The sequence below is a fragment of the Aegilops tauschii genome, chromosome 1 (genome assembly GCF_002575655.3).
Source record: "Aegilops tauschii subsp. strangulata cultivar AL8/78 chromosome 1, Aet v6.0, whole genome shotgun sequence".
NCBI lineage: Eukaryota > Viridiplantae > Streptophyta > Magnoliopsida > Poales > Poaceae > Aegilops > Aegilops tauschii.
The window spans coordinates 302,403,347-302,475,435 of NC_053035.3; the positions used below are offsets into that span (position 1 = coordinate 302,403,347).

At 46.3% G+C, this 72,089-nt stretch overlaps 1 protein-coding gene and 2 pseudogenes across 1 annotated transcript; all 3 read left to right on the top strand.

Annotated features, from left to right (window-relative positions):
* The first annotated feature begins 22,686 nt into the window (after positions 1-22,686).
* Positions 22,687-27,185, top strand: LOC141029774 (uncharacterized; annotated as a pseudogene).
* A 23,011-nt stretch (positions 27,186-50,196) lies between these two features.
* LOC109745333 (F-box/FBD/LRR-repeat protein At1g16930-like) lies at positions 50,197-51,177 on the top strand. The gene is made up of 2 exons (XM_020304448.1): positions 50,197-50,763; positions 50,911-51,177. The coding sequence occupies exons 1-2, from the start codon at positions 50,197-50,199 to the stop codon at positions 51,175-51,177; spliced, it is 834 nt and encodes a 277-aa protein (XP_020160037.1).
* Positions 51,178-69,531: 18,354 nt separating this feature from the next.
* Positions 69,532-70,215, top strand: LOC141025938 (uncharacterized; annotated as a pseudogene).
* Positions 70,216-72,089: the final 1,874 nt, after the last annotated feature.

Here is a 72,089-nt window from a genome sequence, read left to right on the forward strand (position 1 = left end):
TGGGGGTAGTGGGCATCACGGACAGTGGTTTGTTGCTGGTACTGCTTGTGACTTTGGTTGTTCATCGCATATGGTGAGCGCTGGCTGTTGTTTGAAGCGCCGTTATTTTGAGCACCAGGATGTCGGTAGAAGTGGTTTTTGATACTAGGAGCTGGTTGGTTGTAGTGTTGGGACAAGGGAGTTGCTGGTAAACTTTGGGACAAGAAAGTTTGAGTTAAACCTGTAGAGTATGACGTATCAAAGGTCTGTGTGAGGTGGCTACCGCCTGACATTGATCCTAATCTTCTGGGTATAGGTGGCTCTGGATAGTTAGAAAGGGAAGATCTAGCTGACGAGCTTGAATTCTTGGCCAAGTGTGAGACAGTATCAGGTTGGCATTGTTGTGATGCTACTTGGTTATGAAAGGGTTGTTTCTTTTTTTTTCAATGACTCTGTCAAGTTGTTCATAGATAGATGGGTCAGACCATATTTGATCATCATCAATGAATCCACAATCAAGGAGGCCTCTGCGGTTGTCAGCATGTAGAGATTGGTTGTTTGCAGTTTCTGTTGAATTATGTGGAGGCGCTATACTCTTGTTACCTGGATCTTCTGACTGCTGTAAGGACCTCTTGTGAGCTGCCATTTCTTGTTCCGGTTCTGGCGGATGTGCACTTGTGGTAATAGGGACGCTGTCTGTGGGATCAATAGGTGGTTGCTTCGTACATTGTTCATGTTCTTCTGCAATGTTATTGTCTTCTGCATCGACAGATGTTGCAGCAACCAGTAGAGCATCACTAGTGGATGGAATTGCTTTTCCCGTGTCCAGTATTGAGCCAGAACCGCCGGCAGAATCACTGGGGACTTCTACTGTAGGAGCAAGGGAGGAAGTAGCTCTTGTGCGTTCTGTTTCAGCAATGTTCTTCTCGTCACTCAAAGTTGAAACAAGATGGACCTTATCTTCCGGCAGCGAAGAAGAACGTTGTCCAGTGACATTGTTTGATTTTTGTGCAGGTTGGGATACAGTGAGGCTCTTTGTGTTGGTTGAAGAGTTGTTGTGAGCGCAGTCAGAACCGCTGGACTATGCAGTAGTTGGTGACGTTTTCCCAATGTGATAAACAGGTGCTCCAAGTGTATCTGTTGAGATTGGATCAGTCAGTAATTGTTTGTCAACCGCAGAGTGCGAGGTTGATGTTTCTGTTGCAGTAGGTTTTGCTGTTTCCTCCAAGAGTTTTTCCAGTGGGCTTGTCAGAGAGTTGTGGTCTGCAGATCCTCCAGCAAAATTTTGGGTTTCAATCGGTACAGAACACTCAGACGAATTTTCACTTGTCATTATAATTGCCCCGCTCTCCAGCATCTCAGATGTTGACACGAAGGGCTCATGAACCGGCAAGCCATCAAGGCAGTTGTGCAGATGGTTATGCACTTTGTCCAGATGAATCTTGGCTTATTCATCAATGTCCTCTTTGTTGTGGTCGATCCTGTTCACCTCCAGTAGCAACTTAATCTGGGCTGATGATTTTAGGCGTGAAGATAGATGAATTTGGGACTGCTCTTTGTCGTACGGATTCTGGGATTCTGGGTCAGGGGTATCGCAGCAACCCTTTACATTTTCCAGGGAGTATGATGTGGCGTGAAGGACACTGGTCGAGCCACTGCTGGAAGAACTTTGACTGCTTGTCATGCTAGAACTTGGAAGCATAGAATATGTTGAAGGGATTGATGAAAAAGTTTCTTTTTCATTTGAGTTGTCCTGTTGCAAGTTACAATAAACGCCCCGGTCTCTGGTCTTGGTTTCTTTTGCACTAAGATCCCTACCAAGTGAAAGGAGCTTCTCCAATTTCTGCTCGAGACCTGGTTGAAACCGCAAGAAAAGTTCTGTGTACATTTCATTGTTAACTTTGGCAATTTTCACCTTGGCCTGGAATTGAAACAAAAACCATCAGAAATTATTAATACCGAGAATGAAAAGAAGTTATTAATACCGAAAATGAAAAATATCTTGTGAACTATAGGAAGGGCATGGAATAATGTGCGCAGAAGGACACATGATGTGCTGCGGGAAGCGCGGCTAACAAAGTCCATGAATCATGGTGAACACATTCCTTGAAAGAGCACACTCGACGTACCTTACGAAGCATGGTTGATCTACCGCCGCAGGGAAGCAGTGCTATATTGAACACAAAAGCACAGCTAACGTACTATAGGAAGCACTTCTATAGTTAACACAAAGTCACAGTTAACGTACTATAGGAAGCACTTGTAGTTTTAACACAAAAAACACAGATGACGTACTATAGGAAGCACTTCTATATTTAACACAAAGGCACAGTTAATGTATTATAGGAAGTACTTGTAGTTTTAACACAAAAGCACAGGTAACGTTCTATAGGGAGCACTTCTATATTTAACACAAAGGCACAGGTAACGTACTATAGGAAGCACTTGTAGTTTTAACAAAAAGGCACAGGTAACATATTATAGGAAGCACTGCTAGTTTTAACACAAAAGCACATCTAACGTACTATAGGGAGCACTTCTATATTTAACACAAAGGCACAGCTAACGTACTATAGGGAGCACTTCTATATTTATCACAAAGGCACAGCTAACGTACTATAGGAAGCACTGCTAGTTTTAACGCAAAGGCACAACTAACCTCCTATAGGAAGCACTTCTAGTTTTAACACAAAAGCACAGCTAACGTACTATAGGAGGCACTTGTATATTTAACACAAAGGCACAGTTAACGTACTATAGGAAGCACTTTTATATTTAACACAAAAGCACAACTAACGTACTATAGGAAGCACTTCTATGTTTAACACAAAAGCACAACTAACGTACTATTCGAAGCACTTCTATATTTAACACAAAGGCACAGCTAAGGTACTATAGGAAGCACTTTTATATTTAACACAAAAGCACAGCTAACGTACTATAGGAAGGACTTCTATATTTAACACAAAAGCACGGCTAACGTCCTGTAGGAAGCACTTCTGGTTTTAACACAAAGGCACAACTAACGTATTATAGGAAGCACTTCTAGTTTTAACACAAAAGCACATCTAACGTACTATAGGAAACTATCTGGATGACCACGAAAGGACAGCTAACGGCCTATATGAAGCACTGCTAGTTTTAACACAAAAGCACATCTAACGTACTATAGGGAGCACTTCTATATTTAACACAAAGGCACAGCTAACGTACTATAGGGAGCATTTCTATATTTATCACAAAGGCACAGCTAACGTACTATAGGAAGCACTGCTAGTTTTAACGCAAAGGCACAACTAACCTCCTATAGGAAGCACTTCTAGTTTTAACACAAAAGCACAGCTAACGTACTATAGGAGGCACTTGTATATTTAACACAAAGGCACAGTTAACGTACTATAGGAAGCACTTTTATATTTAACACAAAAGCACAACTAACGTACTATAGGAAGCACTTCTATGTTTAACACAAAAGCACAACTAACGTACTATTCGAAGCACTTCTATATTTAACACAAAGGCACAACTAAGGTACTATAGGAAGCACTTTTATATTTAACACAAAAGCACAACTAACGTACTATAGGAAGGACTTCTATATTTAACACAAAAGCACGGCTAACGTCCTGTAGGAAGCACTTCTGGTTTTAACACAAAGGCACAACTAACGTATTATAGGAAGCACTTCTAGTTTTAACACAAAAGCACATCTAACGTACTATAGGAAACTATCTGGATGACCACGAAAGGACAGCTAACGGCCTATATGAAGCACTTCTAGTTTTAACACAAAAGCACAACTAACGTACTATAGGAAACTGTCTGGATGAACACAATAAGACATGTATCTGTTTCGTAAAAACTTAGGGAACATCATTTCAAACATAAAATCAGGTGCAGAAGCTGGAAATCACTTACGGAACAAAGTTTTTCTTGAGGCACAAATTCTTCTATGTAGGCTTCTAGTCTGGGATTCATTTGAAAAAATGGCGCCTGAAAGCCAGGCGGTGGTTGGAAAGGCGTGCGCCTAATGTCTTTCAGCTGCCATGTGGAAGGAAACAATTACAGTCAAGTCAAATTAATACATGGCAGCTAAGTCATTATGTTGAGTCGAAAACTATGCCAAAGGAAAATGATGAAAAGTTGACTCACCATGTGTTTCCCAAAAATTCCGTCCTCTGTTGACAGGCTGTCTATGTTAGCATAATTCTTAATGGCCTCTGTGTCCCACATGACAAGTCTTGCAGGAGTGTCAGGTTCCAGGTCCATAATCTTCGTATCCAGGTACTCAAAATATGTTATCTGCAAGTGGGGAAGAGGTAAAAATTAATCATGTTCTTGTAGCTGCTTGTGGGTATAAAGAAATGTACAAGTTAGTGAACGAACCACTGGAATCAGGAGGCAGCCACACAGGGCGCCTGCGAATCCTTTGTCCTTGAAGGTCTGGAGTGATGCCACCAGTTTCTCTGTGACAACATTGGACCAATCATATGATGATATGTTACTTGCTGGTCCTTCTAGAGCAGCTAAGTAGTCGGGGCTAACGCAATCATATGTCGTTGGGCATAGAAATACCACTGTTGCAAACATCACGAAAACCCGTTGAAACACTTCTCCTGTCAGCTCTAGGGTTATGAGATCAGTTAACTCTCTGATGTTTGGAGCATGCCCAGCACACCGAGTTTCAGACTTAACCTGACATCTGAAAGCTTCTGAGCATTTTCTAGGGATAATCTGCCCGCCCAGTGGAATTCCTAAGATCCGGTGCATGGTGTACGAGTTGATAAGGAATCTGTATCCACTAGGCAGTATGAAATACCTTGAAGGGCAATCAAAATAGCGGACAAGCCAGCGAACGAAACACCTTCGAAGCTCGCGACAGCACAGATCTAGAAGGTATCCAAAACCAATATCTCTGACAAGCTGCTTTTGTGGTTCTGTTAGCTTTTCACAGACAGTAATGAATTTCTGGAAGCTAAGTTTTGTGCCGAACTCTTCTTCATATTCACCCATTGTAACAGCTCTGTGGACAAAGATAAGAAATGACCTTTAGCAAATGTATTGTTGAACCACATGTTTTTCTGGCAGAAGCTTACATATAAACGCCGAGTCGGCAAAACAGAGACAAATATTTAAGCCGTGATTAAAAATGCAGCTAGAATGAGAGGTATTGATTTCCGAAGAAATTTCAATGACACACGCGAGATGCATGATAAAAAACACCTACTTCGAGGCAGCAAGCTGCTTCTTTCTCCTGTACTCCTCAACAAGCTTTTTGTGTGCTGCACGTTTTAACTCGATCCTTAGTCTCTCTGCCTCTAGTTGGTCATGAACCATGAAATCTTGGGTGACAATCTCCGTGCCATCGATAGACTGAGACTGAGTCTCCGACAGCTGTGGGGTGGAGTCCATCTCATTGAACTCTACATAAGAGGTCATGAGACGTCATCGTTACCAGGTCAGCTATGTAAGACAGTTGTTAGCAGTCCATGTGAGACCATCATCAATAGGTTGGTTAGCTAAGACGGATTCTAACTCTGAGTTAGTATCTGCTTTGCAAAAACAGACGTAAGTCCTTTGGATCTCTGCTATAGATTGCGGATCTATACAATCATTTGACCTGTGTCCTCATGTTAGGGATCAGGATAGTGAATTTCGACTGCAGTTTCATTGAGCTCTGCAACTAATATAATCTGTGGTCACGGGAGTGTTTAAGTTTTGCATGGCTGGAGATATAACTCAACTTAGCAAAACCAGGGCGCAAGCATGCAGTTGGCATGATTAAAGTGAGGTCAGCTGAGTCCTAATTTGAAATCCATAACCCTTCTGCTGCTAAGACGACGCAACAGTTTGAGCACGGACCAGCTGAAGATAATTGGATCCGGAACCGATATTCAAATCGCGCCCCACGTGCTGGGTTGCGCACATGCGGTGTGTACGCAGCCTGCGGAATTGCTAGCACCGGTAATTTTTTTGTTCAAACGTTGAGTCGGCGGCATAATCATGGTGAGGATGCAATGGATTACCTGAACAGGAGATCCACGGCGAGTGAGATGAAGGAGACCGATAATTTTTTTGTGACGAGCGAACTCCGCGGAGGGATCAGGATTGGCCTTCCTTTGGAGAGCCAGAATATGCCTCGCCTGTCACCACCGATGCTAGATGGAGAGAGATCTGGAACTCATCTGCGGATGACCCCACAAGTTAGTCAAATACTTGGAGGAACTATTTGAGAGCCCACATATCAGTATGACTTTGAAGTCCACCTACCACATTTTCTCACCTCAGATGGAGGTACTCCTCGTAGGACTCATATAAGGCTGACCCCACAAGTTAGTGAGAGACTTAGAGGAATTAGTAACTGAGAGCCCACTTGTCAGTCTCGTCGACGGTCAAGTGAAGTCGACCTACCACATCTCGTCACGCCCAAGAAACATGCCCATCTCTCATGCGTCGCAAAACTCACGCCACCTATCAGGTTATTCTTCTCCTGCACGCAAAAAATCAAAGTAGCCTCTCTCTTTCTTTCTCTCTCTCTCTCTCTCCCTCTCTCTTTCTCTTATCTCTCTCTCCTAGATTCAAAATCATTGAAGGAGATCGCTGACAAACTGCAGGGAAGCAGATCCCCCACAATTTAGAAAGGTGTGAGTTCCGAACAATCAGCGCATAAGATTCGGCAATCAAAGGTTAGTAAATTTTTTATCAACGCACCTTTTGCGTGGCGATTCCTGATACACGAGATTCAATTCGTTGATGAATTTGTTGTGGCCGGGATTCATAGAATAAAACTGTTTAGTTTTACACTGTAGCTCTTATTTGAGTTTGTTTTTTGTTTTGTGTACTCTCGTCCTTGTAATACGAGCTTGTTACTTTTGTTAGGTTTCATGGTTATCTTTGTGTTAAGTGTTGCACAAGCAAATTAGCATCAGAGGATCTCACTTTGGTTGAGGTTGTAGTTTAATAAAAAATTAATTTATGTATATATTTATATATGTCAATTAAATAGAACTAAAAATATATCTCTGTTGCATTGTAAGTGTAAAAGTTTAGTAAGGAATATTGAGATCGACTTCGAAAAGTTTCAACACTGATACTGCAGGTTTATAACCTTTATATTTATTACGTCTGTTTTCTGGGCAGATGTTCAGGAGTGCGTCATCTGGTCAGGACAACAGGGACGGTCGGTCTTTGAATGACATCGACAAGGATTATGGAGGCAGGTAATAGTAAGGCAGTTGAACATTAGTGTTTGGTCTTTTATTTCTGGGACGTTTGCTGTCAAGGTGCCACCACTGAGAACACCAAATAGTAGATCATTAACAACAACAAAAATGATTCTATATATCCTGGATGAATGCTGTAATCTGTTTATCCTGTGCATCTACTCTACAGTTGAGTATCGAGAGGTGGAAGATTATTTTTACTACAAAACGAGAAGAAGATCAAGGATGCAGATGCTGTCAAACACGCACATGCCATGCAGGCTGGAATAATTGGAGTCAAGAGTGAGATACAAGTTCTTGGCAAACGTCCCAACCAGGAGCATGGTGTGCAACAGACACCTGCGAAGAGGGGCATTCTAAGCAGCAGAGACTCCACTAAGCAGATTGTGCAGGTAACAACGAAAACTTCAAACGCTGGTTTTGAACGTACGTGGAAGTTTTACTCGCACGTGCCTCTAATTATTTTTTGGTTTCAAGACACAGATGCCCACAAAGGCGCAGAGCGGGCGTTGTGATGGCCTAGCGTTTGTAGGCGGTCATAATGAAGAGGTACAGGGTAACAAAATTTCCTTTGATGCAAGCAGAAGGATCATTGGCAACAAAAGCATTGGTGTTCAAGGATTCGGTACGGTTTGCACAAGCAAGAAGAGCCCGACGACAAAATCAAACATAGGAGCAATAAACTCTACCATACAGCAGCACCAGAAATCAATACAGGTGACAGCAAATACGAACGGGCAACAACATTTAAAGCAAATGTATATTTTTTGTGAGCAATTTTTTCTTTGTTTTCGTCTTCTATATTTAAATTGTAGTATCTTCCACACGCAGGTGTACGAGCAAGGAAGCAAGTATCGCGTCAGTCCACGGATCGATGAAAACATAAGGCAAGGTCCTTTGAAAGGATCACCTGTGGCGTTCAACATGAGGGGTCCTTCCAAAGCACCACTGGAATCAGCTAATTTGCCATCTGCCAGCTCTTTGCCGTCTGCTAGCTGACGGCAAAGAAGCTCTTTGCCATCAGCTACCCAAAAGCAGACGACAAAGAAAAGGCTGACGGCAAAGAAGCTCTTTGCCATCTGCCAACTCTTTGCCGTCCGCCAGCAGACGGCAAAGAGTGTGGTGTCCCCCACCCCCCGCTCGTTTGAAAAAATCTTAACGGCCCACCTCTTTGCCGTTCGCTAGCAGACGGCAAAGAGGCAAAAAGGCAGACGGCAAAGGCTGGCGGATGGCAAAGAGGGCACTTGACTAACGGCAGGTACCCCCCGCCCGTTACTCACTTCCTCCTCGCCCTTCTCCTCCCACCCCGCCGCCGCCGCCGCCGCCCGCCGCCCCGGCTCCCCGCCGCCCCACCGCCCCGTCGCCCCCCCGCCCCGGCCCCCCGCCGCCCCGCGCCCCACCGCCGCCCCGGCCCCCCGCCGCCCCAGGCCGCCTCCTCCACCGCCCCGCCCCGGCCCCCCGCCGCCCGGGCCCCCGCCGCCCCGCCTCCTCCACCGCCCCGCCCCGGCCCCCCGCCGCCCCGGCCCCCCGCTGGCCGGGCCCCCGCCGCCCCGCCTCCTCCACCGCCCCGCCCCGGCCCCCCGTCGCCGGCCCCTCCCCGACCCGTCGCCGCCCCCCACAGTGAGCCCCTCCCATTTTTTTTCTTCTGTTTTTTGTTTTTCTTTTCTGTTTAGATAAGGTTTTTTAGTTTAAGTTTTTTCAGTTTAGAATTAATTAGTTTAGGTTATTTAGTTTAATTAGTTTAGGTTTAATTAGTTTAAATAGTTTAGTTTTAATTAGTTTAGGTTTTTAGTTTAGATTTAGGTTAAGTAGAAGGGGGAAGAAGAAGAAGAAGAAGAGGAGGAGGAGGAGGAGGAGGAGGAGGAGAAAGAAGAAGAAGAAGAAGAAGAAGAAGAAGAGGAGGAGGAGGAGGAGGAGAAAGAAGAAGAAGAAGACGGGGGATGAGAAGAAGTAGAAGAATGAGAAGAAGTAGAAGTAGTAGAAGAATGAGAAGACCCCCTGACCCCCCAACCCCGACACCACACCCCGACACCCGACCCCGACTCCACCCCGACACCCGACCCCCTAACCCCCTGACCTCGACACGACACCCCGACCCCCCGACCCCGAAACAGCACCCCGACCCCGACACGGCACCCCGACACCGACACGACACCCCGACCCCTGACACGACACCCCCGACACCCCGACACCCCGACCCCGAGACCCCGACCCCGACCCCGACCCCGACCCCGACCCCGACACCCCGACCCCGAGCCTGTCCCGACACCCCGACCCCGACACCGACACGGCACCCCGACCCCAACCCGGCACCCCGACCTGACACCCCGACCCCGAGACCCCGACCCCGACACGGCACCCCGAGACCGACACGACACCCCGACCCCCGACACCTCCCGAAAAGGTGTTCTTTGGCCTTCCAGAAGCCGATGGGGTCATATATTTGTGAATTATTAGTTAGGTCATATATCTTTCGATTTTGTTATGAAAAACATCATATATAATTGTGTTGATCGGGTAGTTTTAAATGTGCAGTTGTTTCATCGCTGCGAGGTTTGGTGTTCGACGACCTCGCCGTGCGTTTGACGAGCTCTGCCCCTTCGTTCGTGGGTGAGCACAAATGACATGTCCTCCTCCCCCATTAATTATTTGATCTATTCCGATGAAACTTGATAGCTAGATATATATGTGTCTTGAATCATCAGTATGCGTAACCAATATGTGTCTCCCGTTCGAAAGCGTCATAGTTATAAATATGCATGCATTTGCATATTTATAACCTTGATTCTTTCGAATTGTCCAACGCTATCCATGGACAGCCCGAGTATGTTTAGATTGGGTTCGTTTTCCCATATGCTTTGCTCCGGATCCGACGCATAAATTTCGTCAGTGCCTCCCCTGTTGTTCTCCGGGTACACATCCTCTCTGTTTATTGCAGAGACGTGTATCAGGAGAATAGCGGGGAGGTGCTGCCGAAATTTTGCGTAGGATCCGGGGCATAGCATGGGAAAATAAACCCAATCTAAACATACTCGGGTGGGATTAGGACCTATCATTACCTATTAGAGTGTAGGTTGCATGGACGTAATAAAATTGACAAAGTAGATCAACTGATGAATACATACATGGTGAATTATATATATATATATTTGTTGTGTGTCTAGTAGCTCTGAAAGTCAAGATGAGTGATCGTGCGTGGATGTACACCGGTCACACTGGTCAGAACAAATGGAGCACTGAATGGTTCACAAAAACCAAGGGGTTTGTGCGAGCCGCATTTGCAAATGGCCAGAGGAAAACCTGGTGCCCCTGTTTACGGTGCGGCAATTGGGAAAAGAGGACAGAGGCTGAAATGGGCAAACACCTGCAGAAGAGTGGTTTTACGCCCGATTATACGGTGTGGACATTTCATGGTGAGTCTGCCCAACGTGACCGAGCTGAGGTGGATCGTCGTCGCACCGACGAGCATGGTACCGGGATGGAAAACATGGTGCAAGACTTTGATGATGCTCGGGATTCGGACGAGGAGATGGAGGAATCTGCAAAGGCCTTCAATGAAATGTTGGAGTCTTCAAAACGTCCGCTCCATGAGCACACTGAGCTTTGTCAGTTGGATGCATCTCACAAGTAATGGCTCTGAAGGCTCAGTTCAACTTGGGCAGAGAATGCTACGATGCAATGATGACAGTATTTGGACGCTTTCTACCCAAAGGCCATGTAATGCCTGCAAACCTGTACCAGTCGGACAAAATCCTCCGTGCACTGAAGTTGCCCTATGATAAGATACATGCCTGTGAGAAAGGATGTGTCTTGTTTAGGCTTGACTATGCGGACTTGAACTATTGTCCCATTTGCAAGTCTTCCAGGTATGTTGTGGTAGACAACGGTATGGGTGAGAAGACACAGACCAAAATCCCCGTTAGTGTTCTTCGGTATATGCCAATCGTACCAAGACTTCAACGTCTTTTCATGGTCGAAGAGACGGCCAGATAGATGACATGGCACAAAACGGGCAAAAGAACTGAACTAGATGCAGATGGGAATCTGATGATTGTACACACATCGGATGGTGTTGCGTGGAAAAAGTTTGATGAATTACATGGTGACAAAGCGGCAGATCCGAGGCATCCTCGAGTCGGCATCAGCACGGATGGGTTCAGTGTGTTTGGTATGACGGCAGCACAATACAGTTGTTGGCCCGTATTTGTCTTTCCACTCAATCTCCCCCCCGGACAGATTATGCAAAGAAAGAACATTTTCCTGACGTTGATAATTCCAGGGCCCAACTATCCGGGGAAAAATATGAATATGTACATGCAACCGCTTAAGGACGAATTGCAAGAAGCCTGGGATAATGGGTTCAAGACATACGATGCCTATAGCAAACGGAACTTCATAATGCGTGTCTGGTACATGTACTCGACGCGTGACTTGCCGGCGTATGCGCTATTCGTTGGCTGGTGTGTGCATGGAAGGTTCCCGTGCCCCACATGCAAGGGAGCTCTTGAGTTTCGTTGGCTTCAGGCCGGTCGCAAGTTTTCTTGCTTCGACATGCATAAACAGTTCCTGAATCCTCGCCATAAGTTCAGGAAAGACAAGAAGAACTTCATCAGAGGTAGAGTTGTCAAAAACTCTGCACCACATGCATTGACAGGCCAACAGACCCTGGATCAGTTAAACGCTCTCGAGCCAGATCCAGAGTGTCCAGGGTACTTCAAGGGGTATAATTCTAAGCACGCCTGGACTCACAAAACATGCTTATGGGATCTGCCTTACTTCAAAGACCTCCTTTGCCCACACAACATCGACGTGATGCACACTGAGAAGAATATCGCCGAGGCACTTTTTGGTACATTGTTCGGCATAGATGGGAAGTCAAAGGATAATACTAAGGCTAGAGTCGATCTGGAGGCGCTATGTGATAGGCCGTTACAAAACATGAAAGGACCGAAAGGAAAGCAGAACTGGACGAAGCCAAAGGCATGGTTCAATCTTGGAAGGCCAGCTATGAGGGAAATTATCTTGTGGGTGAAAATGCAGTTGATGTTCCCCGATGGGTATGCAGCGAATCTACAGAGGGGAGCCAGTCTTGATAAATTGAAGATATTTGGTCTCAAGAGTCATGATTGGCACATATGGATTGAGCGGGTAATGCCGGTGATGTTGCGTGGCTTCATCCCTGAGGATGAATGGCTAGTACTGGCAGAACTCAGCTATTTCTTCCGTGTTCTTTGTGCGAAAGAACTATCGCCTGGCGTGCTAGAAGAAATGGAAGAGTTGGCGCCGGAGTTGATCTGCAAGTTAGAGAAGATCTTTCCACCGGGCTTCTTTAATCCAATGCAACATTTGATTTTGCATCTCCCGACCGAGGCAAGATTGGGGGGGCCCGTGCAAAATCGTTGGTGCTACCCAACTGAGAGGATGCAGAAGACGCTTCGACAAAAATGTAAAAATAAACGTAGAATTGAAGCATCGATGGCTGAGGCATTCATCACTGAGGAGGCGGCAAACTTCGTGACAGCACGCTACGAAGCCAAAAATCGTCATTTGCATAATCCGAAGCCTCGGTACAATGCTGACGACCCTAAAAAGGGTGGATCCAACCTCAGCCTATTCAAAGGGAATCTCGCACCAGCCAGTGTTTCAAATCCAGTATCTTTGGATAACGAACAATGGCGGACCATTTCGTTGTATATCTTCAACAACCTGATAGAAGTGCGGCCGTACATCGAGTAAGTTCTCGGTACATAGTTTTGCAACTTCTATTTCCTTTGAACTGCTCTTATTCCTGGATATTTCATACAGTCGATACGTCGCCTTATTCTCGTATGGAGCGGTGATCCAAAAGGATTCTGTCGAAGAGTATGAGCTTCTCGCAAAGCAAGGAGGCGGCTATCCCGGTTTCATCTCTTGATTCAAACAAACGGTAATTTCTATTAGACTTGTAGGCTAATTTGTAGGCGGCTATCCCGGTTTCATTCGCTAATTTGTGCGTAATGCAACAATCCTTTCATATTAAACTTGTAGGCTAATTCAGAGTCTATGGACGCCGAATTGAGACAAGTCGCTAATGGTTTTGACTATAAGGTCCGTTCATTTGACAAATATGACATCAACGGGTATCGCTTTCATACCTATGGCAAAGAGCTATCTATGGCCGACCGAAAGTCTACAAATTGTTGTGTATCTGCTATCGGCGAAGGAGGTACCGAGTATTATGGGAGAGTTGAAGCAATTTATGAACTTCTATTCTATGGTGAAAACCCACCGAATGTCGTAGTCTTCAAATGTTATTGGTTTCAGCCGAAGGAGACTAGAAGGACTCATGAACATATAGGGCTAGTTGAAATCAACCAAAGCACCCATTTAGATGTTCCTGATGTCTATATTATGGCTCAACAGGCGACCCAAGTATTCTATCTACCGTGGGCCTGCCAAACTAATCCAAATCTGAAAGGTTGGGATGTCGTTTATGAAGTGTCGCCACGTGCTAGACTATCTCCCCCAAAGGAAGAGGATTATGAACCTCACATTAACCCAGACACATATGAAGGAGAATTCTTCCAAGAGACACGTCTTTCCAAAAAGCGTTTCAAGAACCTCTATACTTCACCCCAAAACATTGAAGTAGACAGCGACAGTGAATCCGACATCACCCCAGAGGAGGAACAAGAAGAGCCGGAACAAGAAGAGGTTACTGCTGCGGATGACCTGTCATTGCTTGACCGATTACGCCAAGGTGGCCTTGCACATGTTGATGCCACTGAACCCTATGAGCCCGTCATTGATTATAGTGATGATGATGATTATGCATTTATTGATGATACTGATCGAGATTATTAGTAGTGTCAGGTATTAAATTTTTTAATGTTGTACTTGATGATGATACACTTAAGTGATACACATATTATTATTCATGTCGGTCTTTTTTTATGTTGTACTAATTTCGTTTACTGTTTGTCATGGCAGGTGTTGAAAGATGGTGGGCGCTGGTCGGGAGCGCGCCAAGGCCCCTTCTTCGTCGGCGCGTGGTCTGAGGTCTTCGATTCCAGACGTACCTCTCCGCCGAGCGTTGCTGGACAGTATGTCCACACCGCCGGGCCCTTCTTCGTCGACCGCGGTGCCCAGCAGGGGACGAGGTAGGAAGAGAGGAGGTGGGGCACGTGGTCGCGGGAGAGGAGGTAGGGTGACTGCTACGGCGCCTTCCTCGCCGCCACCCCCAGCTGTTTCACCCGAGCACGTGACTGCTAGGGTGGACTCGTCCGAGGAGGAGGCTACACGGACTCCGGTCCACGAGCCTCCGGTCCACGGGTCTTGGGCCCACGAGCCTTGGGTCGACTGGCCTTCGGCCCACGAGAGTTCGGCCCACGAGACCCCGGAGGAGCACACGTTCGGATGGGGTACCTGGCCGGATCAGCCCGAGGAGCCGAGTGGCCATGCTGATGATGGCGGGGAGCCAACTGATCTTGAGGAGGAGGGTGGCACCGTCTACCAGCGTGGTGCTACACGGCTCCCGTCCGTGCCGGCGACCCGCGAGCAGAGGTGGTTGATCTTCCCTGATGGGGAGAGGTACGTAAGTGCATTTAATATTTTTGTACCTTCTGCATTCACGTTTCTTCAAATAACTAATGCGTTGGCCTTGTCATGCTGCAGGGGTTGGGACCACCATCATAGTGTCCGCCGGCCCAACTCCGTCCTTGGAGTTCTTTGCCGGCAAAACTTCCCGGGGTTTGTCACGTTGCCTGGTGAGGGTCGGCTTCCAGAGCTTGGGTTGAGCTGGGAGCACTACGTGGCTGCCCCGGCCCCGCCGGATGTCATTATCGATGGTGTCGTGTGCGACACGAGGGCAGACATGGTGATCAGGACGTTCTGGGTAATTTCTCCTTTACACATTTCAAAATCTTCAACTAGCTAGTTATTAATTGTACTAATCAATATTGTCTCATTTGATTGCAGACATTCTACAGGTGTGAGGAGGGATACGAGGAGGACATCGCAAATGTTATCCAGAACGTCTGCAAGCGCCTACTCCAGAACTTACGGCACGAGGCTCGGGTGCAGGCTGTTCGAGACTACTACGCCTTGCGTGGTATCAAGAAGACCAAGCCGGCGTGCCGCGATAAGTTCCTGAGTAAGGAGCAGTACATGAAGGTAATTCTTAAGGCCTTCTACTTAAGTTCCTTCATTTAGTAATTCTTAGCCGTAGCGCTCAAGTTTCTATTTGCTAACTTAGGCGCCTCCGAGATGGTGTGCGGATCGGATGGATTGTTGGGAGGTGTTGGTCGATGAGTGGTGCTCACAAGAATGGCTAGCCCTCCACAACCAGGCCAAGGACAAACGTGCCCAAATGGAAGGTGTGCCACACCATCAAGGCAGCTCCAACTTATATCAGTTCGGGCGCAACTGGGTATGTGGTTTGCTTCATGATTCATGCAATTCATTCATCATGCTAGCTTGAGCCCTTTAATTACTAATTTTCATTGTTTCTCTCTTTCAGGCACGCTACAATAAGGCGGATAAGGTGCCAGAGGTGTACGACCTGTATGCCATGGCCCACACTGGCTCTTTCAAGAAAGTCAAGGCTTTCTCTCAGTCTGACCTCGATGATGCAAACAACTTCACCAACATCTCCTCCCACAACAAGCTCGTGAGATATAGAGATGAGGGGAAGGCGAGGAAAGGGGAGGACTTTAACCCGAGCCAGGGTCCCATTGATCCAGAGCTGGTGATGATATCTGGTGGCGGGAGGTCCCATGGCTCCATAGCCATTGGAGATGGACTTATCCGTTGTCCTAGCACTCTCCCGGAGATCAAGGCGCGCCAGTCGAGCTCCGCTCCTGAGATAAGGCCTCGTGAACGGCCAGTGCAACTCGCCATCAAGGTTAGTGATACGTACTCAGTTATCTTTCTCCATTACATTGTGTGCGCTTCCATCAATGATTACAAATGGTCATGTGAGTGGTGTTGCAGGCTGCTATACAGACTGAGAGAGATAGAACGGAGAAACTTCTGGCGGAGGCGGCGGAGAGGCAGCGGGAGATGGAGGAGAGGACGAGAAAGATGATGGAGGAGGAGAGGGCACGGAATGACATGCAGGCAAGGGCCATGTACGAGCTCCATGTGGTAAGTTTCTTCTGCAGATTACTTGCTAGTCTTAACATTTGAGTCTCATTACTAACTAGTATGACTCTGTTCTGAAAACCAAATGTGCAGTCTGTGTGCGAGAAGTCCGGTCAGCCCGCTCCGCCGATGCCAGTGATTGCTCCTGGGAGCACGGTGAGTTTAGTTTGAATGGACATTACTTGGTAGTCTTAACATTTGAATGTCGTAATGCTAACGAGACATTGGATCTTTGGTGCAGCTTAACTCCAGAAACGCATCGCACGATCCTTCTCCAGGTAGCGGCACTAGCCAGCCCGCTCCTACACCTCCCTGATCACGGTAAGTTTCTCTAGTGTTTTGCTTAACAAATGCATAAAGACCTAGACTTAGCTTTATTTCCTCCAATATGCTTACCATAATGACCTAGAGTTAGCTTATTTTCCTCCAAAATGACCCATTTTACCTAGGTTAGCTTATAAATGATGCAGTTCATCCAAGTTAGCTCAAAAATGACCCATTTTACCTAGATTAGCTCCTAAATGATCCATTTTACCTACGTTAGCTTTAAAATGGCCCATTTCACCTACGTTAACTCCAAAATGACCCATCTTACCTAGGTTATCTCATAAACGATCCATTTCAACTAATTTAGCTCATAAACGATCCATTTGACCTAAGTGAGCTAAAAAACGATCCATTTCACCTAAATTAGCTCTTAAATGATCCATTTCACCTAAGTTAGCTCAAAAAGATCCATTTCAACTAAATTAGCTCATAAATGATCCATTTCACCTAAGTTAGCTCAAAAACGATCCATTTCAACTAAATTAGCTCAAAAATGATCCATTTCAACAAAGTTAGCTAAAAAACGATCCATTTCAACTAAGTTAGCTCAAAAACGATCCATTTGACCTAAGTGAGCTAGAAAACGATCCATTTCACCTTAGTTACCTCAAAAACGATCCATTTCACCTAAGTGAGCTAAAAAACGATCCATTTCTAACTTTCTTATTTTGCCATTTTGCAGATTTCATTATGTGCTGGATGGAGTGCTTGTTCTACTCTTCTTGTTCTTGTCTTCTCATTCTTGTCTTGTCATTTTAGTCACCTTAGCTATGGAGTTCTTGTTTATGTATGGATGGAACTTGTTTATGTATGAAATGATGGATGGAACTTGTTTATGTATGAAATGATGGATGGAACTTGTTTATGTATGAACTTGTTTATGTGACGAATGCCTGTGAAATATATCTATATGTCATATATATTTTCTGTGCAAATTGTGGGATTTAATAAAAACAGAAAAAAAACAATATGCAGGCTCTTTGCCGTCTGCCACAGACGGCAAAGGCCTCTTTGCCGTCTGCGGCGGACGGCAAAGAAGCCACGTGGCAGCCAACTGTGCTTCCTGGGAGCTGACCCATTTGGTCAGTTTGCCTACAGTGGCAGACGGCAAAGACTTTGCCATCTGTGGCAGACGGCAAAGAACCTGCACTTTGCCATCAGTGGCAGACGGCAAAGAACCTGCCATCTAGTGACGTGTAGATGACATCATACGGCGGACGGCAAAGACCAGAGAAATTTTGCCGTCAGCGGCGGACGGCAAAGGTCTGCTGTTAGCCACTTAACGGACTGACAGCGCAATTATTGCCGTCCGCCCTCTTTGCCGTCCGCCGCAGACGGCAAAGAGCCTTTGCCGTCCGCCGCCAGGAGGCAGACGGCAAAGCAGCTGTTTACCGTAGCCTTCTTTGCCGGAGCCTTTTGCCGTCCGAGGCTGACGGCAAAGGTCTTTGCCGTCCGCCGTGGCAGACGTCCAATTTCTGCTCGAGACCTGGTTGAAACCGCGAGAAAAGTTCTGTGTACATTTCATTGTTAACTTTGGCAATTTTCACCTTGGCCTGGAATTGAAACAAAAACCATCAGAAATTATTAATACCGAGAATGAAAAGAAGTTATTAATACCGAAAATGAAAAATATCTTGTGAACTATAGGAAGGGCATGGAATAATGTGCGCAGAAGGACACATGATGTGTTGCGGGAAGCGCGGCTAACAAAGTCCATGAATCATGGTGAACACATTCCTTGAAAGAGCACACCCGACGTACCTTACGAAGCATGGTTGATCTACCGCCGCAGGGAAGCAGTGCTATATTGAACACAAAAGCACAGCTAACGTACTATAGGAAGCACTTCTATAGTTAACACAAAGTCACAGTTAACGTACTATAGGAAGCACTTGTAGTTTTAACACAAAAAACACAGATGACGTACTATAGGAAGCACTTCTATATTTAACACAAAGGCACAGTTAATGTACTATAGGAAGTACTTGTAGTTTTAACACAAAAGCACAGGTAACGTTCTATAGGGAGCACTTCTATATTTAACACAAAGGCACAGGTAACGTACTATAGGAAGCACTTGTAGTTTTAACAAAAAGGCACAGGTAACGTACTATAGGAAGCACTGCTAGTTTTAACACAAAAGCACATCTAACGTACTATAGGGAGCACTTCTATATTTAACACAAAGGCACAGCTAACGTACTATAGGGAGCACTTCTATATTTATCACAAAGGCACAGCTAACGTACTATAGGAAGCACTGCTAGTTTTAACGCAAAGGCACAACTAACCTCCTATAGGAAGCACTTCTAGTTTTAACACAAAAGCACAGCTAACGTACTATAGGAGGCACTTGTATATTTAACACAAAGGCACAGTTAACGTACTATAGGAAGCACTTTTATATTAAACACAAAAGCACAACTAACGTACTATAGGAAGCACTTCTATGTTTAACACAAAAGCACAACTAACGTACTATTCGAAGCACTTCTATATTTAACACAAAGGCACAGCTAAGGTACTATAGGAAGCACTTTTATATTTAACACAAAAGCACAGCTAACGTACTATAGGAAGGACTTCTATATTTAACACAAAAGCACGGCTAACGTCCTGTAGGAAGCACTTCTGGTTTTAACACAAAGGCACAACTAACGTATTATAGGAAGCACTTCTAGTTTTAACACAAAAGCACATCTAACGTACTATAGGAAACTATCTGGATGACCACGAAAGGACAGCTAACGGCCTATATGAAGCACTTCTAGTTTTAACACAAAAGCACAACTAACGTACTATAGGAAACTGTCTGGATGAACACAATAGGACATGTATCTGTTTCGTAAAAACTTAGGGAACATCATTTCAAACATAAAATCAGGTGCAGAAGCTGGAAATCACTTATGGAACAAAGTTTTTCTTGTGGCACAAATTCTTCTATGTAGGCTTCTAGTCTGGGACTCATTTGAAAAAATGGCGCCTGAAAGCCAGGCGGTGGTTGGAAAGGCGTGCGCCTAATGTCTTTCAGCTGCCATGTGGAAGGAAACAATTACAGTCAAGTCAAATTAATACATGGCAGCTAAGTCATTATGTTGAGTCGAAAACTTCGCCAAAGGAAAATGATGAAAAGTTGACTCACCATGTGTTTCCCAAAAATTCCGTCCTCTGTTGACAGGCTGTCTATGTTAGCATAATTCTTAATGGCCTCTGTGTCCCACATGACAAGTCTTGCAGGAGTGTCAGGTTCCAGGTCCATAATCTTCGTATCCAGGTACTCAAAATACGTTATCTGCAAGTGGGGAAGAGGTAAAAATTAATCATGTTCTTGTAGCTGCTTGTGGGTATAAAGAAATGTACAAGTTAGTGAACGAACCACTGGAATCAGGAGGCAGCCACACAGGGCGCCTGCGAATCCTTTGTCCTTGAAGGTCTGGAGTGATGCCACCAGTTTCTCTGTGACAGCATTGGACCAATCATATGATGATATGTTACTTGCTGGTCCTTCTAGAGCAGCTAAGTAGTCGGGGCTAACGCAATCATATGTCGTTGGGCATAGAAATACCACCGTTGCAAACATCATGAAAACCCGTTGAAACACTTCTCCTGTCAGCTCTGGGGTTATGAGATCAGTTAACTCTCTGATGTTTGGAGCATGCCCAGCACACCGAGTTTCAGACTTAACCTGACATCTGAAAGCTTCTGAGCATTTTCTAGGGATAATCTGCCCGCCCAGTGGAATTCCTAAGATCCGGTGCATGGTGTACGAGTTGATAAGGAATCTGTATCCACTAGGCAGTATGAAATACCTCGAAGGGCAATCAAAATAGTGGATAAGCCAGCGAACGAAACACCTTCGAAGCTCGCGACAGCACAGATCTAGAAGGTATCCAAAACCAATATCTCTGACAAGCTGCTTTTGTGGTTCTGTTAGCTTTTCACAGACAGTAATGAATTTCTGGAAGCTAAGTTTTGTGCCGAACTCTTCTTCATATTCACCCATTGTAACAGCTCTGTGGACAAAGATAAGAAATGACCTTTAGCAAATGTATTGTTGAACCACATGTTTTTCTGGCAGAAGCTTACATATAAACGCCGAGTCGGCAAAACAGAGACAAATATTTAAGCCGTGATTAAAAATGCAGCTAGAATGAGAGGTATTGATTTCCAAAGAAATTTCAATGACACACGCGAGATGCATGATAAAAAACACCTACTTCGAGGCAGCAAGCTGCTTCTTTCTCCTGTACTCCTCAACAAGCTTTTTGTGTGCTGCACGTTTTAACTCGATCCTTAGTCTCTCTGCCTCTAGTTGGTCATGAACCATGAAATCTTGGGTGACAATCTCCGTGCCATCGACAGACTGAGACTGAGTCTCCGACAGCTGTGGGGTGGAGTCCATCTCATTGAACTCTACATAAGAGGTCATGAGACGTCATCGTTACCAGGTCAGCTATGTAAGACAGTTGTTAGCAGTCCATGTGAGACCATCATCAATAGGTTGGTTAGCTAAGACGGATTCTAACTCTGAGTTAGTATCTGCTTTGCAAAAACAGACGTAAGTCCTTTGGATCTCTGCTATAGATTGCGGATCTATACAATCATTTGACCTGTGTCCTCATGTTAGGGATCAGGATAGTGAATTTTGACTGCAGTTTCATTGAGCTCTGCAACTAATATAATCTATGGTCATGGGAGTGTTTAAGTTTTGCATGGCTGGAGATATAACTCAACTTAGCAAAACCAGGGCGCAAGCATGCAGTTGGCATGATTAAAGTGAGGTCAGCTGAGTCCTAATTTGAAATCCATAACCCTTCTGCTGCTAAGACGGCGCAACAGTTTGAGCACGGACCAGCTGAAGATAATTGGATCCGGAACCGATATTCAAATCGCGCCCCACGTGCTGGGTTGCGCACATGCGGTGTGTACGCAGCCTGCGGAATTGCTAGCACCGGTAATTTTTTTGTTCAAACATTGAGTCGGCGGCATAATCATGGTGAGGATGCAATGGATTACCTGAACAGGAGATCCACGGCGAGTGAGATGAAGGAGACCGATAATTTTTCTGTGACGAGCGAACTCCGCGGAGGGATCAGGATTGGCCTTCCTTTGGAGAGCCAGAATATGCCTCGCCTGTCACCACCGATGCTAGATGGAGAGAGATCTGGAACTCATCTGCGGATGACCCCACAAGTTAGTCAAATACTTGGAGGAACTATTTGAGAGCCCACATATCAGTATGACTTTGAAGTCCACCTACCACATTTTCTCACCTCAGATGGAGGTACTCCTCGTAGGACTCATATAAGGCTGACCCCACAAGTTAGTGAGAGACTTAGAGGAATTAGTAACTGAGAGCCCACTTGTCAGTCTCGTCGACGGTCAAGTGAAGTCGACCTACCACATCTCGTCACGCCCAAGAAACATGCCCATCTCTCATGCGTCGCAAAACTCACCCCACCTATCAGGTTATTCTTCTCCTGCACGCAAAAAAATCAAAGTAGCCTCTCTCTTTCTTTCTCTCTCTCTCTCTCTCCCTCTCTCTTTCTCTTATCTCTCTCTCCTAGATTCAAAATCATTGAAGGAGATCGCTGACAAACTGCAGGGAAGCATATCCCCCACAATTTAGAAAGGTGTGAGTTCCGAACAATCAGCGCATAAGATTCGGCAATCAAAGGTTAGTAAATTTTTTATCAACGCACCTTTTGCGTGGCGATTCCTGATACACGAGATTCAATTCGTTGATGAATTTGTTGTGGCCGGGATTCATAGAATAAAACTGTTTAGTTTTACACTGTAGCTCTTATTTGAGTTTGTTTTTTGTTTTGTGTACTCTCGTCCTTGTAATACGAGCTTGTTACTTTTGTTAGGTTTCATGGTTATCTTTGTGTTAAGTGTTGCACAAGCAAATTAGCATCAGAGGATCTCACTTTGGTTGATGTTGTAGTTTAATAAAAAATTAATTTATGTATATATTTATATATGTCAATTATATAGAACTAAAAATATATCTCTGTTGCATTGTAAGTGTAAAAGTTTAGTAAGGAATATTGAGATCGACTTTGAAAAGTTTCAACACTGATACTGCAGGTTTATAACCTTTATATTTATTACGTCTGTTTTCTGGGCAGATGTTCAGGAGTGCGTCATCTGGTCAGGACAACAGGGACGGTCGGTCTTTGAACAACATCGACAAGGATTATGGAGGCAGGTAATAGTAAGGCAGTTGAACATTAGTGTTTGGTCTTTTATTTCTGGGACGTTTGCTGTCAAGGTGCCACCACTGAGAACACCAAATAGTAGATCATTAACAACAACAAAAATGATTCTATATATCCTGGATGAATGCTGTAATATCTATTTATCCTGTGCATCTACTCTACAGTTGAGTATCGAGAGGTGGAAGAATTTTTTTTACTACAAAACAAGAAGAAGATCAAGGATGCAGATGCTGTCAAACACGCACATGCCATGCAGGCTGGAATAATTGGAGTCAAGAGTGAGATACAAGTTCTTGGCAAACATCCCAACCAGGAGCATGGTGTGCAACAGACACCTGCGAAGAGGGGCATTCTAAGCAGCAGAGACTCCACTAAGCAGATTGTGCAGGTAACAACGAAAACTTCAAACGCTGGTTTTGAACGTACGTGGAAGTTTTACTCGCACGTGCCTCTAATTATTTTTTGGTTTGAAGACACAGATGCCCACAAAGGCGCAGAGCGGGCGTTGTGATGGCCTAGCGTTTGTAGGCGTTCATAATGAAGAGGTACAGGGTAACAAAATTTCCTTTGATGCAAGCAGAAGGATCATTGGCAACAAAAGCATTGGTGTTCAAGGAGTCGGTACGGTTTGCACAAGCAAGAAGAGCCCGACGACAAAATCAAACATAGGAGCAATAAACTCTACCATACAGCAGCACCAGAAAGCAATACAGGTGACAACAAATACGAACGTGCAACAACATTTAAAGCAAATGTATATTTTTTGTGAGCAATTTTTTCTTTGTTTTCGTGTGGTATATTTAAATTGTAGTATCTTCCACACGCAGGTGTACGAGCAAGGAAGCAAGTATCGCGGCAGTCCACGGATCGATGAAAACATAAGGTAAGGTCCTTTGAAAGGATCACCTGTGGCGTTCAACATGAGGGGTCCTTCGAAAGGATCTCCGATGGCATTCAGAATCGTCAGCGAAATCACCAATGCACGGAGGTTGTCACCAAGATTTGCTGGACAAGAGAGGCATGGGAAAACAAAGGTGACGTCAGAACTATGCTTTTTCAATTCAACACACAAACAGTTTTATGGAAGAACAGGGTAAAGTGCAAAACAGGAGGACGGCTGTCCGTCTGGTACGGCTGTATGTGCAGTTGTTCTTTTATATAGGATGTTGTTGTGCCTCTCCGGTTGTATGGTGTAAACAGAAGCACATCTGTGCCTCTTTGTGCAGATGTGTGTGTAGCATGGTCACATTCGTGCTGCTGGGTGTAATGTGAACAGTGCCTCTGGTGTGCCGCTTATACTAGGTGAAGAGGCACGGGTCTAGTTTTGGTATACCAGATGAGCCTTGATGAGTCATATAAATCTTTTGTTTAGAAATTAAAAAAATGCATATGCTGCTCTGGACATCTAATTCTGTTTCTTCCCATGTGTTCAGGATTTGGCCGAGGGGATAACAGATGAGGGAAAGAAATATCATAGTTCTCCATCCATTTTGAAGGAAACACAACGTTCACAGCAGCAAGTAGCGTACAACGCCAGCACGGATTGCATGGTAGAAGCAGCACAGTCCCTTGGTTGCACGAGTGCCGGAGAAACAGGGAGCAGCATTGCACAATGCAACAGTGGAGAGGCGGACTCATTTATGGATTTGACCGTGCCATGCAGAAACGACGCTGCTGCGTGTGACAAACAACAGAGCAGCAGCAGCTCCGCTGTAAGTAGACCTGTGGCTGGCGATGAGACTGATGTCGTCAGAAGTGAATGCGATCAGACGAACGAAGACACGGTAGACAGAATCATCATGGCACCGCCGACCATTGTAGAGAAAGAAATGGACGACATGTTTAAAGAAGGCATATACCCAACGATTCAGGAGGTCACCGAAGCGCTCGAACCAGAGGGTGGTATGGTATTCGGATCATTGGATGAGTGCTTTTTCTTTTTCTGCAGATATGCTAGAAAGGTTGGCTTTGCTGCCAAGCGATCAACGAGCAGAAGATTGACATATGATCAACAGCTTGACAAGCAGGTGTTTCAGTGCACCAAGGAAGGGCAGAATAAAACAACTGAGAGACATGTTAAGGAGAGAAGGTGCAACTGCTTGATCCGGACAAGCTGCCCAGTCCAAATAACAGCCAAGAGGGATACGGATAGGAGGAAATGGTATCTGAAGAAAACGTGCGTCTAGAGCACAACCACCAGCTTCACCCATCTGATTGGATGCTGAAGTTCATGAGATGCTATAAGAAGATGACACCTCAGGAGAAATTCTTTATACAAGTGCTGCAGAAGGCGAGGTTAGAACCAAGGAAGGTTATGCAGATTTTTACTGCCATGGGGAAACCGAGGCGAGAAATTATGTTCGACACGATTGACATAAGCAACATTGCATGCCGGGACAGGGCTGGAGAGCGCGGCACTGATATCGCAGACACCATGAAACTGTTTGCCGATATGGAGAGGCGGAGGCCGGGATTCTACCATGTGGAAGAGACAGAGAACAATGTAGTGCGCAGCCTTTTTTGGACAGACTCCTTGTGTAAGATGAATTATGATCTATATGGAGATTTCGTGTCTTTTGACACGACATTCTCTACGAATATATATGGCTTGCCATTTGCACCAATTATAGGTGTCGACAACCACGGGTCGACCGTCCTGTTTGGAGTAGGCCTTTTGAAGGATGAGAAAATAGGGTCATTCAAGTGGCTCCTAAGCACGTTTGTCGAGGCAATGGGAGGTAAAGAGCCGAAATACATAATAACAGACCAGGACCACGCGATGAATACTACAATAAAGGAAGCTCTTCCGAGAACGAGGTACAGGTCCTGCTGGTGGCATATTAGGAAGAACCTGAAGGAAAATAACGCAGCAGTGTTTGCGCAGCACCCCGAGATGTCTGATGATATATTTCGAATCGTCAAAAACTCACTAGATCAAGACGAGTTTGAGCGTGCCTGGAAAGCAGCAATTTCTGTGCACAAGGCGGAAGGCAACAAACACCTGAACACGGTATGGGAACTCCGAAATTTTTGGGTGCCTGCCTACTTCAAGGACTGCTTCTATCCTTTCTCGTCAACAACCACTCGCAGTGAGAGCACGAATTCGATGTGGAAGAATTACGTCGACCACAAGGACACTATAAAAAGGTTTGTTGATGCGTATCACATGATTCAGCAAAATTGCCTCCCCACGCTTGACAAGAAAAGACACCGAATAGAAGAGAAGGCGCCATCACTAGAGACGGGTTTTCCGATTGAAAGACAAGCAAGTCAAGTATACACGAATGAAATTTTCAGGGAATTCCAGCTGGAGCTACGGAACTGGACTTACTTCAAGTGCTCTGACCTGGCAAAGGGGAGGCAGTATTTTTTTAAAAAGATTACTGAGCCTGGAGAAAAAGTGTGGAAACCATATCCGGGCGAGGAATTTGACAGGTCTGAGTTCAGGGTAAATGTGGATGAGCAAAAAGAAATATACAGTTGCAGCTGCAAGAAAATGAGTAGGGATGGCATTTAGTGCTGCCATGTGCTTAAGGTGATGGACCAAACATGCATGATCGATCAACTTCCAAAATCCTTTGTCATCCCCAGATGGACCAGGAATCTATCAGAGAGTCTGAAAGTTCTGTCTACAAGTCAAGGTGATAGCATGACCGCACAAGACGATGAAACTATGAGATTCGGCCTCGCTTACGCTGAGTTGTCGGATATCTGTTCAAATGCTTGCAGAAAAGAGAAGGCATACAGTGTGCTTCGTGAGTGTATGGTAGATATGAAAATAAAAGTCATGGCGGCACTTGCTGAGGAAACAGACACAGGCATTCTTGTCGAAACTCTCAAGAACCCTCCCATGAGTGGCTCAAAGGGCACGAAAAAAGGAGATCAAATCAAAGCTGGTTCTGAGAAGAAAGGAAAAGGCAACAAAGCCGCATCCAAGTGCGGCCGTTGTAGAGTAAAGGGTCACAGGAAAACAAACTGCCCGGATAACCCAGAAGTCCAGGAGAGGATGAGGATTGAAGAGGAGAAGAGGAAATCGCAGCAGGAGAAGAGGGCAAGGTCAATGAAATGGCCGACAACACTGACAACACCATCGAGGACATCAAATGGCTCAGGACAATGCACTCCAAGCCCAGGAGGAAGACGTGAGACGCCAGCAACTCCAACGACCCCACTCACAGCAGGGAGCATTTACCAAAGTCTTGCATCTACGCCAGAATCGATCATCACACAAGCCAGGCACATAGAATGCGTGCAGGGAAGCCCGGGACAAGGCACGGAATCTGCGCAGTCCATTTTCAGAAAGGAAAGGTCTTAGTGGAGACTTTTTGGTACCGGAGAACAGTATGAATAGAAAAATTAAAAGGTAATAATGCAGCTTAAACAGGACGTAAGCAAAAAACAGTGATGACCGCAATCTTTCACTTTGTTTTTATGTATGAATATTAATTTTACAGGTAAATAGGTTTTGCACAAGGGTGGAGAAGGAAGAATGGATCGCTGAACATTCAAAAAATAAGGCCGCACGTGGAGCGATGAAATAGCAAGCGATCGGTGGGGAAGGCGCGCGGGTGTCTCTGTGGTTATAAGAACGGCTTGTAAGTTAATTTGCTGCAGTTATAGAAACAAAACAAATTTAAATAAGAACGCCTTTTGCTTCTTTATGTATTTTTACTCGACGGAGGAAAATATCAGAGGCACAGGTTTCCTTGTTATTTTCCGCAGCCGCATCGGTTTCTGAACGTGGTTGTTGTAAGCATACAAGCATGCTTCTCTGCTGCGTGTTCAACCGGCAGCAGCCACGGCCATGCCACCGGTGAGTGTTCAACCGTGACTCTCACGGTTGCATGGTCACGTCCGCTGTTATGGAACGAAAACATTTTTAAGCACATATTCTGGGTCGTGCTTCTGGGGATGCATAACCGTGGCTTTCGTGGTAACGGTGCCTCGCCTGTTCTCACGCCTGTTCTTCTGTTATGGATGCATGTCCTTAAGTAATTCAAATAACCGTGCTTGCGATGCGTGTCCAACCGTGCGTCATGTGCCTTCACGCTGTGCTTCTGTCATGCAAAGATTTAAAACAGAATGGGTCATGGTTGTGTTTGTTTTTCTGTTTCACAAATGGATATAGTGCCTGGCAGTAGGTTCACGATGTTTCCTGTGAGAGAATCACGTCTTTACATGCTACTAAAGCACGTGGAATCACGGCCGTGCCTGTGTGGAATGTAGAACAGTGCGTTACAATGCCGAATGCAGGACCGTGTGTCTTGTTCTTGAAAAGTCATGCTTCTGCCATCACTTCACTTACTTGGTTTTGTCCGTGTTTTAGCAGAATCATCTGCAAAGCACATGCATGGCCTTGAATCTTCTAGTGACTTAATTGTCAACGTGCCTGTGGAAAATTTTGCCGCTTGCAGAGGCAAGATGACTATAGAACCGTGCTTCCGGCGTCGAACAGATTCACAAAGACAGGCACACTTTGTGAATGTGTGCGGTAAATAATTAAATCACGGAGGGGCACGCCCGTGCCTGGTCTGCGAGTACAACAGTGCATCTCGTACCATCAAAGCCGTGGCTCTATTTGATGTTTCAAGCAGCCACCTAGCATTGACTTGTTACCACTTTAGAGTTTTCAGTGACCCAGTCGATCTGTCATGATCAGGACTTCTATTTACTGTGTGTGTTCTTCTATAAGTTTGAGTCTAATTTTGTATGCCTGTTGTTAAGTTCCATTATTAGTTAATACCATCGATCGTTTACTATTACCAACTTAGTTTATCTCTTGTAGTCCACTTTTTATGCATCTCTCTATATGCGTGCGCATGTATTATGTGATTAATTTTTGATGATGTTAATCAATATGCCTCCTCGTGCCTCTTGTACCTGTAAGCCTGCGTCTGTTATCACTGCACGACACTTCCTCTGTGTATGTCCGTGACCCTGTGGTGAACATTTGGGTAGAAACATGCTGCACAGCCTAGAACATAGCGTCCTGTAGAACCACGCAGTGCTGTTTCTGCAAATCGAGATGTGCTTGTGCTTTGTTTAAAAGCATGCACGTGCTTCATTGTGAAATAATGAAATACAGATAGCCACGAACGTCCACGCCTTTTAAATCGAATACGGAACCGTGTCCGTAGGGAGTTCACGTCCGTGCGTTTAAATACAAGGAAATAAGATTTTACAAACAGTGTCCCTCATATAGGTCATTCCGTGTCTCACAGAGTAAACATCCGTGGCTGTGCGTAAGACAAAGGTTCATCTCCGTGGGCTAAACGCCCGTGCATCTCCGTCTGATAGAGTCACAGGCTAGCGTGACTCTATGTAATACCACCGACCATTCCTTTGACCGCTGCATGCCCGTGTCTGTGACCCGAAACACTGAAACAAAGAAAGGCAGGAATGCCCACGCCTTCATGTGTGCACACAACATGACTCTAGTTGGTACAAAGAACCTTGGCTGCAGAGACTTCACGCCCGTGCTTTTAAAAACAGCGCCTCTCGAATCGGCCATTACGTTAATGTTCATATCTGTACCCATAAACTTGGAATGAACGTGACCCAGGAAACCAAAACACGTTTGTCATCAAAGTTACTGACTGCGAGGTAACGCAAGACAAAATAAGAAACTTTTAGTCCACTACTTAATTTCTTCAGACACAATGATCAGGGTTGCTGGGCGCGAAATTGCTTGATCTCTTTTATCAAAACGTATGTGTCCAGCTTGAGCTTGTCGTACTCAAGTTTGAGCTTCGCCTTCGTCTTCTCATCCACAAGATCGTACAACCTCGTGGATATCTCCACGATCTTCAAGAGGTGAGCTTCCGTAGCCTCCCACCGGTTCTTCACCTGGACAAAAGAGAAGGTGTCAGATTGATGGCAGGACGCACTATCATCAACTTAGGATGAAGTTCACCACAATGATCCACGTTTCACAACTAATCCGGGTAGCCGAAAGAAAGATAAAACGAATGAAACAGAAGCAGAGTGAATTTACAGATGAGGAAGCCTCGCCAGCCGAGATCTCATCCTGCGTCTGGACAGGGCTCTCTGGAGTAGTGTCATCCTGCACAGCCATGGAGGAGAGTGTCAGGGTAGAGAACAGCAAGAGGAGTGGATGGCCTGGAGGCGGATAAAAGGATGAAGGGGATGTGGCTAGGTTTCGAGATTCCGTCTAGCTTATTCATGTTTCACAATTAAATCAAGTAGCCGAAGGAAAGAAAAAATGAATGAAGCGGAAGCAGAGTGAACTTACAGATGAGGAACCCTCGCCAGCCTGGATCTCCTGCAGTGTCTGGACACTGGGTTCCGCAGTAGTCTCCTCCTGACCATCCATGGCGGAGAGGGTCAGGATGGAGAGCAGCAAGAGGAATGGATGGCCTGGCGGCGGGCAGAGGGGGGAAGAGGGCGTGGCTAGGGTTTCAAGACCCCGTCCTGCTTAAATAGTCGGAGCCTGGCCTCGGGCTACGAGCCATAGCGGCATCACCAGAGGAGACGCCCGTCAGACCCTTGGGTTTCCGGAGCGGTGCCACGTGGCGTTCACACCCGAATACAAGGAGACACCCGTCGAAACGTTGGGTTTCCGCAATCAACGCACGAACGTGACTCCACGTAAAACACAAGCATGCCTCCCTCAGCATCTTGACCGTGCCACTCCTGGTGATAGATCAAGAGATGCATTTGGAACACAAAGAGACACGAAGGTGACCTCTGACCTGAAACACTGACACACTTGACGGTTCGGCGACGGTTCGTGCATTTGAGTTAAAATCCTACAACGAAAACAATTGTAACACGGACAGTCGCCCGATTCTATTAGGTTTCCGTAATAATCGCACAATCGTGACTCCGGTAAGAATAAACCATGCCTCTTCCATGCCTCTCCACCGACTCATTCTGAATACAATTAGAAAACCTCTACGTGTGACTCTATGTAATTAGAATACCTTTGAGGGCTGTATGCCCGTGCTTGTGACCCTTGACAATGAAACACAGATAGCCACGAACGTCGATGCCTTTTTCGAATAACATACTATGGACTATACGTCCGTGCTTTTAAATACAATGAAATAAGCTTTTAAAAACAGTGTCTCTCACATAGGCCATTCCGTGCCTCACAGAGTAAACGCCCGTGGCTGTGCGTAAGACAAAGGTTAGTGTGACTCTATGTAATACCACCGACCATGCCTTCGAGCGCTTCATGCTCGTGCCTGTGACAATTGTGACCCCGCGTAAAACGCAATCATGCCTCTCTAGTCCGCCATACCATGCCTCTCCTGGTGATAGAGTCAACGGAATCATTTGGAATACAAAGAGACACGAACTATTCTACATGCCTGTGTGGCATGTAGAACAGTGCGTTACAATGCCGAAGGCAGGACCGTGTGTCTGGTACGTGACAAGCCGTGCATGTGCCACGCTTCATTGGTTTTGTCCGTGAGAGTTTCAGCAGAATCATCTGCAAAGCAGAGGAACGGCCTTGAATCTTCTAGTGACTTAATTGTCAACATGCCTGTGGAAAATTTTGCTGCTCGCAGAGGCAAGACGACTGTAGAACCGTGCTTCTGGCGTCAAATAGATTCTTCTATTGAATGTGTGCCGTAAATAATTAAAACACGGTCGGGCACGCCCGTGCCTGGTCTGCATCTTCAACCGTGCATCTCGTACCTTGAAAGCCGTGGCTCTATTTAATGTTTCAAGCAGCCACCTACCTTTTACTTGTTACGAGTAGTAATTAACCCGGACCCTCCTGCCAAAAGAAAAAAGAGGTAATTAATCTGGACCCCTCCGCTCCCCGTCGTGGGTATTTAAGTCGTTTCATGGATTGACAGGTTGTAATCCATTTCTCCAGATCCACCTCAGTGAGCACTGGTCGTGGGCGGCACCACCCCAGCAACGGAGGTGGAGATGGAAAGCGTTGCTCATAGCATCAAGAGGTCGAGAGTGGCGCCACCGGCGTCGACGCCGCCTTCTGGTGGTGTGCTGGTCGTCGGAGGGGATGGAAGCGGCGACCGTGCTCCCTCTCGATACGAGGAGGAAGAAGAGGGATGTCGTGCGGACCGCATGAGCGATCTCGCCGATGGCGTCCTAGGTGAGATCATCTCTCGTCTTCCCATCAAGGATGGCATCTGTACTCGAATCCTCGCACGTCGCTGGCGTCCTTTGTGGCCCATCACTCCTCTGAATCTCGACTGCCGCGAGATCCCTGTCCCACATCTTTTTAACGCCCTAGAAACAGTTCATATCAAGACCATGTCTCAGCTGTTCGCATTCACCAAGGAGCACATTCGCAAATGCTATTCCGGAACGCGGCTCTGTCAAAATCCTGTTGTCAGTCTTCCGGAATCCATTTTGTCTGGCCATGCTGGCTCGGTTAGCCGCCTCTCTATCCCGGTGTGCTACCTATAGTGCAGGCCCTGCACCGTTGATGCCTGGCTCCGATCCTGGAAGCTGAACAATATCCAGGTTCTTGAGTTCTACCTCTTCCCAGAATTTCTGACGCAAGAGGTAACTCTACTGGATCTATGCACTTCAACTACGCCCTCGGCACTGGAGTTCGTGTTTCGGTTTTCCTCCTCTCTCCACACCCTCGGCTTTGCTCTTTGCCAAATAGCAGACAATTACATAGGGACGCTTAAGCTACCACTGGTGAAAAGACTCTCGCTTGTGGAGGTTGATATATCAGATGCCTCGCTGCAAAGCATAATCCACTCTAGTTGCCCAGTACTTGAGTCTCTCCTGCTTGTTTGCAATAGAGTAGGTCGTCGCGTCACAATAAACTCGTCTAACCTTGTAAGCATTGGCATTGTTATCCACACGGAGAACTCATTATTGAGGATGCCCCTTCACTTTGACGGTTAATTGTTGATTGTCCGGTCGACGATTGTTCGACAACCGTTGTCTCTGCACCTACACTGGAGACGTTGGGTGAATTCGTGTTCGTGTCTCCCTCGATGTGTCTTGAGGTACTTCCTTTCCTTCATACTGGAACAGAGCTGCACTTGTTCCAATGTTTGTTCTATTAATTTGATGGTCTATGTTCTATTCTTCATGCAGAGTCACGACTTGGAGTTAACCAGTGTCTCTGCGTCTGAACCGTATCCATGTCATCTCACGTATCTTGAGGTATTGAGTTTTCACGATACTTCCAGCTTCACTTTGTTTGTGAGGAAACAAGTTTTATTTCATCCAACCTTTATTCTATTAGTTTTGTGATCCATCTTCTGTTATTTTTCATCAAGGGTTTGAATGCAGTCAGTCTAACAACAATGCGTCAATCTGTCAAGACCTTGCTTATCTACATGGATTATAAGGTGGACATTGTCGTTGAATTGTTGCAATGCTTTCCAAAACTGGAGAACTTGTTTGTTGAGGTGATGATCTTCAGAAATGTGCATACTGTAGTACTTGTTCCTTTTCAAAATGCTTGTCTTAATTTTGACTTCCTTTTCAAAATGTGCATACTGTAGTACACATGATTTATTGTTGGATACATCCATATATAGAAAAGTCTATGCCTAACTTCTTGTTACGGAGGTGGTAGAACTAATTATTTCATTTGGTTTTTTGATGTTCTGTATCTCTTTTTATAGACGCTAAGTATTTTCAACCTATCATTTATATTTTAGGGATCGTTGATTTCTCAGGGTGAAAAAAACAAATGGCGTCGTAAGTACCGGCAGTTTCTCAAACATCACGACGTTTGTCTGAAGACAGTATCGCTGGAAGATTATGTTCGCTCCGGGAGTTACGCTGAATTTGCGATGTTCTTTGTTCTTAGTGCAAAGGATCTGGAGACCATGACCATTAAGTTTACCTCCCCTCCCGCAGAGTTCATGGGAGTATTTTACGAAAAGAACAAAGGGTTCTGGAGTGGCATAGAAGGGCTTCTAAACGTGCACGTCTTAGATTATCATCAAGTTGCAGCCACGCGCGTCCGCATTTAAGGAAGAGGAGTGTTGAATACCTGGATTTGACGGTTCCGTTCACGTGTGGATGCTGAAATCAGGCCTTGTGTTAGTTGTCCAGGTGTATGGAGTTATTTGTTGTTGCGTTCTTTTGAGCTTGGGTTTTATGTAAACTTTATTAGAGAAACATTGTAGTCTTTGCACCATGTGTAGGCTTGTCTGTTTTTGTGTTGCCTGCAGCCATGAAGGAAGTGTGTGGTTTTGCAGCTTTGTACTGGCGAAGGACTATAAAATGCTGTGCCACCAAGGTTAAGAGACATAAAGTAGATTTAATTTTTCAGTGGAGAAATGCACGCTGTATGTGTAACTGTACCTGTGTTGTATGTACGATGGTGCATGTCTTATATATGTACCTGTCATGCACACAATGCATGCACGACCGTGCCTGTGTTGCAGGTAGGCTTCTCGTCGTGCCTCTTCCAGATCCACCGAACACTGGTCGTAGGCGGCGCCACCGCAGCAATGGAGGTGGGGATGGAATGCGCTGCTCGTAGTACCAAGAGGTCCAGAGTGTCTCCGCCGGCGACGCCGCCTTCTCGTGGTGTGCTTGTCGTCGGAGCGGAAGGAAGCAGCGACCGTGCTTCCTCTCGATCCGTGACCATGACTCCATGTAATACCACCGACCATGCCTTTGAGCGTTTTATGCCCGTGCCTGTGACCCTTAACACTGAAACACAAACAGCCACGATGTCCACGCCTTTATCGAACAATATACGTAACATCAAGAAAGAAGTGTGACGCAGCTCAATAAGGAACCGTGTCCGTAGGGAGTTCACGTCCGTTCTTTTAAATCGAAGGAAATAAACTTTTAAAAATAGGCTATCTCACATAGGTCATTCCGTGCCTCACAGAGTAAACGCAACGATCATGCCTTTGAGCGTTTTATGCCCGTGCCTGTGACCCGAAACACCGAAACAAAGAAAGGCGTGAACGTCCACGCCTTCGTGAGTGCACAAGACATGACTGTAGCTGGTACAAAGAACCTTGGCTGCAGAGACTTCACGTCCGTGTTATTAAAAACAGCGTCTCTCGAATGGGCCATTACGTTAATGTTCACATCTGTACCCATAAACTTGAAATGAACGTGACCCAGGAAAGCAAAACTATCAAATTTACTGACGACACGGGGTAACGCAAGACAAAATAAGAAACTTTCAGTGCACTGCTTAGTACCTTCAGATACGACGATCAGCGTCGCTGCTGTCTACTTAGTCCGGCGAGACTTCTTTTTTGGTTGCTCGGTTCGAAGTTCCTCTATCTGTTTTTTCATAACGTATGATTCCAGCTTCAGCTGGTCGCGCTGAAGGATGAGCTGCGCTTTCTCATCCATAAGATGTGCAATGGTGGCTTTGTTCTCCTCGTCCAACTTCGTGGCTCTCTCCAGGAGATCCTCGAGCATGTTCTGCACATGGACAAAGAAGAAGGTGTCAGATTGATGGCAGGACGCACCCTCATCAACTTTGGAGGAAGCTCGCCACAATAATCCATGTTTCACAACTAAATCAAGTAGCGGATAGAAAGAAAAAAATGGATGAAGCCGAAGCAGAGAGAACTTACAGATGAGATAGCCTCGACAGCCGAGATCTGCTGAGTAGTGTCATCCTGCACAGCCATGGCGGAGAGTGTCAGGATAGAGAACAACAAGAGGAGTGGATGGCCTGGAGGCGGACAAAAAGGAGGAAGGGGATGTGGCGAAGGTTTTGAGATTCTGTCTGGCTTATTCACGTTTCACAACTAAATCAAGTAGCCGACGGAAAGGAAAAACGAATGAAGCAGAAGCAGAGTGAACTTACAGATGAGGAACGCTTGCCATCCTTGATCTCATCCAGTGTCTGGACAAGGGGTTCCGCAGTAGTCTCCTCCTGACCAGCCATGGCGGAGAGGGTCAGGATAGAGAGTAGCAAGAGGAATGGATGGCCTGGCGGCGGGCAGAGGGGGAAGAGTGTGTGGCTAGGGTTTCGAGACTACGTCCGGCTTAAATAGCCGGAGCTGGCCTCGGGCGACGAGCCAGAGCGGCGTCATGGGAGGAGACGCTCGTCGGACCCTTGGGTTTCCGGAGCGGGGCCACGTGTTGTTCACACCCTAATAGGAGGAGACGCTCGTCGAAATGTTGGGTTTCCGCAATCAATACACGAATGTGGCTCCGCGTAAAACACAAGCATGCTTCCATCGGCATCCCGACCGTGCCTGTCCTGATAATATAGTCAACGGATGCATTTGGAACACAAAGAGACACGAAGGTGACTCTGGATAATTACACGTCATGCATTTGCGAGTTTGACAACCGTGCCTGTGACCTGAAACACTGACACACAAAAAGTCGTCTTCGTGCGTAAAGGATCGTGACGCTAATAAACATATAAAGTCGCCTTTCGTGCATTTGAGTTAAAAATCTTACAACAAAAACAATTGTAACAAGGACAGTCGCTCGATTCTATTAGGTTTCCGTAATAAACGCACAAACGTGACTCTGGGTAGGAGCAAACCATGCCTCCGTGGGCTGGACGTCCGTGCCTCGCCTTTTGACCGAGTCCACCGACTCATTCGGAACACAATCAGAAAACCTTTGTGCGTGACTCTATATAATAGCACGCCATGCCTTTGAGGGCTGTATGCCCATGCTTGTGACCCTTGACACTGAAACACACATAGCCATGAACGTCGATGCCTTTATCAAGAAAGAAGCATGACGCAACTCGGTACTAAACGGTGTCTGTATGGACTTCACGTCTGTGCTTTTAAATACAAGGAAATAAGCTTTTAAAATCAGCGTCTCTCATATAGGCAATTCCATGCCTCACAGAGTAAACGCCCGTGGCTGTGCATAAGACAAAGGTTCAGTTTCGTGGGCTAGACACCCGTGCATCTTCGTCTGGTCGAGTCTCACAGGCGAGCATGACTCTATGTAATACAGTCGACCATGTGCAATAAACGCATGATTGTGACCCTGCCTAATACTAAAGTATGCCTCCATGGGCTTCTCGTCCGTGCCCCTCTGTCTGAACGAGTCGTCTGAATCATTCGGAACACAAACGCAACCGAACATAACTCTATATAATACCACACGATGCCTTTGTGGATTTGACGCCTGTGCCTGTGACCCTAATGACTGAAACACTGAAACACAGAGAGTGCAAGTCCGTGCTTTGAAAAAACGCGCAACAGCGGTGACATCTGCAATTATGTCCCAGCACTGTGCCTAACCATACCTCATGTGCATAGCCGTGCTTGCGATGCGTGTCCAACCGTACTTCATGTGCCTTCACGCGGTGCTTCTGTGATGCAAAGATTTCAAACACAATGGGTCACGGCTGTGTTTGCATTTCTGTTTTACAAATGGATATAGTGCCTGGCAGTAGGTTCACGGCGTTTCCTGTGAAAGAATTACGTCTTTACGTGCTACTGAAGCATGTGGAATCACGGGCGTGCCTGTGTGGCATGTAGTACAGTGCGCGTCGTATCACTTCACGACCGTTGTGTGGTTCGTGGCAAACCGTGCGTTTGCCATGGTCGTGCATGTGTGAAAGGTAGAACAGTGCGTCTCGAGTCACTTTTCTACGAAGGCATGATCGTCTGTGTGTTTGCTGACAAACCGTGGTTCACTGAATCATTCAGAACACAAACACAAGCACAAGCGAACATGACTCTATATAATACCACACGATGCCTTTGCGGATTTGACGCCCGTGCCTGTGACCCTTATCACTGAAACACAGAGAGTCACAAATGTACATAGCCGTGGCTGCAGAGACTTGAAGCCCTTTTATCTAATGAAATGTACGGCATGAGCAAAAGACCGTTTAGCCATAGACCGAAATACCGAGTTCGCTGTTGGCAAGGTTACAGATTGAGCAAAAAGGTACGGGCATTGTTTCACCACACCTACGTAAATTCCAAACCGGAAAGTGGCGGCAACATCTCACTCCAGCACTGTTATCAGCACTTACAAGTGAATGGATCCTTTAAATCCAGGTGCTCAACGCATGCGTGCCTTAGATCCAAGTTCCCGTGGTTGCAACTTGGTGACAACCTAAGGCAAGCATGTTTAGAAGCCTTTTTGTCCCACTGAAGCACGTCTTGTTGCTGTTTGTAGAATTCTTCCGTGAAGTCTTCTTGAAGAAGAAACTTGATCCTCATAGTCTGCAGCTGTGCTACGTTGAGAATAAAGAATGCCGCAAATCAAATTCTTTTCTCGCATTGAACATAGCTTTCCAGCGTCAGTGACTTCAAACGAACGTCGTGATGGTGCTTGCAAGAATAGTCGTTCGCAAGACTTTCTTCATTAGAGGCTATTTCCTGAATAAACATGAAGATTTGAAATGGTTAAGCTCCATAAAGAGTGATTCTGCTGGGAGAGCAAGTGAAGGAATAATTCTATAACCTCTGTTGTAATAAAAGCTTTTTTTTAGTTTTGTCCTAATACTGGTCCATGACTATATACAGCTTTGTCCATTACATACAAATGTAAGTGACATTTTTTTGTTGAATGGAGTTCTACACCATGCATGGTATGTGTTTTACAATTTGTGTGAGAAGCATCACCTTGATATACAAGTTCTCCAAGCTTCGAAAGTGTTCCACCAAGGAAAAGACTGCGTGCAGGTCATAATCCATGCTGATAGACAACATCTTGATAGAATGAACCACTGTAGATGTGCTGACTGTCGGCAAACACTTCATGTATAATAAAACATAATATTAGTAGAGTAAATGTTGATTTGCATGGAACTTGTTTGTACCAATGAATGGAGGTGAAAGTATTGTTGAAAGTCAGTACCTGAATAATTATACGCTCATTTGTGACGCCGGATTCACAGAAAATATTAGATAATTTGCCCATGACCTGCAGTTTAGGTGCAGAGGTGATAACTATCCGCAACTTCTTGCAATCACCATCACAAAGCAACCGTTGAAGTGACGAGGCATCTTCTATAACAATTTTCCCATAGTAACCAGAAATGCCGATGCTTATAAGGTTAGGTGAGTTTATTCTGATGCAATGGTGCCTGACTGTCCAAACAAGCAGCAGGGACTCAAGTGTAGGAGAAGTAGAGCCGATGATGCTTTGTAATGAGACGTCTGATACATCAACATCTACTAGCGAGAGTCTCCTGAGCAGTGGTAGTTTAAGCACCCGTACATAATTGTCTGGTAACTTGCAAAGAGCAAAGGCGATGGTTTGGAGAGAGGAGGAAATCTGAGGGTTTAATGCTGGTGGTGATGGCATGAGCGAAGGGCATGAGAATGGCCCTATGTCATGTTGTCTCAAGCATGGTGGGAACAGGTAGTAAAACTCGAGCATCTAGAGATTGTTCAGTCTTGGGGATCAAAGCCAGTCGTCGACTGTGGAGTGCCTGCAGTGGAGGTAGGACGCCGAATGCAGAGGCGGCGAACTGCGCTCCGACGGCCGGAGAGGATGGCCTCTGGAAGGTACGAATCATCATACGAATTATCTTCACCGACATGTTCTCCTCTAAAAAAAGTTCCACTGTATGTTACGCGGACGAGTTCCTCCGGTGTGACGGAGTTCGCGGTGACCAACTCGAAATGTACTTGATCTAGAGGGTTAAAAAGACGTGGGACATGGATCTCACGGCAGTCCAGATTCAGAGGAGCGGTGCGCCAAACAGGGCGCCACCGACTTGCGAGGATTTGAGTGCGAACGCCTTCCTTAGTGGACAGACGGGAGATGATCTCATCGAGGACACCGTCCGGGAGGTCGCTGATGCGGTCCGGACCAGACTGCTCTTCTTGATCCTCGGATCCAGTAGGCGCACCCTCGCCGCTTCCAGCCGCTACCGCCAAACCACCAGAGGAAGGCGTCGCCGGTGGCGCGAGCCTCGCCCTCTTGGTGCTCGGGGCACCGGAGTTGACCTCCATCTCCGTCTCCATTGCTGGGATCGCGCGGCCTGCGAGCGCCGCTTTATGTGGCGTGGATCTGGACAGACCAATAAAGAGAGTGTGGCTAGGGTTTTGAGACGCCGTCCGTCCGCCTTAAGTAGCCGGAGCCTGGCCTCGGGTGACGAGCCAGACCGGCGTCACCGGAGGAGACGTCCGTCGGACCCTTGGGTTTCCGTAGCGGCGCCACATGGCGTTCACACCCGAATACGTGGAGACGCCCGTCGAAACGTTGGGTTTCCTCAATCAGTGCACGAACGTGGCTCCGCGTAAAACACAAGCATGCTTCCATCGGCATCCCGACCGTGCCTGTCCTGATAATATAGTCAACGGATGCATTTGGAACACAAAGAGACACGAAGGTGACTCTGGATAATTACACGTCATGCGTTTGTGAGTTTGACAACCGTGCCTGTGACCTGAAACACTGAAACACAAAAAGTCGTCTTCGTTCGTAAAGGATTGTGACGCTACTAAACATATAAAGTCACCTTTCATGCATTTGAGTTAAAAATCTTACAACAAAAACAATTGTAACAAGGACAGTCGCCCGATTCTATTAGGTTTCCGTAATAAACGCACAAACGTGACTCCGGGTAGGAACAAACCATGCCTCCGTGGGCTGGACGTCCGTGCCTCTCCTTTTGACCGAGTCCACCGACTCATTCGGAACACAATCAGAAAACCTTTGTGCGTGACTCTATATAATAGCACGCCATGCCTTTGAGGGCTGTATGCCCGTGCTTGTGACCCTTGACACTGAAACACACATAGCCACAAACGTCGACGCCTTTATCAAGAAAGAAGCGTGACGCAACTCGGTACTGAACCGTGTCTGTATGGACTTCACGTATGTGCTTTTATATACAAGGAAATAAGCTTTTAAAATCAGCATCTCTCATATAGGCAATTCCGTGCCTCACAAAGTAAATGCCCGTGGCTGTGCGTAAGACAAAGGTTCAGTTCCGTGGGCTAGACGCCCGTGCATCTTCGTCTGGTCGAGTCTCACAGGCGAGCATGACTCTATGTAATACAATCGACCATGTGCAATAAACGCATGATTGTGACCCTGCCTAATACTAAAGTATGCCTCCATGGGCTTCTCATCCGTGCCTCTCCGTCTGAACGAGTCGTCTGAATCATTCGGAACACAAACACAACCGAACATGACTCTATATAATACCACACGATGCCTTTGTGGATTTGACGCCTGTGCCTGTGACCCTAATGACTGAAACACAGAGAGTCACAAACATACATAACCGTGGCTGCAGAGAGTGCTAGCCCATGCCTTCGTGGGCGTCACGTGCGTGCCTCTCTTTCCTACCGAGTCCACCGTGCTTCCAGCGTCGAACAGATTCTTCTAGTGAATGTGTGCCGTAAATAATTAAAGCACTGAGGGGCACGCCCGTGCCTGGTCTGCGTGTGCAACAGTGCATTTCGTACCTTGAAAGCCATGGTTCTATTTAATGTTTCAAGCACCAATCTACCATTGACTTGCTACGAGTAGTACTTAACCCGGACCCTCCTGTCAAAAAGAAAAAAAGAAGAAGTAATTAATCTGGACCCCTCCGCTCCCCGTCGTGGGTATTTAAGTCATTTCATGGATTGACAGGCTAGTCCATTTCTCCACATCCACCGTCTGTCCAGATCCACGCCACATATAGCAGCGCTCGCAGGCGGCGTGATCTCAGCAATGGAGACGGAGATGGAGGTCAACTCCGGTGCCCCGAGCACCAAGAGGGCGAGGCTCGCGCCACCGGCGACGCCTTCCTCTGGTGGTTTGGCGGTAGTGGCTGGAAGCGGCGAGGGTGTGCCTACTAGATTCGAGGATAAAGAAGAGCAGTCTGGTTCGGACCGCATCAGCGACCTCCCGGACGGTGTCCTCGGTGAGATCATCTCCCGTCTGTCCACTAAGGAAGGCGTTCGCACTCAAATCCTCGCACGTCGGTGGCGCCCTGTTTGGTGCACCGCTCCTCTCAATCTCGATTGCAGTGAGATCCCTGTCGGTCGTCTTTTTAAGCCCCTAGAAATAGTTCATATCGACGTACTATCCATGCTCCCCAGTAAGGATGTCATTCACATTAGATATTTTGGAACTCGGTGTAGTTTTCAACCTGACGTTGATGGTTCGTGCCTTCCGGAAGCCATCCTCTCCGGTCATGGGGGCACAGTTCATCGTCTCTGCATTCCGGCGTGCTACCTCCACTGCAGACCCTCTACAGTTAACGCATGGCTTCGATCCCCAAGATTGAAGAATCTCCAGGTCTCAAGTTCTATTACATGTTCCCACGTTTTGTGGGCAAAACCATCACACTACCACACGAAATCTCTTCGTCCGCGCCCTCACCACCGACTTCCACGCTGCTATTTTCCTCCTCACTGCACACCGTCACATTTGCTCTTTGCCAGATACCTGATAAGTATGCACGATCATTTAAACTTCCACTCCTCAAGAGGCTTTCATTTTTGGAAGTTGATATATCAGACGTCTCACTTCAAAGCATAATCAACCATGGTTGCCCTGCCCTCGAGTGGCTCCTGCTTGTTTGCAATAACTTGGACCACTGCATCAGAATAAACTCAGGCAAAGTTGAAGTCATCTGTATCCTTTGTGAGAATGGTGAACTCGTTGTTGAGGATGCGCCCTCACTTAAATGATTGATTCACGATATTCAGAGCCGGCACTTGCAGATAACTGTCTTTTCTGCACCTAAACTTGAGTGTCTAGGTAATTTTTATGAAGGATTTCCTGAATCCAAGATTGTTTTTGGCTCTACAGTTATCGAGGTACTAACCTTTTGCACTATACTCTTTACTTGCATTCGTTGCAGTGCCAAAGTTTCATGTCATGCGACCTTTTATCCAGCTAATTTTATGATATGTGCTTGACGCAGGCTTTGTCTGTAGTCAGCCTATCAATGGCGGTTCAATCTGTGAAGACCCTGCTTATCCACATGTCATTAAATCTGAACAAGGTTGTTGCCTTGATGCGATGCTTTCCTAGCCTAGAGAACCTGTTTATCGAGGTAACGATTTCCAGACACATTGAAAGCACATACAATGCATAGCGTACTATATTGGAGGCCTCTATCTCCCTTTGTAGTCCTCGAGTATTCTCACTCTTCATGCATTTTCAGGGAGGAGTATGCCGCGAGAAAGGTGTAACAAATAAGTGGCGCCACAAGCACCGGGTGTTTCTCAAACAGCATGACATTCGTCTGAAGACAGTAACGCTGGAAAAATATGTACACTACAACAAAAACATTGAATTTGCAACATTCTTTGTTCGGAACACAAAGGAGTTAGAGACTATGAGGCTTAAGTTTCTCTCCCCCCAGACAACATCACTGAAGAATTTTATGAACATCAAGAAGAGGTGCTTCAATGGGGCAACAAGGCTTCTAGACGTGCTCGTCTTATATTGTCAGGGTATTGTAGGCAGATGAACTTGGATTTAAAAGTACACATCTGGACAAACCAATGTCCAATCATGGATTTTCCGGATCCATTGACCTGTGAATGTTGAAAACGGTTATCCGGCTGTCAGAGATAGGTGTTGTTGCGTGCTTTCCAGCTTGGACTTCCAACTTGTACTTTATCCATTGTCTGTAAGGTTGTTAGGAACTTGTTTTTGTGCCCTTCAGCCGTGAAGCAACTCACAAGCTCAAAAAACTATCAAGTTTCATGTTTTTGTGCACCGTCTGTATGTTTGGATTTCCTTTTGTGAATAGAGCGAGCGACTAAAATCATCTGGAACACGCAGTCACGTGTGATGTGACGGCCGTGCCTCTTCAAATAACTCGTTAGCTGAAGTATTTTACAATACAGAGGTGGTCGTGCCTCTTGTACCTGTAAGACTGTGCGTCTGTTGTCACTGCACGACACTTCCTTTGTGCATGTCCGTGACTCTGTGGTGAACGTTTGCGTGGAAACATGCTGCACAGTCTAGAACATAGTGTCTTGTAGAACCATGACAGTGCTGTTTCTGCAAATTGAGACATGCTTGTCGTGGAACCGCTGTGCTTGTGCTTTGTTTAAAAGCGTGGTGTTGCTAGCTTTGCGAACTAGCAGTTAGCGACACCCTCCTGTATAAAGCACGCAACTCTCTCACCACGGCTCACCCTCCATCTTCTTCTACTCCGATCCAACTACCTAGCCATCAGAACAAGAGCGAGACAGTGAGAGATCGGCCATGGAGGCGATTCAGGCGACCACCGTACGTCTTATCGAGGTGGTCAGGGAGAGCAACCCGCAGCCCAACGCGCTGCATCGCCTCCAGGGGCTGCTGATGTCCGCCACAGCGCGTTCCTTCTTCGACGCCAGCTTCGCCGCCTGGATCAAGGGTGCACTGGAAGACTTCATCCACAAGTTCAGCTTCGCCAACAGCAAGGTGAAGGACCTGACTGCTCGCCTCCATTCCATGCGTCACCTCCGTAAAGGCCGAGCCTCCGCCTCGGCTTCCGTGACCCGGCTCGCCGGCCTCCATGGGAACGATCTCTTTCGCGCGCTGATGACCCTGCAGCTCCCGGTCGGCACGCCGCCGGAGGACCACCTGGAGGTCGCTCTCGCAGTGCAGCGCCTCATCATACATGATGACATCGACAAGTTCAACCAGATCTACGGACAGATTGTTTATGAGGACACCTACAGCGCCGTCCATGAGGCGACCATAGCGGCCTACTTCAACCACAGGCTAACTTTGGCGAAGCTCGTTCAGGAGCACATCCACCTCGCCGACGCCGCCCCACTTCTCGTCCAACCTCTGGACCATCAAGGGCACAAGCCCGGGCGCCTTGATTAGGTCCCTGCCTTGGTTCTCCGTTCATTTGCTGCAAGCCACATCTCACATGCTTGGAGGCAAGTTCTATATATTTATGCTAGCTACTACTACTTTTGAGTTTTCAGTGACCCAGTCGATCTATCATGATCAGGACTTCTATTTATTGTGTGTGATCTACTATAAATTTGAGTCTAATATTGTATGCCTGTCGTTAATTTCCATTATTAATTAATAGCATCGATCGTTTACTATTACGAACTTAGTTTATCTCTTGTAGTCCACTTTTTATGCATCTCTCTATATGCGTGTGCATGTATAATCTGTTTCATTTGTGATGATGTTAATCAACATGCCTCCTCATGCCTCTTGTACTTGTAAGACTGTGCATCTGTTATCACTACACGGCACTTCCTCTGTGTATGTCCATGACCCTGTGGTGAACGTTTGGGTGGAAACATGCTGCACAGCCTAGAACATAGCGTCCTGTAGAATCACGACAGTGCTGTTTCTGCAAATTGAGACGTGCTTGTCATGGAACCACTGTGCTTGTGCTTTGTTTAAAAGTGTGCCATCGCTATCTTTTAAATACAAGGAAATATAGACAGCCACGAACGTTCACGCCTTTTATATCGAATAATATACGTAACATCAAGAAAGAAGTGTGACGCAACTCAATACGGAACCGTGTCCGTAGGGAGTTCACGTCCGTGCTTTTAAATACAAGGAAATAAGATTTTAAAAACATCGCCCCTCGCATAGGCCATTCCGTGCCTCACAGAGCAAACGCCCGTGGCTGCCCGTCCATCTCCGTGAGCCTATGTAATACCATCGACCATGCCTTTTGAGCGCTTCAAAAACAACGTCTCTCTAATCTGCCACTCATTGCCTCACAAAGTAAATAGCAAGTGTTCATATCAGAACCCAATTCTGTTCGGTTTGCACAATAAACGCATGAACGTGACTCTCTCTAATACTAAAGTATGCCTCGATGGGCTTCTCACCCATGCCTCTCCGTCTAAACGAGTCGATGGAATCATTCGGAAAACAGACACAAGCGGACATGACTCTATATAATACCACACGATGCCTTTGCGTAAGACAAAGGTTCAGCTCTGTGGGCCAAACGCATGTGCATCTCCGTCTGATAGAGTCACGGGCTAGCATGACTCTATGTAATAATACTACCGACCATGCCTTTGAGCACTTCATGCACGTGCCTGTGTCCACCTTGAGCTTGTCATAACGTATGTGTCCAGCTTGAGCTTGTCGTACTGAAGTTCGAGCTTCGCCTTCGCCTTCTCATCCATAAGATTGTACAACCTCGTGGATATCTCCATCTGAATGAGTTGATTGAATCATTCGGAACACAAAACACAAGCGAACATGACTCTATATAATACCACACGATGCCTTTGTGGATTTGACGCCCGTGCCTGTGAAGCTAATCACTGAAACATAGAAAGCAACGTACGTCCACGGCACAAGTCACGAACATACATAACCGTGGCTGCAGTGACTTGAAGCCCGTGCTTTTAAAAAACACGCCCCAGCGGTGACATCTGCAATTATGTCTCGATACGGACACGGTTCTCATATAGGCAATTCCGTGCCTCATAGAGTAAACGCCCGTGGCTGTGCGTAAGACAGAGGTTCAGTTCCGTGGGCTAGACGCCCGTGCATCTGCGTCTGGTCAAGTCTCACAGGCGACCGTGACTCTATGTAATACCATCGACCATGCGCAATAAACGCATGATTGTGACCCTGCCTAATGCTAAAGTATGCCTCCATGGGCTTCTCGTCCGTGCCTCGCCGTCTGAACGAGTCGACTAAATCATTTGGAACACGAACACAAGCGGACATTACTCTATATAATACCATATGATGCCTTTGTGGATTTGACACCCGTGCCTGTGACCCTAATGACTGAAACACAGAGAGTCACAAACGTACATAGCCGTGGCTGCAGTGACTTCAAGCCCGTGCTTTTAAAAAAACCCGCGCCAGCGGTGACATCTGCAATTATGTCCCTGCACTGTGCCTCATCCTCGTTTTTTTTTCTGAGATCTTCTCCTCTTCCTCCTCTGTTAAGCTCTTGTGTTTTTTGTACGTGAGCAATGAAGACCTAACCTAAGTGTCTATCTCGTGTTCGGTTTGTGCAGTAAACGCTCGAACGTGACTCTGCCTAATACTGAAGTATGCCTCCATGGGCTTCTCGTCCGTGCCTCTCCGTCTAAACGAGTCGACGGAATCATCCGGAAAACAGACACAAGCGAACATGACTCCTTCTGCCCAGCCATGGTGGAGATGGTCGGGAAGGAGAACACTAAGAGGAATGGATGGCCTGGCGGCGGAAAAAGGGAGGAGTAGGATGTGGCTAGGGTTTCGAGACATCGTCCGGCTTAAATAGTCGGAGCTTCTCCTCGGGCGACGAGCCAGAGCGGTGTCACCAGAGGAGACGCCCGTCGGACCACTGGGTTTCCGGAGCAACGGCATGTGGCGTTCACAGCCGAATCCGAGGAGACGCCCGTCGAACCGTTGGGTTTCCCCAATAAAGGCACGAATGTGACTCTGTGTAAAGCATAACCATGCCTGTCTGGGCTTCACGGCGTGCCATTGTGTAGAATCACGTTAGTAAACAATGGGTGTTCACATCTGAACCAATTCCGCTGGGTCTCCGCAATTAAAGAACGAACGTGACTGTGCGTAAGACAAACTTTGTGGGCTTAACGACCGTGCTTCTTCATCTGATCGAGTGGACGGAATCATTCGGAACACAAAGACAGGCGAGCGTGACTCTATATAATACAATACCATGCCTTTGAGGACTATACGCCCGTGCCTGTGAACCTTAACACTGTGACACATACAACGACAAACCTCCACGCTTCTATCGAATAATATACGTAACATCAAGACAAAAGCGTGACCCAACTCAGTACGTAATTGTGTCCGTAGAGAGTTCATATCTTGTGAACTTTTAATAACAAGAGTTCATGTCCGTAATACCACCGACCATGCCTTTGAGCGTTTTATGCACGTGCCTGTGACCCTTAACACTAAACGTGCATCTCCGTCTGATAGAGTCACAGGCTAGCGTGACTCTATATAATACCACCGACCATGCCTTCCTGTGACCCGAAACACTGAAACAAAGAAAGGCAGGAATGTCCACGCCTTCATGTGTGCACAAGACTGACTCTAGTTGGTTCAAAAACTTTGGCTGCAGAGACTTCACGTCCGTGCTTTTAAAAACAGCGTCTCTAGAACTGGCCATTATGTTAATGTTCATCTGTACCCATAAACATGGAATGAACGTGACCCAGGAAAGCAAAACACATTTGTTATCAAAGTTACTGACGGCATGAGGTAACGCAAGACAAAATAAGAAACTTTTAGTGCACTGCTTAATAGCTTCAGATACGAGGATCAGGGTCGCTGCTGTCTACTTAGTCCGGCGAGACTTCTTTTTTGGTTGCTCGGCACGAAGTTCCTCGATCTATTTCTTCATAACGTATGATTCCAGCTTCAGCTTATCGCGCTGAACTTCGAGCTGCGCCTTCTCATCCATAAGAAGTGCAATGATGGCTTTGTTCTCATCATCCAACTTCGTGGATATCTTCATGAAGTCTTCCACAGTATTGAACATGTTCTTCAGCTGGTCAAAGGAGAAGATGTCAGATTGATGGCAAGACGCACCCTCATCAACATTAGGATGAAGCTCACCACAATGATCCATGTTTCACAACTAAATCAAGTAGCCGAAAGAAAGAAAAAATGAATGAAGCCGAAGCAGAGCGAACTTACAGATGAGGAACCCTCGCCAGCCGAGATCTCCTCCTGCGACTGCACAGGGCGCTCTGGAGTAGTCTCCTTCTGCACAGCCATGGCTGAGAGTGTCAGGATAGAGAACAGCAAGATTACTGGATGGCCTGGAGGCGGACAGAAGGACGAAGGGGATGTGGCTAGGGTTTCGAGACTCCGTCTGGCTTATTCATGTTTCACAACTAAATCAAGTAGCCGAAGGAAAGAAAAAATGAATGAAGCGGAAGCAGAGTGAACTTATAGATGAGGAACCCTCGCCAGCCTGGATCTCCTGCAGTGTCTGGTCACTGGGTTCCGCAGTAGTCTCCTCCTGACCAGCCATGGCGGAGAGGGTCAGGATAGAGAGCAGCAAGAGGAATGGATGGCCTGGCGGCGGGCAGAGGGGGAAGAGTGTGTGGCTAGGGTTTCGAGACTCCGTCCGGCTTAAATAGCCGGAGCTGGCCTCGGGCGATGAGCCAGAGCGGCGTCATGGGAGGAGACGCTCGTCGGACCCTTGGGTTTCCAGAGCGGCGTCATGGGAGGAGACGCTCGTCATGGGAGGTGACTCTGGATAATTACAGGTCATGCGTTTGTGGGCTTGACAACCGTGCCTGTGACCTGAAACACTGACACACAGAAAGTCGTCTTCATGCGTAAAGGACAGTGACGCTACTAAACATATAAAGTCGCCTTCGTGCATTTGTGGGCTTGACAACCGTGCCTGTGACCTGAAACACTAACACACAGAAAGTCGTCTTCATGCGTAAAGGACAGTGACGCTACTAAACATATAAAGTCGCCTTCGTGCATTTGTGGGCTTGACAACCGTGCCTGTGACCTGAAACATTGACACACAGAAAGTCGTCTTCATGCGTAAAGGACCGTGACGCTACTAAACATATAAAGTCGCCTTTGTGCATTTGAGTTAAAATCTTACAACGAAAACAATTCTAACAAGGACAGTCGCCCGATTCTATTAGGTTTTCGTAATAAACGCACAAACGTGACTCCGAGTAAGAACAAACTATGCCTCCGAGGGCTTGACGTCCATGCCTCTCCTTTTGACCGAGCCCACCGACTCATTCGGAATACAATCAGAAAACCTTTGTACGTGACTCTATATAATAGCACGCCGTGCGAAACACAGACAGTCATGAACGTCGACGCCTTTATCAAGAAAGAAGTGTGACACAATTCAGTATGGAACCATGTCTGTATGGACTGCACGTCCGTGCTCTTAAATACAAGGAAATAAGCTTTTAAAAATAGCGTCTCTCTTATAGGCCAATCCGTGCCTCACAGAGTAAATGTCCGTGGCTGTGCGTAAGACAAAGGTTCATCTCCGTGGGCTAAACGCCCGTGCATCTTCGTCTGATAGAGTCACAGGCTAGCGTGACTCTATGTAATACCACCGACCATGCCTTTGAGCGCTTCATGCCCGTGCCTGTGACCCGAAACACTAAAACAAGGATGAGGCGGCTGCCGCGGGTTTCCGCTATAAACGCACGAACGTGACCCCGCGTAAAACGCAAGCATGCCTGTCTGGACCGCCATACCGTGCCTCTCCTGGTGATAGAGTCAACGGAATCATTTTGAATGGATCCCTCCACTGTTCTCCCCTTCCCTCCTGTCCCCAGTTATGTTTCGACGGGTGTCTCCTCGTATTCGGGTGTGAATGCCACGTGGCGCCGCTCCGGAAACCCAACGGTCCAACGGGCGTCCCCTCCGGCGACACCGCTCTGGCTCGTCGCCCGAGGCCAGGCTCCGGCTATTTAAGCCGGACAGAGTCTCGAAACCCTAGACACACCCTCTTCCTTGGTCTTTTCATATCCACGCCACATATAGCAGCGCTCGCAGGTAGCGCGATCCCAGCAACGGAGATGGAGATCCACTCCGGTGCGCCATGCACCAAGAGGGCGAAGCTCGCGCCACCGGCGACGCCGTCCTCTGGTGGTTTGGCGGTAGCGGCTGGAAGCGGCGAGGGTGCTCCTACCGGATCCGAGGTTCAGGAAGAGCAGTCTGGTCCGGACCGTATCAGCGACCTCCCGGACGCCATCCTCGGTGAGGTCATCTCCCGTCTCTCCACTAGGGAGGGCATCCGCACTCGGATGCTCGCACGTCGTTGGCGCCCTGTTTGGCCGACCGCTCCTCTGAATCTTGGCTGCCGTGAGATCCCTGTCGCTCGTCTTTTTAACGCCCTAGAAACAGTTCATGTCGAGATCATCAGTAGGGTCTCTGCCTACAGTGAGGAGCTTGCTCGCATACGATACATCGGAACTTGGCATCAGGGAAAAACAGTTCCTGGTGATGGTTCGTGCCTTCCAGAGTCCATCCTCTCCAGCCATGTGGGCGCAGTTCTCCGCCTTTGTATATCGGCGTGCTACCTCCAATGCAGGCCCTCTACTGTCCACACCTGGCTTGAGTCCCCCAGATTGAACAATCTCCAGGTGCTTGAGTTTTACTACCTGTTCCCACGATTTGTGAACAAAACTGTCAAACTATCACACACATGCTCTTCATCTACGCCCTCACTACCGAAGTCCGTCTTTCGGTTTTCCTGTTCTCTGTGCACTGTCAGCTTCGCGTGTTGCCAGATACCAGACCATTATGTAGAGGTACTTGAACTACCACTGGTCAAGAGACTTTCGCTTGTTGAGGTTGATATATCAGACTTCTCGTTGCAAAGCATGATCAACTCTAGTTGCCCTGCACTCGAGTGCCTGCTGCTTGTTTGCAATAGAGAAAGGCATCAGATCACAATAAATTCCCCTAACCTTGTAAGCATCGGCATCCGTGGTGAGAAAGGAAAATTCATCATCGAGGATGCCCCCTCACTTCAAAGGTTGATCCACGATCTCTAGAGCAATAACACGGGGGTATTCAGGATCTCGCTTGACTCCACGGGTCTTATGGTACTGACATTTCACAATAATTCCAGCTGCATTTCCTTGAGAAAGTAGTTTCATGTCATCCAACCTTTTGTTCTAATAATTTTATGTTTTATTTTCTATGTTATGTGAAGGGTTTGGCGACGGTCAGCCTATCTACAATGCGGCAATCTGTCAAAACCTTGTTTTTGGCCATGACTTATAAAGTGGACCTGGTCGTTCACTTGCTTAAGTGCCTTCCAAATCTGGAGAACTTGTTTGTTCAGGTGATGATTCTCATGCCCAATGAAAAGCTCATACCGTGCATAGTGCAGCACTCCTTGCATCTCAAAAAGCTTATCTTACATTTTGTTTGCAATGGATACACCCTATGTCTAGGCATGTTTTTTTAATTATTATACATACATCCGTATCTAGGGAAATGTTCGACGAACTGATTGGGACGGGGGTCATGGAATTTATCGTTCATTTTGTCCTTCGATAGATCTTGAGTATCTTTCAACCTTTATGTGTTTTCAGGGAGGAAACGTTCCTGATGGTGCAAGAAATATTTGGCGTCGCAAGCACCGTGCGTTTCTCAAAGAACACATCATTCATTTAAAGACAGTAACGCTGCAAGATTATGAAAAAAGCGGGAAGAACACTGAGTTTGTCAAGTTCTTTATTCTGAATGCAACGGAGCTAGAGACCATGAGGATTAAGTTTCGCTTTCCCTCAGACTTCACGCAAGAATTTTACGAACAACAACAGAAGTTGTTACTGTGGGAGAATAAAGTTTCCAAACGCGCCCATCTCAAGTTATCAGCATGCTGCAATCATCTGTTCTTGGATTTGAAACACAGGCGTGTTGAATGCCTGGATTTGTCAGATCCGTTTACTTGTGCCTGCTGGACACAGGGCTGAAGTTAGTTCGTCAAGCTAGTACAGTTAGATGCTGTTGCACCAATCTGAGACTGTGTTATGTCTAAACATGACCAAACAATCCATTCGCCTTTTGCACCATTTTGTAAGCTTGTTATAACAATGCTTTTGTGCTATGCACCCGCTGTTATGAAAATTTGATAGTTTTAGTCACTATCGTGGTGCTACAAAAACATTCGTGTGCGGTAGTCGACTAGGGAACAAAAACATTTGGAAGAGAAGAGGCACTGCCTTGCCTGTTCTGCAAGGAACGTGCATCTAGTGCATGTAAGCCAGTGCGTCTGCAGTGACCGGACGGCACTGCCTCCTTTCGTGGCAGACTGTACGTGCACATGGCCGTGGCTCTGCTTAATCTCAAATCGTGCTCCCAGCGACCTCAGACTGTACGTGCCTTTCATGTAAACGCATGTCCGTGAACGAGTTTATGTCTGAGTACAAACAATCGAGTCACAGAGGCACAGGCGTGCGTCTGCATCAGGAGTAAGCAGGACTCTGTAGATTGTAGATTTTATGTGTGTCAGCGCTAGTGCGGTGCTTCTGTCTCACATAGGACTATGCCTTTGACAAGTCAGTGCTAGGTTACCAGAGGCATGGTTCCCCATGCCTGCCAAAGCGACATATGTGCCTTGCTAGATTACAGTAACCCATGCCTCATTGAACGATGCAAGACGAAATATTGCTGGATGCGCCTCGCTAGCAGCACGTTTCTTTGAAATATAAAATATTCAGGAGATCAATATTTGATGTGCATAGACCGTCACACACCCTCTGAAAGATTGCAAAAAATGAGATACATTTATTTAGTCAAGTAACCATGTACAAGCATAAACTTATACTAGACAAGTATCCCTTGCAACGCTTCAAAAGAAGGCAACTGTCAATGATCATTCTTCAAGGATTACCTTGATCATCAGGAGGTCATCAGTGTTCTCAAACCCTTGCCCCAAAAGATCACAGATGACACTTTGCATCTTCTTTCTATTCTCCTTCAGCTTATGCACCTCCTCCTTCAGAAAATCCCTGTCCAGCTTAATCTCACCCTTGTCGTCCTTAAGATTATGAATGGCACTTGTGAGAGACCTCTGAATGCGCTTGACGTCTTTATCAACGATACCCATCTGCTTCTTCTGCCTGTCAATCTTCGTGGTAGTTACATTAGTTCTTTCCACGGCTGCAACAAGATTCTCGAGCTTAAGGTTCACTTGTTCAATATCGATTTTAAGCCTGCTTATCTCTTCATCCTTTGCTTGCCTATCATCATTGCTCTCATGCAACATCCCCCAGAGCTTGAGTAGGCACCTCTGCATAATGATAGGCCATGGGCGGTCAACCCATTCTACGTCTCCACAGTTCACGCCTCTCTGCGAACAAAAAGGAACAAAATAAATGGAGACTATTAATACTCTGGTGCACATATACTTGGTTTATAATCTTATTCAACTAACTATGAACCATGTTTGTGCAATGTGGCACGTCAATGGTTAGGTACCCACAACACTAATTATGGTACTTCGCCCACCCTGTCCGCGAAGTTATTTCATAATTGTACTTAGTTTCTTTTAAGCCAGCTTGAATTCATCTGGAGCTACCTCTGCAGTCAACTTATTTGGAGAGTTTTTTTGAAGAATATACTGACCATTAAACAGAAGTCCCATTTGTAAACAAACATGAGAGTGTCTAGATCACTTCTTTTGTGTTCAGTGATGTAAAATAAGTAGTCACCTTTACCCTTTTATGTAAAGTAAAAGGACTACACAATGTTTCCTACAATCAACCGGAAAACACAAGAAGAAATCAGTCTTCTTTGGAAGACTACAAGCCCTATATCCAAACAGTTTGATTCAACAAGAAAGTAGGCTCGGATTTTCGAAAGTGACTAACTTTCATAGCACAGCCGTAGAACCTCCTCCCCCTGTCACTTCCTTCAAAGGCACACACCTGAGAGGCTTGGTATCATGGAGAACGCAGTAGAGAGGACGGTCGAGCTCTTTGCCACAGAAATCATGGTCTTCGATGGTATCAGGGTTCTCCTACAAGGACACGTGAATGTTTAGAGCTCGGATCTTTTGTTTGGAAAACAAACCCCAGTTCAACGCTCCGCATGTAGCAGGAAATCACCTACATAGAAATCAAAATCCAGCTCAAGGAAGTTCAAGCCTTCCTTCCTCCCCTCTTGTCCGAACTTTTGTGTCGACATGGCCCGGAGGATGTGAGCATATGCGGTGCTTTAGGCGGCGTCGAATTCGAGAGGAGAGAGGGAGAGGGGGGAGAGAGAGAGGGGAAGAGATATAGTGAGAGAGCGAGAGCGGAAATGAAAGCGAGGGACTTCGACATGGTCCGGCTCGACCAAATACTCCACCTACTCGCCAGACCCACCAACCCCCAGCCCCCTCCCCCGCCCCCTTTTTTTACGCCGGGATGGCAAGGAGCCATTTACTATTGTCAGTAGTTTCAGCTTTGGCGAGCGAGTACACAAAATTACCCCCCTCTCCATAATTACTCCATAAATACATCGTTTTGTGCGTCTTCTCTCCCGAGTCACTTGCTCTTCCCCATCTTCTCTGGTTCCTTCCGTCTTTCTTGATTCGTCTTCCTCACTCTACAGTCCACATAGATGGATCTACGATTCGCCCACTTGCTCTGAAATACAGTAAATTTTTACCCCTCTGCTTAATACTTACGCGTTGTGCACTATGTTTTTTTAGATGGATTCTTGTTGTATGTTACCCTTTTAATTTTAGTTTTTGTGTTAATATCTTTCCCCTTTTAAGAGGTTCTATAGGGGAATAATGTTGGAGGACAACAGTTGATTTTTTTCCAGCTAGTTCGCTGCAAGCTTGTAGATTTGAGGAGGTCTGTGCGTGTTTTTTCATTTTTTACAGAGACACTAACATCAAGGGATATCACCATATCAGCATTCGCTCCGCTCTATCTTACTCGTTGAAACAACCATGTATCAGTGATATACAGTCCTTTAATTCTTTGTACCATTTGCGGAGTGTTGAAATAAATTTTTCTTTAATAATTAATGAACCCGAATCTTATATACTGTTACATCTCGCAGACAAAGATGGCGTGTGATGTTTGCAGGAACCTCAACTGTCCCAGTGTTGAATCTGATGTTGCCCAATCTTTCTTGATTGTGTCTTTGCCTCATTGTTATGAGTCATGCCTGGTAAGTTTTGCTACCAACTCACAGGTGGCCAGTAAAAAACCTTCGTCACTGTATTTGTTGCAGTTATCTTTATTCCGCAGTCAGCAACCACACGTATTCCTTCAGAGCGAACTATACTGCGCATGCTTGTTTTTATTTTATAGGCCTTGATGTAATTAGAAGTTCAATTGTTTTGTATAGGTTTAATTAAATGTCATAGATGGTTCCTGTGCCCGTGCCTGAAAGCCAAGAAATTTCAAGGAAAAAACACTTTCATGCATTTTTTCTGAAAATCAGTAAAACATTTATATACCTTTGTCTTAATTTTACTTTTATGCAGTATGTCCCATGCTACTACCGGAACCAGGTCCTTTCTTTGATCTCTTTATGGAAAGATGAAGCTTTCGAGGATGGTTTTGAAGACGAAGATTTTGACCTTGTGTTCGGCACCACTGAGGAATTGTGTTACAAGATTAAGTTTACAGATGGCAACCATAGGTCTAAGTTTCATGGACCTGGATGGGAAAAGTTGATACGTGACTATGATCTATTTTATGGTGATATTATAAAATTGGATTTGCAAGCAGAAGATTTCTTCTTTCCCGTTGACTTGATGTTGAGTGAATCTCGAGGAGGTCACAAAGTGTTTCCCAAACCTTCCGTTGGTATGTTCTGATTGCTTATCAATATTTGTTCTGGTTTAACATTTATGTGCTTAATCTCTGTGATATAATGTATTAAATCTTTCTTTGTACTCACAATGTAGTTTAAAACTGTAATTTCCCTTTTAAAAGCCAATATTCGTTTATTTTAGTTTTAACTGCTCTATTCATTGCTTCACACATAGTGGCTAATACATGGTTGTATTTATTTAGCCCTTGAAGGCCTCAGTTTATCGGAAAGGAGCTACATAGACGAGACAGTCTACACCCGGGGCATAAAACTTTCCTATATCGACATGGCTTGCATGATTAAACAAGTCCTAAATGCTAAACACATCCCTGCCATTACCTTTGTGCACCGTCTATGTTTCACCAACGTTCACACAGACCGTTTGGTATGTCATTGTTTCTTTCTCTAAACCACAGTCAACATGCGTGTCTTCGTAATCTAATGCAAGAATAATTTGTTATTGTACAGAAAATCCCAGCTATTGTTACCAATGATCTTAGGATGAAGCTTGGATATTTGCCTCTCAAGGCCAGCATCAAGCTTGTTCAAATTTTCAGCAGCCTTGATTTGCCTGGCACCTACTGTATACACAAAGATGGAAGGATGGCGATCACCGGGATTTCTGCTTTTGCAGATGCAGCCGGGCTGACAGTTGATTGCATTGTACTCATCAGTATCGAGTGGCACACTGTGCGCGGGGAGGACTCGCTCTCACTTGTGATCACCGGTCTTTACAAAAAAACGGCATGACGCGAGATGTGTACGGTGATGGAGGGATGGCATTACACCACATAAATTTTAACTACTATGGTATTAAGTTAAGTATCGTACGTGTGTTATTTCAAACTATGAGTGCAGTTGAAATCCTCATAGTACATACCTAATAGAACTTATCAGTTCAAATTCTGATTCAGACTATGGTACTGAAAGCAGATGCGATCATAAACATGGTTGTCGTCGCTGTTGTTGTTGTTGTTGTTGTTGTTGTTGTTGTTGTTGTTGTTGTTGTTGTTGTTGTTGTTGTTGTTGTTCTGGTTGTTGTGGGTGTGTCTCTCGGTTCGACATGTTTGCTCAGAGAGGCACTTGAACCTAGTGTAGGTCCAGTCCTGTGTTAAGAAGACTCATGGTCATGCCTCTGTGCTTTGATTAACTTAGCTGACTTTGTGCAGTAAGAGAGGCACAACCGTGAACTTAGTGAAGGCACGGTCATATAGTATAAGAGGGGGCGGTCGTGCCTCCCAGTTATCATTATTTCAGCTGAGTCGTGTACTCAGATAGGCACGTTGGTCGAGCAAGCGGAGGCACGGTCCCATATTAGGAAGAAGACTTGCGGTCGTGCGTCCCATGTCAAAAAGAAGAGCTGCGATCGTGCGTCCGTGCTCAGTGTGTTTGTAGTGACACGCTGCTCGGAGAGGCATGTGCGTGAATCAAGTGGAGGCATGGAGTCCGACTTGTTGCCACTGTCCGATGTCACTGTTCTCGCAACGAAATCACTTAAAACATACTACTTTTTTTTGATAAATGGTGTTTTGCAACACCTCCGTCCTACAAACCGTCTTTCCAGATCCACCTCACCGGTCGCTCCTAGATGGAGTCCGATGCTTCTAGTACCAAGAGGGCAAGGCTCGTGCCACCGATGACACATTCCTCTGGGTGTTTGGCGGCACCGGCGGGGACCGGTGAGGGTCCGCCCACCGGATCTGAGGAGCACGGGGAAAAAACTCGTCCGGACCGCATCAGCGATCTACCGGACGTCATCCTAGGTGAGATCATCTCTCGTCTCCCCATCAGGGATAGCATCCGTACTCGCATCCTCGCTCGTCAATGGCGTCCTTTATGGCCCACCGCTCCTCTGAATCTCGACTGCCGTGAGATCCCTGCCGCTCGTCTTTTTAAGCCTCTAGAAACAGTTCATATCGAGAAAATCTCTGTGGCGCCTCCTACCTGGGAGCTCGCCCCCGAAAGTCACTTCGGAACTCGGTGCCCTCGCAAATCTGGCACTGACGATACGACCCTTCCGAAAGCCATCCTCTCCGCCCATGGGGGCGCAGTTCACCGTCTCTGTATACCGGCATGCTACCTCCAGTCCAGACCCTCAGCCGTCGATGCCTGGCTTAAATCATCCAAACTGAACAATCTCCGGGTGCTCGAGTTCTATTACATGTTCCCAGATTTCGTGAGAGAGTGTCTCGTACGACCACTCACACACCCATCATCTGCGCCTTTTGCACCGGCGTCCTTCTCTCGGTTTGCATCCTCCCTACACACCGCCACGTTTGCTCTTTGCCAAATACCAGACAGTTACGTTCAGGCTCTTAAACTACCACTGCTCAAGAGACTTTCACTTGTGGATGTTGGTATATCAGACATCTCGCTTGAAAGCATCATCCACTCTAGTTGCCCCGCACTCCGGTGCCTACTGCTTACTTGGAATATGGAAAGCCGCTGCATAAGAATAAACTCACGTAACCTTGTAAGCATTGGAATTCGCTGTGGACATGGCGAACTTGTTATAGAGGATGCCCCGTCACTTTAGCGGTTGCTTAACGATATTCTCAGCACCAACTTGCAGATAACTGTCATGTCTGCACCTAAACTGGAGACTGTGGGCAAATTCCATGATTTTTTTCTCTGAATCCAAGGTCACGCGTAACCCTACAGTTATCCATGTACCTAGTTTTCAACTGCATTTGTCCGGGTAAACAAATTTCATGTAATAGAACCTTTTGTTCAATTTTTAAAATCGTTGTGCGTGCACCATACAGGGTTTGCCGGCAGTCAGCCTGTCAACAGTGCTTCAAACGGTCAAGACTTTGCTCATCAAGATGTGTTTTGAAGTGGACGTGGCCGTTTCCCTGATGCAATGCTTTCGAAGCCTTGAGAACTTGTTTATCGAGGTGATGATTCTCACACACATTGAAAGCCCATAACATGCATACTGTATTACTTCTACTATATGTCTTAAAAAGCTTGTCTTACATTCGTCTGTAAATTGATACACCCGTGGCTAGACATGTTTTAGTATTACATACACCCGTATCTACAAAAATCCAATAAATACTTTACGCTGGATGCTCTTTTGACAGAATCTCTGTTTTTAGAGCTTAAGTATTTTCATTCTTCATGTACATCTAGGGAGGACTCTGTTGCGGAGAAACAAATACAAGGCGTCGTAAGCATCGACCGTTTGTCAAACGAGATGACTTTCGTTTGAAGACGGTAACGCTGGATGACTATGAACCCTGCTTGGTAAACATTGAATTTGTGAGATTCTTTGTTCTAAGTGCAAGCAAGCTTGAGACCATGAGGCTTAACTATCGCTTCCACCAAGACTTCACAGAAGAATTTTACGAAAAGCATCAAAAGGATCTTCTGTGGCACAAAAAGGCTTATGAACGTGCTCGCCTTATATTATCAGGAGCGTGCAAGCACCGGTTCTTTTATTTAAAACTCACGCGTGTTGAATACCTGGATTTGACGGACCCATTCAGCTGTGACTGCTGAACACAGAGCTGTTGTTCAAGCTTGCAGGGTTACATGTTGTTGTGCCCTTTTGAACGTGTGTTTTGTCTAAACATGAACAGACAACCCTTGTAATATTTTGTACCGTCTCTAAGCTTCCCATAACAAAACTTGAGCAGAAAGTGTTGTAACTGTGCAAATGAAAGTGTTGTAACTGTGCAAACGTCCGTGCCTTCAGGCACATTGAATGTTTCAGCGGAAAGATTATGAGTATTTTACCGGCACGACACTGACTCTTTGTTAGTACAGTACCATGTTCCCACTGATAATGAACTTGTCAGTGGGAACCTTTCCAATACCGAAGCAAGTCCGTGATTCGTAGGCCAATAAAACCGTGTGTCTCGTGACATGACTGCTGTTCTTCATCTTGAGGTTAGACTTTGTCTAGAAACTTCACAATCGTGCTTTTATAACTGACTATCAAGAAGGTTCGTACACGTACATGTAGAGGCCTTACTTCGGCGCCTTCTGCGCACACTTTTCTACACCCAGAGAGGGTTTATGCTGAGCCAGGCCTGGAGAAACGCCATGCCTGTGCATGTAGTGGCTCCCCAATAGTGCCTCCGGCGCCTGCATCTACGTGCCTCACATGACATAAGCTGTGACTGTTAGGTGCCCGTGGAACCAGACGCCCGCGGGTCCAGAGAGCTCACAACGGTGTCTCTCCAGTAGAGCATTCTCACCACACTTTTGTGCATCCATTGGGTTGACACTCGTGCCTAAGAGGCTTCATTTCCGTGCCTCCGGTGTTTCAATACACGTGCCTCACATGACACTTGCCACGAGCCGTGGCTTTTACGTTCCCCTGGAGACACACTGCCGTGGATCCAGAGACTTCACAAACGTGTCTTTTCAACTGAGTGTTCGCAGCCATGCCTCTGCCACCACACTTTTGTGCATCCAGGGAGTCGATAGCTGGCTGTGTGGAGGCTTCAACGAGGTGCGTGCTTGTACAGACTTTAATTAGGTGCATCCACCGCCTGCACGCACGTGCCTCAAATGACACTTGCCCCCGTGTCATGGCGCCACACCCTCGTGTCTCTACAGACCGCAGAACCGTGCGTCTCTAACTGAGTATTCGGACACATGCCTCTCCCACCAAACTTCAGTGTATCCCTACAGTTGATACCCGTGCCTCCAGCGTATAATTGAAGTCTTTACAATAAATATAATTGTTGTTAGAGCGAACAAGAAGTTCATAGTGTATTTACACGACCTGTTAGCCGGTGGATGTACTAGTCGTAAACTCGTGCTCCGTGCTACGGGACGTCCGTGTCTTCAGGCACATCGAGATGTTTCAGCAGAAATATTCTGAGTATTTTACCGGCATGACGCTGACTCTTTGGTAGTACAGTACCATGTTCCCACTGATAATGAACTCGTCAGAGGGAACCTTTCCAATTCAGAAGCAAGTCCGTGATTTGTAGGCCAATAAAACCGTGCGTCTCGTGACATGATGGTTGTTCTTCGTCTCAAGGTCAGACTTTGTCTAGAAACTTCACAACAGTGCCTCCGGCACCTGCATCTACATGCCTCACATGACATAAGCCGTGACTGTTAGGTGCCCGTGGAGCCAGACGCCCACGGGTCCAGAGAGCTCACAATGGTGCCTCTCCAGCAAAGCATTCTCACCCATGCCTCTGCCACCACAGTTTTGTATATCAAGGGTTGACACTCGTGCCTAAAGAGGCTTCATTTCCGCGCCTCCGGTGTTTCAATACACGTGCCTCACATGACACTTGCCGTGACCCTTGTGGCTGCAGAGAATACACGCCCGTGCCTCCATAGCTGAGTATTCGGATCCATGCCTCTGCCACCGTCATTTTGTGCATTCAGAGGGTTGACAATCGTACGTCCCTGTAGAGGCTAAACTTCGGTGACCCTGGAGTCTGCACCCTTGTGCCTCACGTGCCACGAGCCGTGGCTTTTACGTTCCCCTAGAGACACGCGGCACGTGGATCCAGGGACTCCACAATCGTGTCTTTTCAACTGAGAGTTCGCAGCCATACCTCTGCCACCACACTTTTGTGCATCCAGGGAGTTGATACCTATGTTTGTAGAGGCTTCAATGGGGTTGGTGCCTGCACAGACTGCAATTAGGTGCCTCCAGCGCCTGCATGCACGTGCCTCACATGACACTTGCCACCGTCTCGTGGCTCCACACCACCGTGTCTCTATAGATCGCACAACCGTGCGTCCTTAACTGAGTATGCCGACCCATGCCTCTCCCACAAAACTTCTGTGTATCCGGACGGTTGATAGCCGTGCCTCGTCAATACGCACGTCTGTCGAAGCTGTGACTATTCCACCACGTCTGTCGAAATCTTCTAGATTAGGTACGTATATATATTGTCGTCTTTGTGAATCGTAAAACCCTAACCCTCTTCCCAGATCAACCGCACAGAGAGCTGCAACGGAGGCGGCACGAGCTCGGCAATGGAGATGAAGAAGCGTGCCTCTAGCAACAAGAAGACGAGGTTCGCGGTTGTACCCGTGCCCTCTAAGCTCGTTAAGAGGAGCGGTCGTGGCCCGCCCACCGGATCCGAGAACCATGTTGAGTCTGGTCCGGACCGCATCAACGATCGCCCGGACGCCATCCTCAGCGAGATCATCTCTCGTCTGCCCATAAAGGAAGGCATGCGCACACAAGTGCTCGCATCTCGGTGGCGCCGCATATAGCGCACTGCACCACTCGATCTCGACTTCCGTGTGATCCTTGATACTCGTTCTACCAGATCTCTGGAAAAAATCTGTTGCCAAATCATCCGCGTTCTCCAAGGCAAGCAAATCGTCCAGGAAACGTACATCGGAACTCAATGCCGACATCTTAGTTGCAACTATCGCGGAGAATCTTTCGCCGATGGCTTCAGTCTTCCTGTATCTATCCTCTCCGATCACGAGGGGCCGATTCGCCGCCTCTGCATCCCGACAAGCTACCTCCAGTGCCAACCTTGTGGCGTCGATGAGTTGTTCCTGTCTCGGAATCTGGACAAACTCCAGGTTTTAGAGTTCTATCATATATTCCCAAATTTCTTCTACCCAGGGCCATCAGCACGCAGAATCCCTTCTTCTATGCCGTCGCCACCAGCATCCATCTCTAGATTTCGCTCGTCTCTCCACACTGTCACCTTTGCCATGTGCAAACTAGAAGACAATCTAGTAGAAAGGCTTTGCCTCCCACTGCTAAGGAGACTTTCACTGGTGGAGGTTTATATATCGGATGTCTCCTTGCGGAAGTTCATCCACCACGGTTGCCCTGCCCTGCAGTGCCTGCTGCTTGTTTGCAAAAAGAAATTCTGCTGTCTACGAATAAACTCAGCTACGCTTGTAAGCATTGGCATTCATTCCGATGGAGGAAAACTGACCATTGAGGATGCCCCTTCCCTCTGGAGACTGCTACATGATTTTGTAGATGCACAACTACAAATAACAGTTTTGTCCGCGCCTGTGTTGGACACACTGGGAAAAATTTCTGAATTACCCAAGGAAACAAATATCGTCATTGGGTCTACAGTTATTCAGGTACTGCCTCTGCACGTTACTTTGACATGCGTTATTCAAAAGCACTTGAGATTCACATCCACGAGCTAATAATATCACGTTATGTGCTCAATGAAGGGTCTCTGCATAAGTAGCCTACACGCGGTGCTGGATTCCGTCAAGACCTTGTTTATCTCACAGACATGCTTTAATCTGGATGAGATTGTTGACTTGCTACGATGCTTTCAATGCTTGCAAAACTTGTTTATCGAGGTGATGATTTCACACACGTTGAAAGCCCACGCACAATATACATAATATACTGGCACTAACTGCTCAGTTTGCTCTTCATGTGTGTTTAGGGGGGAGGATGGGATCAAAGAGGTATAACAAATGAATGGCACCAAAAGTAGCGGGTGTTTCTCAATAATCACGACATTTGTTTGAGGACATTAACGCTGGAAGACTATGAAGTCACAGATGCAAACACTGAATTTGTGCATTCTTTATTCTCAATGCTAGGATGCTACTGACCATCAGGCTTAAGTTTGGCCCGCGCAGAGATTTCACTCGTGAATTTTACAAACGGCAAGAAGAGGTACTGCAGATGGACAAAAGGGATACTAATTGTGCCGAGCTTAAATTAACAACAACTTGCAAGCATATGCACATGGATTTAAAAAACACAGGTGTTGAATATCTGGATTTGCCAGATCCATTCAACTGTGGATGCTGAAAACAGGTCTGGAGAGATGTACTTGCTATATTGAATGAGGGCATTGTGTAAACATGGTCAATGAATTCTCACTCGTTTTGCATCGTACCGTCTGTAAGCTTTTTTTCTTGAGGCAGTAAGCTCATATTTTTAAAATTAGGGATATGAACGTTTATGATATCAATTATGTACATGCTTTATGTTTTCAAAATCGATCATATGTTTCTGGACCCAATGATAAGAAAATCAGCTCACACAGATGCTCAGAAATCAAACTAGTATCCTCTTGTTTATCTCAGTTGCTTGGCATGAAATTCCGTCTTTTAAAAGCAACATGCGTCCACTGCAAACCTGCAACTGCTGCAACCGTGTCTCTCCGAAGGACATCCGTGCACCCCACAGGAAACGAACGTGCATCAAGAGGTTGTGAAAATCATACGTTCGTGTGAACACGTCACTGAAAACATTTGGAATGCTGTGATAATGACTTAAGGTCAGCAACGAACCTCCAATCACTTTTTAGATGTTGGGTTTCCATTCTCATTATCATATTGAACAAAACTCATGCATCCGAAGAATTCGTCAAAGCGAAAGATTACGTGCCCCTTCTAATTGCAGACACCGTGTCCCTTCGAGAGACCGTGTCAGAAATGAACAATTCAGAAAACAGTAGCGCGGTCTTGCATCATTTAAACATACACCCGTGCCTCTCTCAGTGAACAAGCAACTTAAAATGTTACAAAAACAGAGGCACTTCAGTGCATTTTCTCCTTGCAGAACCGTGCGCACCGTGGCTTCACTCCCCTGTCCCTCGGAGTGGCCGTGTCATGCGAAAACAACTAGGAGAACACAACTAGGAGTGGCCATGTCATGCGAAAACAACTAGGAGAACACAAAAGACAGCTGTGCGTCGTCCGCATGTACAACCGTGCGCCAACTGCTTAAAGACGCGCGTCTGTCAATGAACACGTCACCGAGAACATTTAGAATACAGAGGCCTTTCCGTGCGTCTCATTCTTATCCTTACAGGACGATGCGCACCGTGGCTTCACGTCCCCGTCCCTTCGAGAGACCGTGCTAGGGAAAAAATACTTCGAAAAACAGAAGCACGGTTGTGCGTCATGGACGTGCACAACCTGTCTCAGTGAACGCCTCACTGAGAAAATTTGAAAAACAGAAACAAAGCCGTGCCTTATTTGCATGTAAGTCCGTGCGTGTTGGGGCCGTCAGTGTGTGCCTCTATGCTCCTAATAAGCCAATAGTCTTGTCTTTGCCGCTGTACAGTAGCCCCATGTCAGTGAGCAGGCGCGTATTATAACTGTCTGTTCTGCTTTGTGCCAACCCAGACCGCCCCCTCCCACTCACCCGCTGTAGAGTTCACGTCTCTTCTCTCTCGATTCTCCCTCTAGATCTAGGGTTAGTCCATTTTCACTTAATTTCTATGTGAATTTTTCGCTACGATCCGTTTTCCTCTCTGTTGGTTTCGTCTCTCCGTGTTTGAAAGCGACGCATCTGCGCTGTTATGCTAGGAATTGCCTGGAAATTCGTTATGATCTAAACCAAATCCGCGCAGTACGAGGCCGAACCTGAACACGACCCGTGCCTCTTAGGGGTGGGGTTGATTGGGAGTCGGCGTTTGTGCTTGAGAATGCTATGAGCTGCAGCGACCTGCGGCGTCCAAGTCCCAGGTGAGCGATGAACTTCGCCGAGGGAGGTTGGTAGTTTAAATTGAAGCCCGTTAGGTCTTGCAAACAACGACGGTGGCCGGAAGTCCGATACGTTGAGCTCTATTGCTTAACCGGCCACAGGGTGCTGGAGGTCGGCGTTTGGGGTGCTGTTGACTGGGAGTCAGCGTCTGTGCTTGAGGATAGCGTTTGGGGTCCTGTACGCTGGAGGCAAGGTTAACGTTGATGGATCACCCGTTTCAAATACCACCTAGCCACACATGTTCCGGTGGTTGGCGTCGGCGACGGTGGCGTATGGTTGCGGATGACGTTGTTGCTGGGTGCAGCTCTGACGAATTTACATATAATTTTAATGTTACAAACACTCCTTTGAGCGGCCTGATGATAGACTATTGTTTCTCCTTTTTGCCTGTCTTGTCTTGAAATATACATTTGCTAAAGCTGCTTTTAAAACCAAGCAGCAGAAATCCTTTCACTGATTGACATTGACAACCAAGATTGTGAACTGCTCTAAAAATAGTCAATACTGAATTGTGATGAATTAAGCAACCATTTTTGGAAAATAAAATACGGATTTAATTAAATTCATATTTCCTCTGTTATTACATATCCTATATCTACTGTTCACCTTCTAATCAAAAGCTGTGCACATGTCTTTTTAGGAAATTGCTTGTGAACGACTATTTATGTAAAAATGCCGGTTTAGCCGAATAGTTTTTCAAGATAATAAAATTTTCCTTGTGTTGAGAATTTCATATAACCGTTGTTTTGCAATGTATTCCAGGGGAAACCATGTGCTGTGATATATGTACCAACTTCGGTTGCCCTGGATTGGAGTCAGGCGTTCTTCACAGCACGATAACAGTGCATCTTCCTTGATGCTTCAAGACATGCCTGGTAAGGAGAATTGTTTGCCACCCCATGCTGCCCATCAGTTACTACCAACTAGTGTATCTTTCTGATGGAGGAAATAAAAGTTTCTACCATATTGTTGGAATGGAATGCCTACATTTAAGCATTTAATGATATGTTTTGAATTTTTGATGTACCTTGTTTTATCAAATAGCAACCTGTTGAAAACAATTGGTACATATATGATAAGCGCTATCTGTCTTGGTTATACATGCCCCGTAAGATTTTTTTTCTTGCGCAGTATGTGCCATGCTATTGCAGGAAGCAAGTCACTTCTTCAATCTATCAGTGGAAAGAGGAAGCAATTCAAGAAGAAGGAAAACAAAGAAATCCAATACTGATCACCAACGAGGATCTGTCATATGAGATCTGCATCACCGATGAACCTAACCGGTCTAAAATTCATGGACCTGGCTAGGAAAAGTTAATTAGTGACTACGATCTTCATTATCGAGATCTAATCATCATAAACTTGGATACTGGGAGTCTGTCCATTGAGATAGATCTGAGACTCAGTGATTCTCGAGGAGGTCACAGGCCCCTCCCCAAACCATCACTAGGTAAGTGCACCAACTTCCATCCTGTTTTATAAACTATGTTTATCAGCATACTTTGATGCTCCTACCCCTGTCCACTAAATGAATGTCATACTTATAGTCAAAGTTATTTTGAAAACATTTTATGCAATTCTGTTGATTATCATCCCAACTTGATCACATGCATTGAATTTAACCATTCCTTTTAAACTTAAATACCGAGTTCATCTGTTTAAACAAATTTGTTTGAAAATGAGTTATTTTTTTCCATGCAGCTCTTGATTTTCTAAATGACTCAGAGAGGGAGTACATTGGGAAAACAGTGTTTGGTCGAGGCGTAAACCTCTCATACAGACAATTTGGACAGATGATATACTATGTGTTTGAGTCTGACGACTTCCCCACCATACCCTTTGTGCAGCGTCTAAACGTCACCAATGTCATAAATGGTCGTCTGGTTAGTCATTGATTATTTGTTTTGATCCACTGCCATGGTTTTGTTTGCTATTTTCGATGTTTTATGTCCTTGTACATTGACTTTATCTAGTAATATCGGTACAATCTGCAGAGAATCCTGTCTGCCGTTGTGAGGCTTCTAAAGATGAACCTAGGATATCTACCTCAAAACGGTGGAATCATCCTAACAGAGATGTATGATGCAATAGACATGAGCACAATGTACTCCATACGAACCGACGGCAGAATGGAGGTGACCGGTTTTTCAGATTTTGCTCGGGAAGCTCAGCTAAGGGTTGGTTCAATTGTCCTTGTCACAATTGAAAAGCGGTGGCCAACATTGGGAAACATGAAGCAGCTGCGGATGATAATCAACGACCTTTCCTGATAGAGCGTTGCCGGTGGCTATACTTCCTAGTTCAGTAATTTATGTCTGTTTTTTGGACAGGCTGTACACACCACCAGTTTTGTTATTTAGTTATGTCATGGTATGTAACTGAGCATATAATTATATCCAAGAGGACGGTGGTGAAAATTCCCTGTCAAAGAAGGTGAAACACTTACGTGGGTTAATTTATTTATCTCTGATAATAATAAAAGGATTCGCTGACTAATAATGGAGGATGAATGGCTATGGTGAAGTATGTTTCAGAATAGTTTAGTGACGTTGCTAGCTCCGCACGTCAGTAGTATAAATAATTTTCACTATGGTGCTCCGCAGAATAGCGTCATGCCAAGTAGTTTTGTGGAGTACAAGCATACACCTCTGTCAACCGCACAACACTTCTCCTAAAAACCTAGCGCCTTCCCCTATGCTCAGTCACCTTAAACACCCATGCCTTTACAAACTGTCACTTAAAACATTTGACAGAACACGGGCACGGATTGACGTCCATGCAATCACATAGCATTGTACCTGTGCCTCTAGCTGTGCTTCTCGCTGTATAAGTGCGTTTTGCAGCTGCATGCCCACGCCCCTCGTTTCTTCTCGTTGTTTCTGCCCATCTCGTACTTGCAACTATTTCAGACATGACCGTGCCTGTTGCGTCGGCACATTCATGACTCTCAAGACCGTGCCTCGACAAGAATAACGATCGTGCTTGTAACAGTGAAGCGTACAGGTGATACATTCAGGATACCTTAGGGACCACCTTCTTGCTACTATTTCAGACATGACCATGCCTGTTCCGTCGGCACATTCATGCCTCTCACAGTTAATTGGAAAACATTCTGGAAAACAGTAACGGACGCCTATTGTCAATCCTCACATCACGTACATTCGTCGTACATTCCTTCGTCACACAAGTAATAGCCATGCCTCTGCCACAGAACATATAAGTGAAAAACGATTCTTCCTACACTTGTAAAACCCGGAATGCCCTACATAAATGTCGAATCCCACCTTGCGGTAAAACCATGGAGGCCGGTGCTTCTCGGAAACACATCTGTGGCTTTTTGCGCATGTAGTTGAGTGCACGGCTATTTGTTTGTGCCCGTGCCTCTCACGTAGCACCATAGCACGAATGGACGCCCGTGCAATCACGTAGCTTCATCTTCGTGCCTCACGTAGCATCGTATCTGTGCCTCTTGTTGCGCCTCTCGTTGTATGAGTGCTTCTTGCAGCTGCATGTCCACGCCTCTTGTTGCTTCTCGTTCTTTCTGTCCATCTCGTAGAGTCAGTTGCAACACGGACACACAACAGTGCCTCTGATAAAACACAACACTTATACAACGAGAGTGCTAAAAGTTAACATTTGACAGCAAACTGAATGTATCACTGAAAACAATTGCCACGACCAGTGAATGTACCACGCCCGTGTGTCTAAGAGTTAAACCAGCCACTTCAAGCATGCTTCTCTTGGTCAGAGACTTGTGCCTCTACATACTGCCCCTGCATGCCTCACGAGATAAATTTTAAGAGTTAACATTTGACAGCAAACTACGCAAGACAATCTCCCAGACTTGCTGGAGATACGACGGTTGTTAAAAACATAACTGTTGATTTTATTTTTACTTTTTATGAAGAAAAACCACGATCAAAAACCCAGGATGTGCACAACCGCACCGCCAGGGAGACGAAACCACGATCCAGAACCCACAATGTGCACAACCGCATCGACTGTGAGATCGTGCACTCCTTTGCCGCTTCCCCGCCCTTAAATTTAGACTTCCGCCGCGGCCTTCTCACACACAAACAACAGAAATCGCCATTGCGCTCCCACTCATTGTTCCCCACGAAAAACCAGGTTGCAGGAGGACCAACTGCTCCAGGCCATGGGATTCACCAGGGAATTCATGGAGGTGCAGGCCCACGGCAACACCAAGTTGCACGTGATCCACACCAACGACTTGCACAAGGCGGCGGCCACCATCGAGCAGTACTAGCGACACCTCAAATTCGAGCACCACAAGATCGTCGGAGTTGATGTGGAGTACACCAATGACGTTGGCGAAGATCAGAAACCAGCCCTCGTCCAGCTCTCCGTCGGCAAGGATCATCCGGTGCTGCTCTTCCAACTGAGCGCCGCCGACAAGAACTGCACCAGGTTCAACAACTTCCTCGCCGACCCCAGATACACGTTTGCTGGCTTCTCCATCGACGGCGACATAGAGATGCTCGGGCGCGTCGGACTGGAGATCGCCCACTTTGTCGACATCCAGAAGGAATGGAGGGTGCCTACAGCTACCAAGCCTCTGGACTCCCTTGGGGATGTCTCAGGCATCCTTGTCCACGACTACTACAACAACATGAAGAAGAAGCTCACCAACGCAGAGCACCAGCGCTGGGCACGCATGCCCCTGTCCATGAGGCACATCGAGTACGCGGCAAAAGATGCTTACGCCGCGTACGAGATATGGAGCCGCCTCACCATCATCCAGGAAGGCCTCCGCCGGGCAAAACTCGAGAAGGATTAGTCCAGGAAGCGCACAAGGTCCTGGGGCGACTATGACTACTGAAGCAGGTGGTCCTGGCCAAGAAAAGTATCTAGAAGATTGCTCATGCCATTCTAGATTTCTCGTTAGATTTGCTTTCTCTCAAGACTGCCGTTTGCTTGTTCTAAATTTAGATTTCCTTGTGTCGCAGTTAACCTTGTAGTTTGCTTCCAGTTTACATATCTTCTGAACAAGATTATTTCCAGTGTAATGTTGCAGTTTTCTATTATTAGAATATATTGGCGTGAACTGAAAAATATAAACACAGTAGAGATACTATACGATTAGTGTAACGCACAGAGCAGGTAGCAATCCACAAAATGACGAGCATGCAATGCACTAGTACCTTTGTGGATGCAGTGTCGAAATACAGGGACAACAATTACAGAATGCTCCTAAAAGCAGTGCACAATGTTCTAACAAACCATTGCACACACAAACCATTGCACACACAAACCATTGCACACACAAAGGTAGTTAGGTGTTTATTCTCCTCGGAAAACATTGCTTACGCCCGTGACCCTTAGAGAAGAACACTATAGAGGCACGGTTGTCCATCAATAACACCAACTACTTAAAACACCCACGAAGGCACTTCTGTGCCTCCACTCCTATGGGGACCGTGCGTAAATTGGCTTCATGTCCGTTAATAAGGCCGAATGCCTTCGAAGACACATGGAACTCATAGGCCATGCCCCCCGCAATGAAAACGTGTCAATGAAAGCTTCTTGAAAACAGAGGCACACCTTCACGTGCTTGCATCACGATCCTTCGCGTCCCTACCTCCCTTAGAATCATGTCCGTGCCTCCAGTTCGTCGGGTATAACCGTACCTCTGTCGTGTGTAACATGTTAAGAAAGTTGCTGACAACAAAAACATCAGAAAACCGAGCATTACGTGCACCCCACTGGCACTAAACGTGACGTCACCGAAAACGCAGAGGCAGGAGCGTGCCTCACGGCCAGCTTCCGACGTATCGGGTCTATGAAGATTTGCTTCCTTCTTAATATGGGACGTGACTATCGCAGAGGCATAGGCTCCATCATTCACCTCCGTGCCACGACAAGAATGATGACCGTGCTTGTAACTGTAAAGCGTATAGGACACCTCAGGGACGACCTTGCAACTATTTCAGACATGACCGTGCCTATTCCGTCGGCACATTCATGCCTCTCGTAGTTAATTGAAAAACATTCCGGAAAAAGAGTAACGGACGCCTATTGTCAATCCTCACGTCACGTACATTCGACGTACATTCCTTCGTCACACAAGTAATAGCTGTGCCTCTGCCACAGAACATATAAGTGAAAAACGATTCTTCCTACACTTGTAAAACTCGGAATGCCCTAGATAAATGTCGAATCCCACCTTGCGGTAGAACCATGGAGGCCGGTGCTTCTCAGAAACACATCTGTGGCTTTTTGCGCATGTAGTTGAGTGCACGGCTATTTGTTCGTGCCCGTGCCTCACATAGCACCATAGCACGAATTGACGTCCGTGCAATCACGTAGCTTCATCTCCGTGCCTCACGTAGCATCGTATCTATGCCTCTTGTTGCGCCTCTCGTTGTATGAGTGCTTCTTGCAGCTGCATGTCCACGCCTCTCGTTGCTTCTCGTTCTTTCTGACCATCTCGTAGCGTCAGTTGCAACACGGACACACAACCGTGCCTCTGATAAAACAAAGCACTGCTTCGACCAGCGAATGTATCACTGAAAACAATTGCCACTCCCAATGAATGTACCACGCCCGTGTGTCTGAGAGTTAAACCAGCCACTTGAAGCATGCTTCTCTTGGTCAGAACCTTGTGCCTCTACATACTGCCCCTGCATGCCTCACGAGATAAATTGTAAAAGTTAACATTTGACAGCAAACTACACAAGACAACGATCATCTCCA

Bases quoted from the DNA above. Each gene is read 5' to 3' on its own strand.
- LOC109745333 (XM_020304448.1), top strand. From the start codon at position 50,197: ATGGAGATCCACTCCGGTGCGCCATGCACCAAGAGGGCGAAGCTCGCG. The intron at 50,764-50,910 runs GTGCTTGAGTTT...GCGTGTTGCCAG, and splicing joins CCAGATTGAACAATCTCCAG to ATACCAGACCATTATGTAGA.